The 60,000-nt window shown below is 32.7% G+C and overlaps 3 protein-coding genes across 3 annotated transcripts in view; 2 read left to right on the plus strand and 1 right to left on the minus strand.

Moving 5' to 3' along the window:
- Window positions 1–1,504: 1,504 nt before the first annotated feature.
- On the plus strand, window positions 1,505–9,941 carry LOC132734116 (fatty acid hydroxylase domain-containing protein 2-like). The gene is made up of 7 exons (XM_060720835.1): window positions 1,505–1,597; window positions 2,025–2,135; window positions 2,544–2,665; window positions 3,191–3,396; window positions 8,653–8,762; window positions 9,074–9,236; window positions 9,679–9,941. Exons 2-7 carry the CDS (start codon window positions 2,045–2,047, stop codon window positions 9,803–9,805), a joined length of 819 nt encoding a protein of 272 aa, XP_060576818.1. The 5' UTR covers window positions 1,505–1,597; window positions 2,025–2,044; the 3' UTR covers window positions 9,806–9,941.
- Window positions 9,942–11,094: 1,153 nt separating this feature from the next.
- On the minus strand, window positions 11,095–46,792 carry LOC132734117 (sodium-dependent noradrenaline transporter-like). The gene is given in 14 exon segments (XM_060720836.1): window positions 11,095–13,710; window positions 13,879–13,953; window positions 14,326–14,530; window positions 15,040–15,136; window positions 16,655–16,754; window positions 17,374–17,511; window positions 17,986–18,098; window positions 32,516–32,640; window positions 33,556–33,659; window positions 35,921–36,055; window positions 41,670–41,808; window positions 42,943–43,186; window positions 44,595–44,726; window positions 46,325–46,792. Coding segments are annotated over 14 exon segments (1,956 nt in total). The 5' UTR covers window positions 46,650–46,792; the 3' UTR covers window positions 11,095–13,686.
- Window positions 46,793–52,549: 5,757 nt separating this feature from the next.
- LOC132734118 (uncharacterized) overlaps window positions 52,550–60,000 on the plus strand; it is a 9,644-nt gene continuing 2,193 nt past the window's right edge. The window contains exons 1-4 of the mRNA XM_060720837.1: window positions 52,550–52,871; window positions 54,851–54,988; window positions 56,539–56,695; window positions 57,706–57,843. Of these exons, the coding sequence (XP_060576820.1) occupies window positions 52,657–52,871; window positions 54,851–54,988; window positions 56,539–56,695; window positions 57,706–57,843 (648 nt within the window). The 5' untranslated portion in view covers window positions 52,550–52,656. The remainder of the gene's footprint in view (window positions 52,872–54,850; window positions 54,989–56,538; window positions 56,696–57,705; window positions 57,844–60,000) is intronic.

Below are 60,000 nucleotides of genomic sequence, written 5' to 3' on the forward strand. Positions count from 1 at the left end.
GCTATATGGGGCACAAAAATATTGAAGAACACAAACAATGCTGAAACGTATTGCTGCGGTGAGTTAAGAAGGCACATGCCCCCGCGCCCCATCCGGATCTGCAACTGGCCATGCACAATAATGTATGATACATTTTACGTCGGGGGTAAACCAGAGGGTAAAATCACGGGTTAGTTGGATAGACTGTTACAGTATCCAATACAATAAATTACAAATTAAAAATTGAGACATTTATCGTTAACCGATTTGGACATTTATGAGCACCTAATTTGTTGCGACATTTTTCGTTAATTTTTGGACGTTTATCGTTAAAGGAGTTTTGGACATTTATCGGCGATTGAGACATTTATCGTCAATTTTTGGACATTTATCGTCGTTTGGACATTTTTCGACGTTTGGACATATATCGGCGCTACAATTGTGTGTACCAAACATGTATCTTAGTTGCATAGTATACTTTAATCAATGGTTTTTACATTTTAATTTCAAATAAAAATAACATTTAAAGTGAATTGGTTTATGATGAAAGTATGCAATGCCATAAATATTTATGTTTATAGTATTAAGTATCATGTGTGTTAACAAACCATGCAATAATTTTATGTGGATACTGATAATAAAATGTTCTGGAACAGAGTATTTGTAATTCATCATATAAATGTCACATTAAAACATATATAAAAACTAAATAAACATTTTAATTTAAGAAATATTTTGTAAGAATATTCAATTGATATGTTTCTTTTTTTTCATTGAAATATGTCTTGAAATGTGCCCATTGTAAACACAATCCACCTTAAAAAGCATTTCTCATCTTATGTCGGCATATGTATCGAAATTTTCCTTTATGTCTTAAAGTTGCTAAATAAGTATAGACATCTACTCAATGTTTATTGTAATTTCATACCACCAGCTAAAATATTTTTTTTATCATGATGAATATACATATTGCGATATTAAACGGTAGTGTTGCGACATCTAACGAAAAGACATTTCAAGGCTCCTATTGCGACATTTAACGGCATGGAATTTTACGACTTTTAGCGGCGGTTGCGACATTTAGCCGCAATGGTGCGACATATATATAACGACGCCACACAGTAGAGTTTTGGTTATAAATACTATAAAATCAGTCATCAATCGCATATACATGTAACATGTAACATATAACATTTTCGTGAAATAAATTGACTCATCTGGAGGCATGAAGCTTTAATGATTGAACGCTCTAGGTAAATCACCGCTGTACAATTAAGGTCGTTGAAAATAACAATAAATGTAGGTAATTAAACATTTGTTATCTTCATTTGTAAAATGCAATACATTTTTCTTTGTATATTAAATATGAGCAAAACCCATATTGTTTTATCCTTAATAGTTAATGTTTGAAAATTGAGTTTTAAGAGTAATAAAGTTGTTCTTTACATATGTATTGTTTTATAAATTTTGATTTGAGATTGAATCAGCTTAAACGAGTTGTGGGCTTAAAACGAAATTATCCATAACAATTCTGATCCGTGTTGATTAGCAAATGAGCTTCCAAGTTCCGTGACGATAGCTCCTGTGGTGGTATACTACAATGTCTAAACTATTTAAGGTATGTTAAGTTTTCTATTAATTGATAAATATACAAGGAAGTATTTCGAGCACCAGATCCCGTAATCATTTATTCGTAACATCTTTTATAAAACGCTTATTTATTTCAGATTATTTATTCAGTAACCTGTCCCTTTTTTTATATTTATCGCCATTTTGTAAACAAATGTATATTGACCCGATTCGGGTCACTGGTTATACTATTAAACAATGAAAGGGAGGTAATAAAAGTGTAGGCAGTCAATAATGGATTACTTAACTTTGACCATAGTCATTAGTGTAAATACTGTGTTTCGGTTATCTTTAATTTAAATTGTAACACTATTTGGCCTGATAAATCGAGTAAACAGATAAAATTATATATTGTTCGTCTATGATATAAAGCTACATATGTGTTCGAAAGCGTAAATATATAGTTATTTTGATAGGAATTATTGTACATGTCAGCATGGAAAGACAGACGGACACTCTCTCAAGCTCTGATTTTCGGACACGATTGAATGACCTTTCATTTGGAGAAGGATTAAACACATTTTTGGGTAAGAAACATTGTACATATACGTTGAATTTTAACTTGCCAGATAAAAACTTTATTATGAACATTATTAATTCCTTGTATAAAGAATTCTAGGTTTATGTACTCGTTCACTTAATTAATATAACGGATCACCTTACACAAGTTATCACTTCGTATAATTATGTCTTTTAACCAATTGCGCTACTGAAATTAACAAGTATATACTGGTGAACATGAGCATGGCACCAGTAGGGTTCGAGCCCGCGATCACACGGTTTAAGTCGCAGATACCTTAACCACAGTAATTTAACTTTGAAATCCTATCCTGTAAGATAAACACTAAGTATTCCATAAATGTACCAATGTAGTAATTTTTCTGAGAGTGTTCATATGAAATATGATAATTAATACTTAAATTGCCCTTTTTTAGCATTGAACATAGTTTTCTTCGGCTCCTATGGACTGGCTAGTGCCCTGTTCCTGTATACAGATCTGTACGGTAAACCTAAATGGATGCTCAAGTACAAGACACAGCCGGGTAAAAACCAACCAGTAAGTTTATATATAGTCTTAAGGATACTTTATGTAGCTGACATTTGTAACCCGGCTTACTTGCGGAGACTTACACCTTCAGCTGCTTTACTCATTTAACAGGATGAACTTCTTCGAACAGAGGTCCATGTAAGAGCATCGACGGCAACCATTTGTACGAATGTGCTACTATATACTAGCATTTTCTGATACCAGCGAATGACAATTTCGCTCTCCTTTCCATTATTTGAGTGAAAAAAAAACAAAAAAAAAACATAATAAATAAGTCGGTCATGCATTGGTATTCTATATAATTTTAGACACAGTAAATACCATATTCAGGTATATACCGGACAAGGTACTTGGATGATTAAATGCCAAAATCTATCTCGCCTTTTCACCCATCGAAATGCTTTTTAAAGCATCTAATTAATCTTTTCACAATACTTTAAATACGATAATGAATGAAAAATGTGAAACTCGGCATGATTTCTGCAAGCATCTAGAGATAGTCCTCCGTTAATAACGTCATTTATATAATTCCAGGTAGATCGAGACAACTTAAAGAAATTAATGAACCAATTGACAGTCAATTATCTTATAGTAGGTCTGCCATACGGTGTTTTACATTACATTCTCCACAAGTTAAGGGGAAGTGATTTATCATACAACTTACCCACAATGGCGGAGTTCATAATTCATTTCTCAGTCTGTGTGTTGATGGAAGAAATAACTTTCTACTATTCTCATAGGTGAGTTTCTGTTCCTGATTTCCATCTTTGACTTAAGATTTACACCTTTGACCACAGATTTCCATCTTTGACTAGCCTCAGATTTCCATCTTTGACCTTAGATTTCCATTTTTATCTCAGATCTCCATATTTAACCTCAGATTTCCATCGTCGCAATAAATCTGTTTTCTCTTGAAATACAAGCAGTTGTTATTTTCGGAAAGCGTCGTTGAAATAAGCCTTCAAATCGAATTGCTTTCACAACAATCCAGAGACTTGGCGTAATAAATGTATTTTTGAAATATCGAGATTTATGTGAATTTATATCATTTAGTGATTCGTGCATTTATTGTTGCCTTTGGGGACATTAAATAAACTAAAAATACTCATTGGCAAGCTGAACATTTACATAGACATTAGAGGCCCAATGCTGAAATTATTGTTTCTCAAAAAAATTTTTTTTTACATTTTTTGGTACCTTGTTACAGTTTTCAAGAAATACGTGTCATATACCATATACGTACATAAACAATCTTTGGTGGTTTGTTATGTTGGCAATTGGTATAATTATAGTGAATTTTATTTTGAATGGACGTCAGAATACTTCTTTGTTTATATGTTGCTACCTTCAAATCACATTTCTACATGCTCAGTGCTGCTTCTTTGGTTGTTTTGGCGCCGTTATATGTTGCAACCCAGCTAAATGTCGCACTTGCCGCTAAATGTCGCACAATCATCTGCCATTACACAACGGTAACATTAAATGTCGCACGATTTTCCCTTACTGTCAAATGTCGCAACACTACCGTTTCGTAAATGTTCGCATTTTTATTAACTTTGGGATAGAAAGGAATGATCCACATACCGACCCCAGATGAAAAATACTTTTTAAAGTAGATTGGTCCACATTGGGGAGTTTACAATAAAATTTTCAAATATTGATCATGTTGATAAAGCAATAGAAACGTATGATTTGGAAAATTCTTACAATATATTTCTTGAGCCCAAAACTGTTTATATAGTTCTACTTTATTTAACCCATTACTTCATATACACGCCTTTTAACGCCTTTTCACCCCCCCCCCTTTTTTGCTGTCTCAAATGATGAAAAAATGCCTTATTTAGGCCCCCAACACTTGTTTTTGTTTGAGAAATGTTGTTAAAAAAAGTGACCTCTTTTTCGGCGCGGCCCCCCAACCAAAAGATACATCAGGGGGTTGCCAGAAGGGGGATGTGCCCCCTTCTGTTTGGGGGGTTTGAAGGGGGGCGGAGTCCCCCTCATCGCCAAGAAAATTTTGGACTTGTGAGAGGCTGTAAATGGCCCCAGATTGATCATAAGGTAACGTGTTACCAACGCTGAAAAGCATTTGACTCTATCTCAATCCATTGAGAAGTTGCAGCACTTTGAAATCAATTTTGATGGAAAAAATCAACGCAAAATAGTGATTTTTGGCAATTTTGAGATGTCCCCTCGTTGCCATGGTAACAGAAAATTTAAGCCTGAGCATGTTGTTGCAAGGGCAATGGTCCAGTCAACATTTGTGCCAAGTTTGATTAGTGTTGAAGCAGTTTTTATAGTATTATAGCAATTTGAACTTGTAACGGGAGACTTTTCAATGAAAACAGCCATTTTTCACAAAATGCTCATGAAGCAATGGGTTAATATGACACTGATATCATAAATTACAAATGATTTGTTCTGTAACATTTTATTATCAACATCCACATACGATAATGCCAACAAATATTTTAGGTATTGCATACTTTCCATCAAAGCAATATAGGTTTGTGAAAAATATTTGCATCTACAAAATACTTTTCAAAAACACTGGATCCCAAGAAGGATACAAGAACGTGGAAAAAAAACCCAATAAATTTGGAGAAAATAAACGTTCATACAGTGCTAAAGTACTTTCGGCGTATTATGCCTTCATCAGGGGTGTATTACATGTATAATGTGTACACAATAGAGCACAAAATCTCAATACGTGTGTACTGTACAGTATCAAAAATTGAACTGAATTGAAGAGTATTCGCTAAACAAGCTCTTTTGCACTAAATATATGTCTCATTAGATTAACAGACTGTGGCCCCGTTTTATACTTTATACTGCTGGAATCGAAATGAATTTACAAGTATGTAGATACATGTAAGCATGGCTAGACTGAACCGGCTTTGTCCTTATTGCTAACTAAAAAAATCTATTGTGATATAAAAATAAATCACATGGTTAGGTTAGGCTTGCAAATATGTACAGCCTTATCAGTGTCAGCACTGCCGACCCATTCTTTGTTCTTGCAGCACATTAAATTACCGTTTCGATTACAAGTTGGATAAATCGAATATGCGAACCAATGTCAAAAATGCCCTCAGGTTAATTTTTTTAAACAAACAATGTGTGAAAGTTATCTCCCATATGTGATGCATATAAAACGTTTTGGACACGTTAAATAAAGAAATTCCGTAATATACATAGAAGGAAAAGTAGAGAACACTGTAAACTCAAAATTTTCCAAGAAATTAGATATGAACATTTTAAAATTACAAGCGAACTTAAAAGGACGAACACTGATAACCCGCTTTGTTTGCTTTACTGCTGTTGTATATAAACCAATTCAAAACAAATCTGTTTAAATTAGCCTCCTTATCAAGAATAAGGAAATGCAATTTGTATAGTCTGCCCTGAAATAAAGGGTGGACAACTATTTGTCCCTCTCACGTTACAGAAGGGGAATCCTGAGATGCGTGTATGTGGTCGCACAGTCACTTTCCTTCCAACATGTCCTCGATGCATGTATGTGGTCGCATGGTCGAAAATCTTTAATTTTCAAAAGTCTGGTGCAAAATTTTAAAAAGATTAACTCGTAAAAAGGAATTTTATAAGCCTAATTAGAATTTTGATATTTCTGGAATATAGAAGTTCTAAAAGCTTAATATGGATTATTTTTATTCATAGTTACAACTTATTATGAATTTTAACTCATTACTAGTAGAAATAAACCTGGAATCTTTACTCATTAATGGTAGAAATAAACCTAACTACAACTTTGTTACTCTTAAAAATCCTAGTCAGTACAAGTAAATTAAGTAGAGGATAATGAATGAGTGTAAGTTCAATACTGAATTTATTGCACGAGTTGAATAAAATTATATTATGCGAGCCTCTGGCGAGCATAATATTATTTTATTCAACGAGTGCTATAAATTCAGTAATGAACTTACACGAATTTAATATTCTATTTATCACATACCCAAAATAAAGACCGTTTAAAGTGAAATAAGAGTCATTTTTCATTGACGCGTCTATAGTATAACGCTAACATTTAGCGCGTCTTTACACTATGTTTGTATAACGCTAATGACGTCACATCAAAATATATGCACGGCCGTGCAATACCATATTTACGGAGTCGCAAAATCGGCACGGGTGTGTGATAAATCAATATAAGGAATCGAATTTAAAATCTTAATTCGAACATTGTAAATCCTAATGAGTACTATTAAAGCCTAATAAGTAAAATATCTGGAACTTGTAACATCCAATTAAGTTGTTATACAGAGAACGAATAAGACTTTTATCTCTACTCATAGGTTATTAAAACTTCCAATTATGACATGAAAAGTCCTAATTGGTTTTCGTCACACCAACACAGGCAAGCCATAGCTGGACTTTCCAGTTTTACTAGTGCAGGAAGTCTCTTAGTGCCACTCCATGTACGAACTGGAACCTTAGAAGAACCACCGACGTCCCGTAAGCTAGCTGGATAGCGTCCTCACAAGGAAGAATCCAAAGTCCCTGATGGGATTTGAACCCACAGTGGTGACGGCCAAGTAGATGGACACTAGTTTACAATAAATTTGCAAACCAATTTGCAAATACGCAAACCAATATACATGTACTTAAAAGATAAGTATCATAATTATATGCACCTACCATGTTGCATTAATAGTTTGTATTAATAATATCTGTCATATGTTGCGGTTCGGATCGGATTATCGGTTCCGAGGAGACCCGCCACTTGGGCGGTAACGAGGCTTGCTGAGTTACCGCCCATGGGCGGGTTCCCGAGGGGCGGATATTCCGATCCGAACCGCAAACATATGTCAGATATTTTTTCTTGCATATTCTACCATATTCCATTATATTTTAAATTCTTTCTCTTTATTTTCAATGGAAATTTATATCATGACGACCGTAACTACTTTCTTACAACAGCGTATGAAATTGCAACTTCATTCATAACGGTAAAATGACGTCATCCTAAGCGTGGCATTGTACACCACTCGACTCATCTGGCACCCCCATGCCAGAATAAATTTCCGACATTGGTAAAACTCACGGAAACGCCAGTCTGCTATGCAAGAATGAAATTCTTGCATAGTAGACCGGCGTTTCCGAGAGTTTTACCCATGCCGGAAATTTCATCTGGCATGGGGGTGCCAGATGAGTCGCGTACCAAACAACAACGTCATTTTAGCGCACTTTATGAATGAACCGCGTTAAAGTGACGTCGTTATAGAAGGGAAATATGTGCTTAGGATTACGTCATTTCGCCTGTAAGTTCATACGCTATTATAAGAAAATAGTTATGGATGAAATGACTTTATTGATTGACGATATTATTAATCCAGCTTGCTAACGGAACATCGATGGTTCTACTCATGTAGCTGTTTGTGCCTGAAATAATGAACAGAGGGGCACCTGAGCTTTTAAATGAAGCTCCATTTGGGAAAAAGCCAATAATCCGTGTCAGCTATCACGCGAATCATTTATACCACGTGTATAACTACAATTCTAACACTCCACGTGATTTTGTCACTATAGACAAAGAAGAAAAAAAGCCGGTGTTTAACTGCCAATAAACACTGGTAAGGGACTACTTGTATATGCAGCTGTTATGTTTTCACCCTCGATTATATAGTTTACAAAGCCTTTTAAAGCAACAATAAAAATCATTTTATTTATATTTTTAGTTCTTAGATGTTTTCTTTCCGCTTGAAAAAATAACTTTAGTGATCTTCCTTATTTTATCGTGTTAGAATCGAAATAATATCGGTCGTAGCAGTGTTTATTGGCTATTTAACACCGGTTTTGTCGTTTTGATGCGAAAAAATTAACCACTCAGGCCTACGGCCTTCGTGGTCAATTCATACCTATCAAAACGCCGATAAAATAACGCCGATTAAATAGCCGATAAACACCGCTAGAAGGCCGATATTATTTCTTAATTAAAGTGACTGGACTTGGTAGTAAAAAAATCACACTTTCTTATTTAGATTACTACATACAAGTTACCTTTACAAGAATGTACACAAGCAGCACCATGAATGGACGTCACCGATTGGACTAGGGGCCACTTATGCTCACCCACTGGAGTTTGCTTTTGGTATGTATTCATATCAATGCCATGGGATTATATTAAATCAAATATATTAATGTTATATGATGAAAGACATATAAATGTCATATAATTTCACTTTCATATTTAAAGACAATCGAGTTTTCAATTAAATGCATTACCTATTTCTTAGTATATTTTTGTACCTTAGTTGTTTGAGAGTAAAACAAAATCTGTCAGGCAAAGCAATATTTGAAAAATGAAATATTGTGTTATTAAACAAAGAATCTCAGGAATTGTTTACAATTACTATTTTACTCATTAAATGTTATTGTTTTTTCCTTCCATTTTTTCTACAGGCAATATTTGGACCCTTGCCTCAGGGCCACTGGTAATGGGTTCGTGTCAGGTGACGACCTTTATCTGGATCGCCCTAGCTTCTATTGTGACTGTGATTCACCACAGCGGATATCATCTCCCGTTCTTACCGTCTCCAGAATTTCACGATTATCATCATTTAAAGTGAGTGTTTACAAATCCAGCGCATTTCTTTGCCATTTTTACCGTCCAGATACTACTCAGATACTTATATAGATATTTAGTTTAAGCACATCTTAGGCCCGATTATGAAAAAGCTTAAACAATTACTTTATCACACCTGAGTCCTCTCCCTGCATGGAACCAGTTGCGTTGTCACATGTAGAAACCCCCAAAAAGGCTCGAACCTACGAGTCCCAAATTGAAAGACAGTTTGTAACTAGGATGGCTTATTTTTATATGTTTATTCGTTGGCAAACTGTTGTTTTTTAAATTATCTTTAGGTTCGTAGGTTCACTGTTGCGTTCTAGTTCACTGCTGCGTTTTTGTTGTTGAAATATTCTATTTAGTTTCGTTGGTTCACTTTTAAGATTTTATTGTCTTTTGGTTTGTTCGTTTACTGTTGCGTTTCTTGTATTCTCTTTAGGTTCGTTGGCAACTACGGCGTTCTAGGTTTTCTGGACGTATTTCACGGTACAATGAATCCTCAATTCTTGAAAAGTAAACAATACAAGAGACACCATCTAATTTTCTCCGATGCGGAAATGAAGTGACCGTTTCCAACAGACAAAAACTGTATTTCAACTTTATTTATTGTAATTTTCGTTATTTTAATTTGATTTTATGTACTGTAACTGATTATTTTATGCATGTTCTGAGAAAACGAATAAACCGAAATTGTAAACGTTATTTATTTAATTTTCGAAGAAATTGTGTTTATGTTTAATTATATGTCAAAATCAAAGTTATAAAATATATTTACCCCGTACTACAATAAAAAGCTGAATTGGACCAATTTATAATTTAACCTGACAAACCTATTAATCTTCTTAAGGAAAATTAAAAATAGGTACGGACTGAAAACGAAATATACAAACAAGATAAATAAATAAACGACCAGTAGACTGAAAGTTGATACATCTTAGGTGATAAAAAACGTTAAACTTTCTTTTATTATTATTTTATCTATATTTTCTGAACATATTTTGTAAGTATACTTTCTTTTCTAGTAATCAATATTTAGGAATGTAATTTGTTTTATTTCATGCTTTCCAGTGTTTTATTGTAATATATCAGATGATTATATTCTGATAAACCACTAGTGAAATTTATAAAATATAATTTTCACTGTAGCCGGACTATATCTGAATGCGGATGAAAAGAAAATCAAAACTGAATGGAATAACCGGCAAAAATAAATGCCGTCATGCGTAAATTTTGCTTCTTTCGGAAAAGAAAGTCGATGTCACCATACATTATGCTAAAAATGTAACAAAATTAGAGAAATTTAACAGAACTATATTTCAAATTTGTTGATGTGACGTCATGATGTGATGACGTCACGAAGGAGAATGCGCGACGTTACGCGGCAAAATCAGTAAAAATTACTTAAAATTACTTAAAACGCATGAAATAAAAAGAAAATTTATTTGTTTTACATATAAGATTGAAATATATTTCATTCGTGGACACCAGCTATTATATTTTCACTCGTGGCTACGCCACTCGTGAAAATATTGCATCTGGTGTTCACTCAGTGAAATTATATTTCAATCTTACATGCAAAACAAACAAATATCCTCTATGTATTCGCGATAATAAAATTTATTACTAAATCATGCTTATAGGTAGGTTATAATCAATTGCATGTTGAGAAATTGTATGAATCATCAAAATATGTAGTACTGTACGTGTAGTGTCAAGCAAACTTTAATGTAAATTTCTCGACAAGGACGCATTGTTACACTCCAGACTGAATTGTGAAAACGTTGTTTGGTTTTTTCATCGACTACTATCACATCTGCAAGAGGTCTCTTCAGAAAAGACAACAACGAATAAAAGATAATTTTTGGACATTTAATACCGAACATGTTTTGTATTTCTTCAGTGATAAAGGTACAACAATTTGACACATCACAACAGAGGTCAAGGACATAGAATATAAAACACGTGATTGGCCATCAGCCTCGTTATCAAGTAATCAAATAGACGTTCACTATTGGTCACTATGTAAATGACGTTATATACGAAAACTTTACTAATGTTATCTGTGTTCCTACACTTTTTTCACAAAACTTCAAACTGTCAGGCAAAGTCGCGAATGTATATTGACTTTCGGACAAGGTCCAAGGCGGAAAAAACATGATAGGTATTTTGTCAATATGTTTTGAAATACTGAATAAATTTTCTTCAAACGAAGAGCATTTACTCTTACATGGGAAGCATTTCCGGTTTAGTATGAAGCTTTGTTATTCACTCTTCTCCCTAAATAATTGAGTTAATGAACATTTCAGAACAATGTGCACAGATTATTCGCCCAAACCATTTGGAAAATGGGAAGACTTCACATAAAAATCGGTAATGATCGAGGAATTAATCTAGGATTAAATGCATTTAATTTGAAGAAAATCCATTCAGTATTTCAAAAGATATTGACGATCTTGCGCAGTGCGCTGTGTCTTAAAGTCACGTGGGTCCGCCATCTTGAGAGTACCGTCTAAGCACACACTACGAAACTGATCGCCAATTAAGGTGCTTTACAAAGATTTGCATGACACAAAACACAACAATTTTATGGTTGATCAAAACATTGGACAAATGTAGCACGTGATATGTTCAAAAAGCCATTTTTGTAACAAATAATATGTACACACAACTGGATTTAGGACAGTGAACCATTTATACTTACTCTAAAATCTCCAAAACAAAACATTTCTATGCAATGACATGTATATATGAAAATTTTAGGTGAATGTATGACATCTAACTTGGCGTTACCCCTAATAAAATTTTAAGTTTTATCGTATTATTCCGAATTGAGGGAAAGAGTTGTATCTAAATACCTGAACCTTTCAACAGAATTCTTTAAGTCATGACAAAATAAACAATTGAATAATGCGTAAAATAGTTCTTTAACAAAGAGAAATATTTATTTTTCTTGTTTCTTTTTATCTTTATTTATTTTGTATATTGTTTTGTTTAAAAGCCATGGGTCCGAAACAGTCTATAATTAAATTTAAAAAGAATAGAAAAGAAAAAAAATCTCAATAAACAGACGACATAGTCTGCTTCGTACACAAATACACAAAGTGTCAGATTTTCGAAAAGTAAATAAATTCATAGATCTCGTACAGACTCGGCAAACTTCGTCATTTTCCGTACCAAAATGTTTTAAAGTTGCGTTTAGATTGCTTTATTCATTGTTGTACTAAGAGCACCAATATTCTTCATGTTGGATAGTTGTGCAAATCTAGAGTATGTTAAAATTCCAAGTTATATGTTTGTTCTTCATAATACATTCGGAAAAATCCGTCAATTATATTTTTACGGAATATGAAGAAAAGGGCCGGACATTTTCGATTGCTTAATACACCAATGTGGCGAAGTATGGCAGATTCGAAGAAAATATAACAATGATCGAAGTACTTTAGAACCAAAATGGTTTTGGTAAATTCTATTCTACAGTGATTTGTTTGTGAAATAAGGCAATTCTATATCTATCAAATTGAGAAAAGATGCGATGTTGAACATGTTTTATGTTAAATAAAAATGGTGCGAGGTATTCGTTAACAGTGACCCGATAAAAATTCACAATATCTATTATTAATACAATAAATACATTGTCATATAAAAAGCATCCTAAAATGTGAAATGGATAAATTAAAAATGGAATGAACGGATGTCATGCTCTAAAATTCAAATACAGATACACGAAATGACGGGTCGAATAACAAAATGTAAACACAAATCCTGAAATGATGATACAATTCGCGAAATGTAGACTTTTTTGTACACAATTTAGAATTAAATAATAAAACACATTTTTGCCATAAATTTATACAATGAACATAATTAATGAATTCTTATTGTCAGTAATTGTAAGGAAAAGATTGACTTGAAAAGTTCATGATTTTGATTAATATTAGTTTTTATGTATCATTTTAATTGTCAATTTGATTTGCGGACACAAATACACACTTCAATGGATTTGAAATTGGTTTGTTTGGTTACTCACATATTCTAGAAAATAATAAAATTTTCAACTTGTATCTCCATATAAACACACTGGATTATCATACAATAATGTAACACATGTACACAAATGTCGTCTGCCAAAAAGTGTCTCGTGCCAAACAGTAAAGCATAGTACTCATTCACTTTCATTGTGGACATACAAATATTTCTAAAAATATCTCCTGGCAAACAAGGATACTCCTAGTCAAACATTATAATTGCGGACATAATTAACATGCTAATAAAATAAAACATTGGTAAAATCATGGACTAATCATGTAATAGTAGTACAATAGAAGTAACAAAGTTATGGATAAATCAGGAACAGTTTAACTTGGTCCCTCTCTAAGAACTCATGGATTTGCTTGAACAATAGGACTTGTTGGCCTTCATCTCTTCAGCCAATGCTTATTGTTAATACTTAAATATACACCCAATGCTGTCTCTGAAATGATACAAATGTAGAGTTTTCATAAAAAAGTATAAGAAAATTAAAACAAAACTTACTTAAAAAAGCTTTTGTAAAAAGCGTACATTTTAAGAAAAAAATCCAGTTTAACCGCAATATATGCGTGAAACTCGTGCAAAAACATATTGAAGAAAATCAACTTACCTTAAATCTTTTAACTTCCCGTTTTTCTTTTATTTCTTTATGCTCCCATTTCGGAGATATACCAAGGGATATCCTCTAGATAACAAAAGTACCATATATTTTTTAAATAGTAACAGATTATTAAAAAAAAAAAGAAAACCCAACAGAATCTTTAAAAATCAACAAACAATATGTCAAATAGCGACCACATAGAGATCTAAAAAAAAGATCACTCTTGCACATTTTGCTATATCAAACAAACATGTATATAGATAAAACATACTGATAAATAAGTAAAAGAAATAAAGTCAAGATTGTCTATAAGGATAACATTTAACTTAGTTCCAACTTCTTAGACAAATTCCTAGACATCAAAGCTTGTTCTTATACGAAACAAGTCCAAATTGAAAGCAGGTCCAATACATTTCACAATTCAAGCGGCGTTTGGGGGTTAATTTGCATATTTACCTCTTTCAGTGTTCCCTTAGCTCTTAGTAGATAGCAGATGGCATACAATGGTATGATGCTCATAGATGCGCACGCAATCATCCAACCAATGGCGTTAGCATAATCCGGGTACACGTACTTATGCGCAGACCCTTGATATACCAGCGGTGTGTAATGTAGAATGCTTGAGATTACAATTATCTGAAAGGCAACGATTGGTCAATTTCTAAATTATCATTATATACATCACTTCCGTTTACAGGCGATGCAGACGACAGTAACTGTTATTGTCGTAAATAAAAACAACGGTGTTTAGGTTGGCAATTAGTGTTATTGAATATCCTGAAAAACATACGCCTTGTGCGACAGTGGCATTGTCAACCCTTTGAACAGAGTATCACAACAAGAATTCGTTTCGGAAGACATTTTTGACTGTATCAATGCCACATACTGTAAAATGATATCTGAATTAATTGAACATTCAAAAAAATAATTGGTTTTCAACAAAGGAAATGAGGCCATACCAACTATCCGCGCAGTCCGGGGATCCATCTTTGCTTTATTTTCTACTTGTTTAATAGAATTGTGTAAAAAAATCGAACAGAAAAAGGCCTAATCATGACTGCGCATCCAGGCTGGTAGGGAAATCCATCTTTTCGCAAAACCACTTACGTTTGTTTTCAATGATGTGACTCAAATTTATCATTTTTCTAAATATTAATAAATTTTTAGTACAAAAGGATTAGTTTCAGATATTTCCAACATATTCTCCAGTAAAGTCCAGGAAGATGACCAATCATTTGATCTATATCTTTACAAAACTGGTCAATACCTGCAAATATGAAATCGTAAAAATAAATCTGCAAGCACAAAAAGGCTAACATGACCGTCGAAACATCCTGCAAATGGAGTGAACCTTTCATCTTCTTTTCACAAAAAATCACTGACTACCGGTAAATTGTATTTCAATGATGTAAAAGAACACAGTAATGTATAAATACTATATTTGAGCAGCGTCATGACAAAACCAACATAGTGGGTTTGCGACCAGCATGGATCCAGACCAGCTTGCGCATCCATATGTTGGTTTTGTTGTGACGCGGCTCATTTGTGTCTTACGTTTCTCTGCTGTGTGATAATTTTGAATGAAAGTTTTTAGTCAAAACATCCATTTTAAATTGGTATAATCTTGACACTGACATTGACATCTTTTTTCTCAGTGTATTAAATTTTCTAATGATTGATTTTTTTATTATATAAAATTAGGCTCTGTGCATAAGGACAGTCGTGTTAATGTATTTGAAAGTAAGTGGTGCGCAATATGTGACATATAGTGAGTGACATACAGAATGTTATGTGGGTGGTATATATAGTGAGTGAAATACTGTAAGTTATATACAATAAGTGATATGAAGTGAGTGAAATATAGTATGTGATATGCAGCAAGTGATATACACTGAATGATGTATATATAATTGATATACATTGAACAGTGTGCGTTAAGTAATGTGCAAATAGTAATATTCAGTGACTTATGTGTAATGATTGCGGTGAGTGATATACAGTGAGTATATATACAGTGAGTGGTTTGCAGTGAGTATTGTGCTATAAGCGATATACAGTGAGTGATATACATTAAACAGTGAGTTATGTTCAATGATTGCGGTGAGTGATAAACAGCGAGTCGTGTAAAGTGAGAAATGTACTATGAGTGATATACGGTGAGTTATGATCAATGATTGTAGTAAGTGATATACAGTGAGTTATGTGCAATGATTGGTATAAATTGATTGATATGCGTCAAGGGATAGGCAGTAAGTGATATACTTTGAGTAAAGTGCAATGAGTGGTATAAATTGATTGATATGCGTCAAGGGATAGGCAGTAAGTGATATACAGTGAGTTACGTGCAATGAGTGGTATAAATTGATTGATATGCGTCAAGGGATAGGCAGTAGGTGATATACAGTGAGTTACGTGCAATGAGTGGTATAAATTGATTGATATGCGTCAAGGGATAGGCAGTAAGCGATATACAGTGAGTTACGTGCAATGAGTGGTATAAATTGATTGATATGCGTCAAGGGATAGGCAGTAAGTGAAATACAGTGAGTAACTTGCAATGAGTGGTATAAATTGATTGATATGCGTCAAGGGATAGGCAGTAAGCGATATACAGTGAGTAAGTGCAATGAGTGGTATAAATTGATTGATATGCGTCAAGGGATAGGCAGTAAGTGATATACAGTGAGGCATAAGCAGTGAGTGATACAAATCCTAACAGGTAATCTCGCTGACAAACCCTGTATTCCACCAAGAAACATTTGATATAAGTACAATAGTAACCTACCATAGAACCAAGAGACGGCGACCACCTGGCACAGAACTGTGAAAACTATACTAGTACCAGCAGCAAAATTATCCAGTATTTTAAACACATACATTCCACCCTGAAATTTTAGAAAACAAATATTTTGGGAATAAAATGCCTTGACAGAGCATGCGCTTATCAATGTTTTATCAAAATTGACAAATTGTTATTGAATTTTAAATATGCATTCGAAATTTTCTATTCATATGAAAATCTTACTTATTTTTATTTATAAAAAGTTTGAGTATTTATACAAAATGATCAGATATATTTTGCATACAAAAAATATGTATAAATGTGGGCGGATGATCAAATAAAGTCATACAGTAAATGGCGGCAAAATGGTAAACGCGTCGGACTAGTTACCTAATGATGACTAGCCGCATGGGTTCAAACCCCTCATGCGAAAGTTGTTGTTTCCTTTTTTGGCAAGAAACTTAACACTCATTGCTCAGTACTGGTTGGTTCCGAAAACGGATTCGAAAGTGTGTCTATAAGCTTATAGATTCCGAGACAATCGAGCTAAAATAGATTCTGTATAAACCAATTGGATGACGGGTAAACCACATCGCATGGTCATATATCATTCCGCCATTAGCGCTTATTTTAAAATGACGGCACTTATCCGTCTTTCAAGACTCTAAATCAAAGAAACATACAATTTTATAAATAATCTTAGCCAATAAGATTGGACTTACCCAAGTATTGCATGGAATGGAGAAAAAGAAAGCCGTCGCTATGACAACCAAAGTTAATACTTCACGGTAATATTTGTTTTTAAACACACGATAAAAACTGTCCGACAGTCCAGTCAATGGGGATTCTAACCCACCAAACTGCAAATATAAATTGGTGGAATACAATATATGAAAATAATTTCAATATTTATAAGATTTAAATTTTCAACAAGTTTTATTCTTTTAAAGTCACATTATGCCTAAACGAATATTTTGTTTGTTCTTTATAAACAACGCACTTGACACGCATGTTAGATTAATATTTACCTGAAGATATGAAATTACTTGTCATATAACTATCAAAATGTAAACAAAGTAGTATTTTGACTTCCATAGAAAATAAAAAAATCACTATAACTGCACTAATTGGCAAAAAGCAACAGAAGCGAACGATAAATTTGGTAATTGGCAAATGAGTAACTTTTTGAAACTTTAAAAGGACACCAAAAATAAGGAGCTTTTGGGAAACAAAAATAAAGGCATTTCTTAGACATAACGGGCCTTTAAGCATACGCGCATCTTACTTAAGTATTTAACAAAATCTAAAAATACAAGTATAGAAAAAATACAAACCGCACTATCCATTCCAAGTGTTATTAACATGAGGAAAAAAATAATCGCCCATGCTGTAGATCCTGGAAGTGTCGCAATGGCTTCTGGGTATACAATGAAAACCAGTCCTGGCCCTGAAAGAAATTGTCAAAATATTTATACTTTTAAACATTTAGATATTGTCTGAGACTTTTCTTCACTGGGGAGGAGAGAAATATTCTTTTGGATTCATTTGGAAAAGGCTGTATACGTAATTTTATCGGAGTTATCATTAAATGAGGATTTATAATTTTCTGACTAACTCATCCTTTAACAGCAGATTTATATTGCCAAACCTTTATTGGAAACTTTTAGACAACCATGCAAAAGTCCAAGAACAATAAAAAGAAACCTAGAGTGATAATGTTGCTTTAGAAGTGGTGAATTGGTCACAGTAAATATTTTGTGTATAGATATCAAAGATAATGTACACACAACTTTCAATATTATAGTATAATTTCTATTAAAAATTGTAATTTCAGGTACAGTAAAATTAGGTGATGGTCAGCAAATCTATTTCGGGTAGTTTGCATGTCATACATACGCTAATAAAGTTATATGGCAATATTTTCTAACTTTGCTCATGTTAAAAAACCCTCGTTATTTGGCAAATCTTTTGTTACTGAGCTCTTGTTAAAAAAACCCTCGTTATATGGCATAGATATTTTCTAACTTTGCTCGTGTTATAAAAAAACTTCGTTGTATGGCAAATCTTTTTATTCTTTGCTTTTGTTATCAAAATCGTTATATGGCAATCTCTTCTAACTTTGCTCGTGTTAAAAAAACTTCGTTGTATGGTAAATCGTTTTATCACACTCCCGTGCCGATTTTGCGACTCCGTAAATATGGTATTGCACGGCCGTGCATATATTTTGACGTGACGTCATAAGCGTTATACAAATATAATGTAAAGACGCGCTAAATATTAGCGTTAAACTATAGGCGCGTCAATGAAAAATGACTCTTATTTCACTTTAAACGGTCTTTATTTTGGGTATGTGATAAATAGAATATTAAATTCGTGTAAGTTCATTACTGAATTTATTGTACTCGATGAATAAAATAATATTATGCTCGCCAGAGGCTCGCATAATATAATTTTATTCAACTCGTGCAATAAATTCAGTATTGAACTTACACTCATTCAATATCCTCTATTTATGCTTTGCTCGTGTTATAAAAAAAAACCTTGATTATATGGCAAATCCTTTCTAACTTTGCGCGTGTTATAAAAAAACCTCGTAACATGGCAATTTTTTTCTAACTTTGCTCGTATTATAGAAAAACCATCGTTATATGGCAAATATTTTATAACTTTGCTCCTGTTAAAAAAACCTTTCGTTATACGGCAAATCTTTTCTAACTTTGCTCGTGTAGGAAAACCTTGTAAGTGTGTGCTATACACATTATATTAGTAACGGACATATACATGGCGTAACCGTTGGATATACCCAGAGGAATATTTATCTTGCACGTTTCCGTCATTTATATGATTATGTACATGTTTTCCAAAGATATTCACACGCAAAATTCGTGAAATTTCTCAAAGTCGGTGTTTTGTTCTTTTATCTGCATACCTTGGCAGTTCATCCATCAGTTGCAGACGATAAACAAGCTATGTTTATCTTCCATTTCTTTCAACCATAAAACAAGCTAACAAACGGCGTTCCCATCGCAAAACCAGTTTAAACAATTTTCATAATAATTTTACACCTGTATTTAAAACCGATATTGTTATCCGGGCTACTGTTGATACATTATTTATTTTAAGAGTTATCAACTTTTGTTTAAATCTTTTGTGAACATGTTTTATTTATTTTGTCTCAGTTCTTTGCCAAAGGCATTTTCTCACACGTTTCAACTGCATCAATCTAAACCAAGATTTTTCTCCTATTCTTGACATTATGATTCTTGATTAGATACCATTATTGAAATAAAAACTTTATCAAATCGTTTTCATTCATGATTTGTCTATGTCTGCAAGGAAAGTCTTGCTAAAAGAATACAGAGGTATTCAATCATTCAGTTCTATATAGTTTAATCTAAATTTACTCATTTAAGATTGAAAACCATTGGTTTTATAACTTATACCCGTAGCAATTAAAGAAAGGTCGGCGCAACTAAAAATGTTATTTAAATATCCTCTTAATATTTTCAATACTAATATAAACACTTTTCATGTAATTTTGCTGTTTTTAATGCACCCGAGGGATTACACTTTTTCCAGATTTTTAAAAGCCAACATTTAGAAAACATTAAAGGCTACCGATGAACAGAGACGGAATATGAAGTAATAGGATAATTTTTTGTTGAAAACCTATATGCTTCAAACCTTTTTTTTATCATTTCTTATTTCACTGTGCTTTTCTGGGTTGATGATATTTATTGTTCTAGGCACGGAAATATCAAAAACTATATCTTATAACCAGGTGCCTTTTTCGAATACTCCAAAAGAATTGCAATAGAAATTAGTTTATTCATAACTATCAATGTGATTTTACAGCTGCTTATAAACGATCTTTTTATCAAGTTTATATTGAATCTATTAAGGAATGTTTGTCCTATTTCTTTGCCAAAAGATCTTTTTTTTAATTTGTTATAATTTACAACATTATAAACTCACCAAAATTAAAATATAGCATTCTCAAAGTAAATAATGGACCTTTACTTTTATAGAACTTTGACATTAATTATAAAAAAACGACGAAAAAAATAAAAAATGTGAACTACGTTAAAGTTAATAGACCTCCATAAAAACAAAACATGAAAATATCTTTCGAGCTCAATAATTTGTTTTGCTGCAAGTATGAAACACGCAGTCTTGCACTGTATATTTTAACTATACACCAGTGAACACAGAAGGAATTTAAAATTACCGATTGTTTAATAAAAAAACCTACACGCAGAAAATCATATATATTCTTCTTACCGTTTATCACTTTGCTTCCGTCATTTTCGTTTTTTTGGCAATTATTAAAGCTCTAAGCTTACGACGTATTCGTTAATGGCAAACCACTTTATTTTGAAGTATTGAAGTTTCCATTATAATTGCCGTTTGAACATATCTGCGAAAGTTTCATAGATCAAAAATTCAAAATTTTATATTTTAATATTATTTTTGCTTAAACCGGTGCTAGGGTTGTTGGACATTGCCGGTGCTAGGGTGCTTGGTCGGTGCCGGTGCTAGGGTGCTTGGTCGGTGCCGGTGCTAGGGTGCTTGGACGGTGCCGGTACTAGGGTGCTTGGACGGTGCCGTATCAGGGTATTCCTGTCGGCATTTTAAATACATCGCATTTAATTCGTTGCCACTGTTTTAAAAATGATTAACTAAATTTAGTCGTTGACCAACTTTTCAAATGCGCGCTAGATTTTATCCAAAAAATGAATAAATTATGAAATAAAAAATGTTGCAGACAGTTTATGAGAATTAGACACACAGAAAGTACAGCTTTTACCCTCCTCATTAGACGTAAAAGTAGGACAAAGACTCAAATCATCAATGGAGAAATTCGGTTATAGACATTCTTTTTGCATTGGGTATAAAGACTAAATACCATGTGAAATAGTGCAAACAATTTTGTATATTTTGGCATGCCACTCATTGTTTAAACGGTGTGACACATTTAACTCTTCCCTTTTAACTGTTATAACCTTGACACGTATGCTAACGTAAAGTAACAAATGTTACTCTCGTTAAAAGCCAGTTTAAAACAAATATTTAAAACAATGTTACACCTGCTCACATTATTTTTTTTCTCAGACTAGGCGCAAATTCTTCCAAGTAATTTGTATGAAATATCGTTCTTAAACCTAAATGTTTCTTTTTACACGCAATTCTTTTAATATTAAAGATATACTATGCTCATCATTGAGTAAAATATCTTAATCACGAAAATTTATTGAAATCTATGAAATTCTTTCTGAATATGTCTAATTTGACTGAAATTATAAATAAACTATGCATTGGAAGCCGTGTTCCCTCATACGGAACAAGTAAAGTGGGTCCTTTTATTAAAAAAACGACACTATGCATTTATATTGCGACCACCTATAGCGTGTTTGCAATGTTCTTAACGTAACATATCTACTTTGTGTGAAAGAGACTGTGAAGCAGTTATAAATATTTTCTGATATAAAATTAAATATGAGCATAGTATATCTTTAAAACTGTATTTTGAAGAAAGAGACAAACCATTGGTTCCAAGTTATTAAACATATGAATTAATACTGTACGGTTGTTATTTAAAAAAAAGAAACACGTTATGAGACATGGATTTGGCTCATAGAAGCGTCCGGTGGCATGTGACACAATGCTTTGACATAAACGCTGCATTATAATAAGATTATCATTTGACACCCTCTTAAACAATTCTAATATAGTTAGCAAAACAATGTTTAAATCTCCTCTACTGATATGTGTTTTCTTGAAATATTCAACTATTAAAAACATTTTCTCACATCTATTTAGCATCTCTATCAAAATATTACTAGCAAAAACCTGTTGTCAATTCCTTAAAGACAAACAAACTTGATACACTTTGTTTTAGAGACTATAATTTTTTTTAACTATAGACATATTATGACATTTTATGAAATGAAAGCAAATCAAATAATATGATATTACCGTCGGTAATTATTCAAATAAAAGCAAATAAACATAGATATACCCATCAATCATGTATACCGTAAGCACATTGTGGTCAACAGAAACGAATGATTTCAATCCCTTAAGCATATTTTGGTCAATAGAAACAAAGACTTCGAACATTATCTTGTGAATTTGCTCGAAGATATTCTCATTCAAGCTTTCCTGTTCTCTTTATATATTATTTTGCCTGTTGAGAATTTTAAAATTAATCATAAAACATCATTTCACAGCTTTATAACCCTGAGAATTTCTTTAATCTTGACCTGTTGAATTTATTAAATGAAATTAATTTGTCAATCTTTGAATTTGAAACATTCCTCTAAAGTTTATGGATTTTTATTTGTTTGGGTCGTCAGACCAAACAAATAATGGTAGCGAAATTTCAGACCCTGATGCTGTTAATTGCAAATGCCGAAAGTAGTCCGCTTTTTTAAAGCAGTTACTTCCCTTTATATGCACACTAACGCCGAAAAATTCAGGGGAGATCACTGCGTAAAGATTGTCAAATGACAGGCGCATTAATTTTCAAGCAAAATAGTTCCCGAATAGTCGAAGATTTCTAATATATAGAGGATATTTGTTTAGTTTAGTGTAAGATCGGAATATATTTCACCGAGTGAGCACCAAAAGGTGTATTTCACGAGTGGCGCAGCCACGAGTGAAATATGAACTTTTGGTGTTCACAAGGTGAAATATATTTCGATCTCACACTAAACTAAACAAATTTTCTTTTTATTACATGCAATGAAACGTTTTAAAAAGACATTTTACCTAATACTGAATGAAAAGCGCGCCAAATAATAATGCCACGTGACGTCATTTACGACGTCACGTCATTAAGTTGGTACCCAGTTCTGTGAACGCTGGTATTTAACTGAAACAACGTAAGGGGCTTAAATTCAAAACAGTGAAATTATCAAAGTGGTAATTTCACTGTTTCAAACAGTGAAATTACCAGTTTTATATCACTGATATATTTCTATAAACCACTGAATAGCATGTAATAAAGTTTTATTCTTTATAGATATATAGAGGATATTGAATGAGTGTAAGTTCAATACTGAATTTATTGCACGAGTTGAATAAAATTATATTATGCGAGCCTCTGGCGAGCATAATATTATTTTATTCAACGAGTGCAATAAATTCAGTTATGAACTTACACGAATTTAATATTCTATTTATCACATACCCAAAATAAATACCGTTTAAAGTGAAATAAGAGTCATTTTTCATTGACGCGCCTATAGTATAACGCTAACATTTAGCGCGTCTTTACACTATGTTTGTATAACGCTAATGACGTCACGTCAAAATATATGCACGGCCGTGCAATACCATTTTTACGGAGTCGCAAAATCGGCACGGGTGTGTGATAAACAAATGTACATGCTTATAGTAAGCTCCATGATTATTTACATCTATGTTAAACAGGTTTAGCGTCGAAATAATAAGTTTTACAAACCCTAATTTAGAATGATATGGTTTTCTTCAGGCCGTTTATATATAACTTCACACCGTGGCAAAGGGGTTTGCACGCTCGCTTAGGAATCGAAAGGTCTGGAGTTCAAATCCCAGTTAAGACAAGTCAATTATATTTAAATTGTTTAAGTCAAATACACATTAAATTGAATATCAGTGTTGCAATAAGTCTTATAGTCAATTTACTACAGTTAAAACACTGGAAAGCATTGGTGGCACTATACAAAAACAAATTGGTTTATAATCTCACAACCTTAACCTTTCTGACATTCTGAGACCCAAACAAATTCAGCGCCTTCTGTGCTTTGATTAATATCAAGCTATTACAGATGTCAATAAGCATGCAGTCTGACCGGGTTCTATGCTGGTGGCAAAATCATATCCCTTTTAGTTGCAGCAGCCTTAGGGTAAACACAATCAGGTCCGAATGAATACAAGTTGCTAAGGTTCCTAGGAGGTAATTTTACATACATATTTTTTAACAAAGACGGTCTAACGTTTCAGCAATGTACTTCGAATAGAAATTACTTCAGAAAGGTAAGTGCAAAAATGAGTTAGGAAAAAGAAAACTGATTTGGAGTGTGTTTAGAATGTGGTTATTTGGTCAAATCAATTATTTATTATGACATCGGTAATTTCAGACAGGTCTTAGCGGTCACAGAATCATCAAGCTCTCAAAACTAATTCTCCGATTTCAGCTTTCGCATTTCATTTCTAATTAAATCTCCGCGAAAAACATGTTATACTACCAAAGGCAACTGTATATTTATAATCCCACGTAGTTTCGCAGTCCATCTTTCACAAGCAGACAGTAATCAAAAAAAATATTTATTTTATACTGCTTTAAAGCATTAAATATTCAAACATAATTCAAAATAATTTTACACCTGCTATCAAACTAAGTAATGTTACAAAAAATCATTCATTACATGAATAGGGTATAAAGTTTCTTTAAATCTTTTTAGACTATGCTTTATTTTGTCTCGTTTTATAGCCGAAAGCTTTTTCTCACAGTTACAAGCTGTATCCATCTAAAGTTTAATTATTTCTGAAATATCTTTAAACTGATTAGATTTATCTCAATCTTGAAATAAAGCTTTTTCTTACATATCAAACATCTCTGTATCATTGAAAATATATCTCAAAAGTTAGCGATATTCAACTCTGATAAAGGTCTAGAGAATGGGATAATTAAAAGCAATATTCACCATCTAAGAACAATAAACCCATATCCTAAAGCCAGTTTCAGAAGGCAAAAGGGACAAAAGGTAATAGCAAGCGTTGGAAATAAAATTGCCATGCATGTAACCTTATTGCTGATTGCAATAACAAGAAAAAGTGTAAATAACTGTCAGTATATCTAGTTAAAGATAGAAGCACGGTTCAAAGAATTAAACAAATAAATTTGTTCGTTTTAATAGAAGTTAATGTCAACCGAGGCATTGTATCACTTGTCTCGGGTTAACAATTTGTTCTATCACCTTTTGATATTTATATATTTTATTCACATTTATTGAAAAAAATGGTCACCTCATCATCTAACTCCTCAGACTATAGTATGCTATTTCAAATTAAATTCATACGAAAAACTTATCAAAAGAAACTGTATATTTATAATCCCACGTAGCTTGGCAGTCCATCTTTCAAAAGCAGACAGTAATTAAAAAAAATATTTATTTTATACTGCTTTGAAGCATTAAATATGCAAACATATCTCATAATAATTTTACACCTGCTACCAAAACCGATATTGTTAACCGAGTAATGAATACAAAACATTCATTTAAGCCGCGTCATGACCAAACCAACGTAGTGCGTTTGCGACCAGCATGGATCCAGACCAGCCTGCGCATCCGCGCAGTCTGATCAGGATCCATGCTGTTCGCTATCCGTTTCTCTACTTGTAATAGAGTTGGTAAGCGAACAGCATGGATCCTGATCAGACTGCGCGGATGCGCAGGCTGGTCTGGATCCATGCTGGTCGCAATCGCATTACGTCGGTTTTGTCATGACGCGGCTCATTTCATGTGATATCAAGTTTGTTTTTGAATGTTTTACGACTATGTTTTATGTTGTCTCATTTAATAGCCGACAGCATTTTCCTACACTTGCGTGGGGTATCCCTCTCACGTTTTCTCTATTTTTGAAATATTTTCAATCTGATTAAATACCAATCTCGAAATAAATCATTCACTACATATAGGATAGCTTGAAATTATTGAAAAGATATCTCAAAGGTTAGCATTATCCCACTCTGATAACAGTCTAGCCAATTGCATAAAGTTATATATACCATCTAAGAGCAATAAACTATTAAGTTAAATTCTGTTACAGAAAGCAAAAAACAAGACGACACAAGATGATACCAAGTTTCTGAAATAAAATTGCCACACGCGAAATCTTATTGCATATTTCAATGACAAGAACAAAAATGTAATTTAATCATGATATCTAGTTAACGGGAGAAGCGAGGTTCAAAGAGCAGCACACAAAAAACATTAGAAAATGTATAAATGTCTACAGATAAAATACACAAAACAATTTAATAAAATGACTACAAATAACAAGGAAGTTTTAAAACAATTATAATATACACAGCAGTTAAATGAACTACTAGAACGATTAAATTGGTTGTAGACACACTACAATTTTCCTGACACTCCATCTGTATTCCAAAATCCGTGTGACAGTGTGGCTAGGTTAGGGAACTCTCTTTCTTGCATACTTGTACTGAGAACATACCAGTGAACAGTCTTAATTAGGAGAATAAAATCCTAAAAAGAACATCCAGAAAAATACTTCGTTTTTTTTTGTTTGCTTCAATTTTACTGTTTGGTAGCTATCCAGTCAATATATTTTATTTTTATACACAAACACTGCAAAACCTTCATAAAATGTTTGAATGATTATTGTACTGTATTAGGTGAGATGTTACATCAACCAATTTTATAGAGCAATTGGAATCCACTTAAATCGCTCCAAGGGCATGTAAATTTAGTCTTAAATGTACAAAAATATGTAAAAACAAACTTCGCAAGCCTTTATCGGTATGTTTGTTTGCATGTAAAAACGCCGCTATAAACCTTATATTTCGGTTTGCTGTTAGCTAAATAAGTCTTGTCTAAGACATACCCTTGCCTTATGCCCTAACCTGTTTTTGTTTGATGTCCTGCTGGGCTCCTTGCAGTAGTCATGTGTGGGAATTGCGTCATTTAACGCCGTCCCTTCCTTGTTGATCTTGTTTTTCATATTTTAGGGCCGATTAAAGTACTTTAGAAATGTTTCTTCTTGTAATATAATTTCATGAAATAACATCAGATAATGCAAGTAATTATGTCTGAGATGGCTTCTTTTTAAATAAAGCTCAGATTAAATGCAAGTGACTCTGACTCCTTTCGTGTTTTAATAAATGAAAAACGACAAATAATTTCTCCTGAATAAGATCTTCCAAATTTTATACTTGTGCATATACTGTTTCACAGTTTGATATCAAAATTTTCATTTTTGATCTTATGTTTGTTAATAAATGAAGGAAAATATCGGTTCATTTGGCATTCATTTTGCGCTATATAAACAAAATAACGGTAAACATCATCTCTCAAATGCGTCTAAAATGGCAAAATTAAAATGATTCAGGCTTTGTTTGATTGTGCATGCACATAGACGGTAGTGATGGATTGTGCATGCACATAGACGGTAGTGATGGATTGTGCATGCACATAGACGGTAGTGATAATTGCATGATACCGTACATGCACCTCTCCCTAGCACCGGTTTAAGCAGGATTCAACATTTTTAACATTTAACGGCGAATACCACAATATACATTTATAATGTCTGGTTGGATTGGTGATCATTGACATTTTAAACGGTTATCTTTCAGCTGTTATGACCCTGATATAAGTATAAGCGCGTAAAGAAATAAATGGTATATTCATTAAAAGCCAGTTTAAAACAAATTATTTTCTCTATAAATCTGCTAAGATGTTCACTTTATATTTGTCTTCTTTTTCTAGATTTAACACGTGCCTGTGTGGTGGGGCGAATGTAACTTACTTTTACTTAAATATCAGGTTTTTCTTTTTTGTATTGACTCAAACTTACATAAGCAATCTGATTAAATTCGCAACCTTTAAAGAAAGGAAAGAAATAAACTGTATTCGTTTCTTTGTACAAATGGTGGGGGAGGGGGGGAAGTAGATTGTTTATTATCTGTGTCTGTCCCCCAAGGGTTTTCAAGATTAAAAAATTTTTAAAAGACTTTCTTCGCATCCCCACCGTTAGATCAAAAGGGGAAATTTTTTTAATTCCCCGAAGAAAAAAAAAACCCCAGGTGACCCTCTGACATTGTTTCGAGGGCGAGGGTAAAAATTCTTTCCCTAGGCTGCGGTTTTCTTTTTTCAAGTTTACTGGGGATGGTCATTACTTTTGATTTGATAAACTCACAAAAAAAAAAAGAAATCTAAACGTGTATTATTTTTTTTCTTATATTTAGATGAAATAATACAGAATCACGAGTATTGATCTTAATATTTAATCTTTGCAGGTTAAATAGAAATGGGGGTTACATTTTTATTTTTTATATTTCTGGAAAGGGATTTTACATTTAATCCTTTCAATTTCTTATATAGATTGTTATGAATAATTTTGCCTGTCGGGTGATAACATTTAAGCTTTTATAACCGTGGGAATATATTTTAAAGCAAAGTTAACATTTTCATCCAAAGCAATTGTTGCGAATTTTGTTGTCATTTTTATAATTTATAATCTTGCACCGGCTTGCATATTTGAACCGCGTCACGACAAAACCAACATAATGGGTTTGCGACCAGCATGGATCCAGACCAGCCTGCGCATCCGCGCAGTCTGATAAGGATGCTTACAAACCCTATTACAAGTAGAGAAACTGAAAGCGAACATCATGGATCCTGATCAGATTGCGCGGATGCGCAGGCTGGTCTGGATCCATGCTGGTCACAAACCTATTATGTTGGTTTTGTCATGACGCGGCTCAATTTTAGAATCACGTTGGATAGAATTGAAGACATGACGGCGCCAGTAAGGACAAATATCAAACATCTTTAACAGCAGGAGGTTAAAAAGTTATAAAGCACCACGCAATTTTCCAAAACAAGAAATCCGTCCCCAACTCCTACCCACCTACACACAAAAAATGAAAAAAAATACAGAAACACACAAAATACAACAACGAAAAACAAAACACCCACATCCCCACCCCCCCCCCCCCCCCAAAAAAAAAAAAGAGAGAAAAAAACAAACACAAAACAAATGAAAAATGTTAATACATGTCTTTCATTTCGTTTCCGATTGTAATTTATTTTCACTTCTTAACTACAATGTGAAACAACCTTTGAAGGCACTTTGACAAAATCTTCGAGCTCTCATAGGCTTACAGCTTTGATATTTCTCTAGAGAAATTTATCAACGTAACCATATTGTGTTCCTTAATAGCCCATTTATTACATGCAGAATGTTTTTGCAAGATGTATACATTAAATTCCTTTGAACCATTTAAATATGCAACAAACGGTGTTCCCGATGAAAGCCAGTTGAAACAAATTTCATAATAATTTTACACCTGCTATCAAAACTGACATTGTTATGAGAAAATTGTTTACATATTCCACGTTTCATGTGCAAACCCCCTTTCCTTGAACCATTTACAACATTTTATTTATATATAGTCTCATTTATTCGCCAAAAACATTTTCTCACACTAAAGATTTGTATATCTCTAGCGCATTTCATTTGGTTTGATATTTTGCACCTTGATGGTGCACTTCTAAAATGAAACTATCTCAAAATAACAAAATTCCCTATCTCCTAGTTTTTAAAGTCTTGAAAATGGGACGAATAACATTCTATTAAACTAGGCCATCTGATATCTTCTCGTTGTTAATTGATTAGAAAAATTTAGAAAAAATGGTATTAAACAATTAGAAAAGGCATTGAATAATCTAGAGAAGGACATTAGAATAATTAGGAAAGGGACATATTAGAAACATATAAAAAATGGCATTAGATCAATATAGAAAAAGGGCATTAGAACAATCTTGAAAAGGGCATTATAACATCTAGAAAAGGACATTAGAACAATATAGAAAGGGCATGAGAACAATATAAAAAGGCATTAGATCAATATAGAAAGGGGCATTAGAACAATATAGAAAAGGGCATTAGAACAATATAAAAAAAGGCATTAGATCAATATAGAAAAAGGGCATTAGAACAATCTTGAAAAGGGCATTATAACAACCTAGAAAAGGACATTAGAAACAATATAGAAAAGGCATGAGAACAATATAAAAAAGGCATTAGATCAATATAGAAAAAAGGGCATTTTAGAACAATATAGAAAAGGCATTAGATCAATATAGAAAAAAGGGCATTAGAACAATCTTGAAAAGGCATTATAAAATCTAGAAAAAGACATTAGAACAATATAAAAGGGCATCGAGAACAATCGAACAGGACAGATCTCTCGACAAACAATAAAAATAAGCAAATGTTGAAATTTGCAGACTCGGTATACCTGCGTCTGTCATAAGAGACAAATGTTCCAATGCGACATCTCTCATGACTCACCCCCCCCCAAAGCACCGGCTTAAGTGGTGTTTAATCCTCAACACTAAAAACATTTGAATCAAACACTTCAATTATCAATCTAAAGTTCCCTAAATGTTGGCGGATCTGCCGGAGATAGAAAAGAAACCATCATTCCATAGAATATATCATTAAGTCCCTTCATCATTAACCACTTAACATATCCAGAGGACAGTCAGAATAGACACACACATATATAATTAGAGTGTAATTTATGTAAGGGAAGCGTATTTTTTTAATAACTGACAACAACATTTGGGAAATTTCTACTGTCGCGTTGTATGCCCTTTTGGCACAAAAAATAAAAATTTAATCGCTTTTAAATAATAAAACGATTTTTTTAAATTTAAAAGGGTTAAGAATTTTAAAATTTTACTAAATTTTGGGTTTTGATCAAAAACTATAATAGATAGAACATATAATTGTAATCAGCTTAAACTATTTTAAGGACGATTATTAAAAAAGACTTTACAAATGTTTCTTTTTTTCATGAAACCACGGTTGAAAGTTAAGTTGATTATACTAAAATCAAACTTTTGTAAATCGCTCAAGGACTGTTCATTCTTTGATAATTTCTCATAAATAACATTCTACCAAATTATATCTTGGCGCGCATTGTTGCACACGTTGTTTCCAAATTATTTCCTCTTTGACTTCCAATTTATTGACACAGATTCTGTTTTCTTGGCATTTATATCGTGTCAGGTAAACACACTATCAATGCCAGGTAAATTATCTTGCATTATTTGACTTTGTCACTCATTGTTTAAAAGGCGAGACACGTTAATCTTTTATTAATCAGCTGTTCTAATCTTGAAAAATAGCGCGTAAAGTAACAAAAAGCTACTCTCGTTAAAAGCCAGTTTAAAACAAATACGTGTAACAAAGTTGCACCTGCGCATGCACAGAGTATATCAGACGTTTTACGTGTTCTCTTAAAATATTAAATAATGTTAAATGCAAGTCTTAGATATTTATGTAATTCTTCGGTAATATTAGGATTAAGATCAGTATCATAGCCAGACTCCCTCGTTCTCATGCTTAAACTTTTATGAATACATAATGCTGTGGGATATTTAAAACCTTATTCATACAAGGCAATAAAGCCGCAGAAAAGCGGTACAAAATTGTTTCGGTTTTGCTTTTTTTTATCTTTTATTATTATATTATTATTTTTAATCTATTTTTTATTGATTCCGAAGTAGTAAGACGCTTAAATAGGAAAAAAGAGACCTATTTTAACAGTTCAAAATGAGCAACATGAAGCGATTTCAGCTGTTTGAGATGTTTCAGTATTTTTACTTGAGTCGTTGACCTACTTTTCATAGGCACACGTAGGCGTTTATCCAGATATACGTGACACTTATTATGTTTTCTTTGAATTCGTTATCAGTTACAAATTACATCCTATTATTCAATCATTTATTTGTTTTCTTTGAATTCCTCATCAGTTACAAATAATTTATCATTTTAGTGATTAGCCTGTTCGTGCTCTGCCTTGTGCCCTGTCCTGTTTTTGCTTTGGGTCCGCCTGGGCACCTTGCCATTGGTTCTTGTTGCTGGGTTGTTTATGGGTTGCGGTCATTGAACGCCGCCTTTCCTCGTTGATCTAGTTTATCATATTTTTGTACTAAAACTTTTTTTAACGGGGGGTTTATGCGGGATAGACAGTCACATATTTTCAGGGGATTTAGACTGGACTGAAAAGTAGGACAAAGACTAAAGAATGAATAAAAGCATAGAATATTTAGCAGTTACCTTCCTGTGCGACTTGATCTATATCTTTCTGTTGTCTGTCAGCCATGTATCCAAGGTACGAGAATACGACAAAACCGGAAAATATGCTCGTGAAACTGTTAACCGCCGCCGTAAATAAACAATCACTGAAAAATATCAAGATAATATTGTTGTTGTGTTTTTCTTTCAAAAACTCCGTGATTAAAAAAATCATTGAACATGTTAATAAACTTTTATCTAAATTGTAAGTTAATTAATACTGAAAGTTATGAATTACATCTTTTATCGTGCCGTTACATTTTTACAGGTTTTTCCTTTCCTTTGAAATTTTCAGAAAGAAACGCATATCAAAATTGCAATCGTGATGAATAGAATACAAAACAAGTGTATGATATATTATAAAAAATATCAGGCTCGGCACAAAAAATGATTGGCTCGGCAGAGGCTGGTTCTTTTTCTTTTTCTTAGTCTTGCCTGATAAATTTTGTTATATCAGACACTTGCATGGTATTCTCTATTCATTTAATAAACGTCGTTAATAAATAATAAGATTACTTCTTTTGGGAAGCGTATCTTCAAATGAAAAAATAAAAAATAAATTAGATTTGTAAAGAAATTTATGTCTCAAAGAGACACTTTCATCAGAATGATTAAGATACATTTAAACACCAAACACTTTTCATTCACTTTTTTCAACTGTAATAGAATTCGCCACAGTCTAGTTTCTATCCCTTTGACTTTTGTTAGGGTTAATCCAATCTTTATCAAGGTGTTTGCTATTAATTTTATAAATCACATATTTATCTTCTTTTTTTCTAAATTAAATATGTTGAGGTAGTGCGCAAATATAAAGTAAAAGCACCAGTAAAACTGACGAAGATATCTGTACAACGAACTAAAATATATAAATTTTATTAATTAACAGATGTATAGAGAAAGACATTTAAATACAAAACTTTGGAATTTCATTCCATTTGGTGATAAAGTATCCAAGGGATACATCCAGGAAGTCTATTTCAAAAGCCTGATAAGCCGCATCTGAATGATTGTAAAAGACTTACTGGTAACAATTATTGTTGAATTTATTATGACTAGCATATGCTATATGCGTGCCAAACCCTGCACCAATTGAAAACATGATCTGTACCGCTGCATCTATCCATACCTAGAAATACATATGATTTTTTTATAACATTACATTTTTTATTCCAACAAAATGTCAAATGAAATATTTTATTGGCAATAACACATACATGTTCATCGCCAAGTTATCGTGGCGGATATAGAGGATATTGAATGAGTATAAGTTCAATACTGAATTTATTGCACGAGTTGAATAAAGTTATATTATGCTATCAAACATTCACCTCCGGTTTACTCATCTTGTACAATATACTTGTCAGTATTGATAAGTAGACAATACTGCATACCAATATCCTTCTATAGAATGAGTGAATTATTCATGTCACTCACGTGTATGTACAAACGAATTAGTTTTGCCTGAATTGTGTCACCAGAGTGCGCTAATAAGCGAAACAAATAAGGCAGGGCAATTGCGGGCATTTTTTCTGCATGCAATCTCTAAGTCAAAGGATATTTGACGTAGCAAAATATTCTGAAGTTTCTTAAAACATTACCAGCCATCAACAATTCACGCCGATTCCTGATGCCGAAAAAAACGAGGATTGTTCGATAAATTCGTGTCAATGTTCAGAACTGTTCACTTTTTAGAGATGAAGTTGTGTGAGCTCAGTCGGTACAGCCGCCGAAAGGTGTTTTTGGGTTCCCGGGTTCGGGTCTGAACACTTTTCTCACTTTTTGACTTTCAGGAAATGATGTCATGACGTCACCCAAACATTAGAGAAATTCCCGCCATTTTGACGCGGCATTAAATAGCTCCAATTATACATTAATCACAATCGAGCTAAGGCAATGTTCTTTATATAAATTGCTTTAGAGACGAAAAACTGGACACTCGTTTGAGTACTAGTAATATTTACTCTATTTATGCAGAGAAGGTGATAAAGAGACTTTATGTATTTCTGTTTAATTTCATGATTTTCTGCAATTAAATATAAAATCAAGACGTGATTTCCACGAATTTATCAAACAATCCTCGCATGTCTGACCAGCTAAGTCATGTAAAGTATGTTATTAAGAAGTATTATGCAAATATTATATGAGACATTTGCATCAAGCAAAACAGTTTGAAATAATATTTGGCATCTTATTTATTATAAAAAATAATGCCCTTACAAATTGCAAATAAGTAGCCGATGCAATATAAATCACTGATAGTTGAAAACCATCAGACGACAAAAAAAACAACACAGAAACAACTAAACAGTATCACAGACATAATCCTAAGGGTGCAAAAAGGGCAAGCGAACTCGTCATTTACACTAGCATGGTGTCATTACCAGAACGGTGTATCAGTACGATATTACACCAAAAAATTAACCGCAGAACTGCAATCCGTGGTGCTGAACATGCCGGTTTTTGCCAGGAATAAATTACCGCCTGCAGCAAAACTACTGAGAAAAGCAGTTATAACAATAAACAAATTAGCCGAGGGAAAACAATCAAATTTGTGGTTACAGTTAAGAGGTTTTTCCGCATTAAATATCAAGTTTATTGATATATCTATAGGTGTATCAGTACCTAACTTTTGTTTAATACTTTGAAATTTTCTTATCAATGATAGCTGCGACAATAAATTTGTAGATAAGGTAACTCTATTATCGTTTGCGTATATCCTGTTAATGGACATATTCTGTGTGTGTACCACGTAGAAGATATCCTGTACTGGAAGAAAGAGATTTCCATGTAAAAAAGGATATCCAGTGGAAAATGATATTATTTGGAATAGGATAATCTGTGGATGGGAAAATCCTGTGTAAGATGATATCCTGTGGAAAAAGGATATCCAGTGAAAGAGATATCCAATGGAAGGGAATATCGTGTGGAAGGGGATGGATATCATTTCGAACGGGCTATGATGTGGAGGGGATATCCTGTTGAAGGTGATATCCAGTAGTAGGGTATATCTAGTGGAAGAGATATCCTTTTGAAGGGAATATCCTGTGGAAGGGGATAACAGGCAATACGTGCATGCTGTTGCTTTTCAACCATGTGTTGAGTTATTTCATTATTGCTCCACACATACTTCTTGCCTTATGACAAATGTATATTGCCAAATAAAAATTTGAAAACGCATTTTGCCAAGAGACATTGAATGATTTAACTATTGACTCATTACATCTAAAATGCAAAGTGCAACAATAAGTAACAGTATTACTGCATTTTTTGTATTGTGCCAACGCGCGCAAGCACGTATGAACTATCGCTACACACACATACACGTGCAGGTACACCAAATCCTGAAACATGACATATTATTTATAAATCTGAATTATGACAGCCTACCTGCGGATCATTTAATCTCTCTACATTTGGAGTGATAAAATATTTGATTCCGTCAATAGCGCCTGGCAGGAGACATCCTCGGATCAGTAGAATGGTTAGTATTAAATACGGCAATGTAGCGGTAACGTAAACTACCTGTAAATATAGGCAATATAGATGTAACGTAAATTACTTCACAATAAGATCAATGGAGATGTAACGTAAACAACCTGTAAATACAAGCAATATAGATGTAACGTAAATTACCTCAACATATATCATCAATAAAGATGTAACGTAAATAACCTTTAAAATACAATCAATTGCGATGTAACGAAAACTACATGTAAATAAAAGCCATTTAGCTGTAACGTAAACTACCTGTAAATATAAGCAATATAGATGTAACGTAGATTAACCTTAACAATTAACCTTGTCGAAGTAACGAAAACTTTATGAAAATGTAAGCAATACAGATGTTATGTAAATTACATAAACATATAAGCAGTACGGATGTAACGTAAACTTTATGAAAATATGAAAATTATAGATATGAAAATATAATCAATGGAGTCACGAAAACCTTTATGAAATGTAAGCAAAGCAGTTGTTATGTAAATTACATGTAACTATAAGCAATACGGATAAAACATAAATTACATAGAGGATATTTGTTTGTTTTGCATGTAAGATTGAAATATAATTTCACTGAGTGAACACCAGATGCAATATTTTCACGAGTGGCGTAGCCACGAGTGAAAATATAATAGCTGGTGTTCACGAATGAAATATATTTCAATCTTATATATAAAACAAATAAATTTTCTTTTTATTTTATGCTTTTTAAGGGATTTTAGGTATATTTTTACTGATTTTGCCGCGTAACGTCACACATTCTCCTATGTGACGTCATCATATCATGACGTCACATCATCAATTTTGAAATATAGTTCTGTTAATTTTCTCTAATTTTGTTACATTTTTACATGATGTATGATGACATCGACTTTTCTTTTCCTAAAGAAGCAAAATTTACGCATGACGGCAATTATTTCTGCTTGTTATTTCATTTAGTTATGATTTTCTTTTCATCCGCATTCAGATATAGTCCGGCTACAGTGAAAATTATATTTTATAAATTTCACTAGTGGTTTATCAGAATATAATCATCTGATATATTACAATAAAACACTGGAAAGCATGAAATAAATGTACATATAAGCTTTAAGAAATATGTAATGAATGTAAACTGAATGAAACTAAAAGCAATGTAGATGTAACGTAAACTACATGAAAATGTAGAGAATGACGATAAAATATTAATGCACTTGTTTATAAAAGTAACGAAGATGTAACTTAAACTACATGGAAATATAAAGAATGACGATACAATGTTAACGCACTTGTTAATATAAGTAACGAAGATGCAACGTAAACTACGCACTTGTTCGTATAAGTAACGAAGATGTAACTACATGACAAAAATAGAGAATGACGATACAATGTTAATGCAATTGTTAATAAAAGTAACGAAGATGTAACGTAAACTACATGAAAATATAGAGGATGACGATACAATGTTAACGGACTTGTTAATATACGTTACGAAGATGTAACGTAATCTACATGAAAAAATAGAGAATGACGATACAATTTTATTTGACTTGTTAATAAAAGTAACGTAGATGTAACGTAAACTACATGAAAATATAGAGAATGACGATACAATGTTAACGCACTTGTTAATATAAGTAACGAAGATGTAACGTAAACTACATGAAAATGTAAGCGGTGCAGATGTTACGTAAACTACTAGTAAATATGTAACGTAAGTTAACGTAAATGAAAACAATAGATAAAGTACGTAAGCTTCAGTACATGTTAGTAATACACACGAGTATATAAACAATACGTGAATGTTACATATACACACTAGTATGTCAAACTACATAATGTATGTTAGTAATAAAAAAGAGTATGAAAGGTTGAAAACTAAACAAATGAAAATAACTGTTAAAATGAATTGTTTGAATAACCGTCAGAACAAACACACATGTAATTAAACATTTAGCAAAAATATATATGAGCCGCGTCACGACAAAACCAACATAATTGGTTTGCGACCAGCATGGATTCAGACCAGCCTGCGCATCCGCGCAGTCTGATCAGGATCCATGCTGTTCGCTATCAGTTTCTCTACTTGTAATAGAGTTGGTAAGCGAACAGCATGGATCCTGATCAGACTGCACGGATGCGCAGGCTGGTCTGGATCCATGCTGGTCGCATACCCATTATGTTGGTTTTGTCATGACGCGGCTCATATATTTTAAAGAAAAATTCAATCATCAGCTAAAATCTTGTATCCATTAAGTATAACGCGGAAACGCATTTCCTTTTATCTGCGCATGTCAATAAAAGTTTTGGCACGCGTATGTAATTCTCTAATCCGATAGACGCTTTAACAACGTTTTGCACTCGTAAGCGCAACCTAATATTCGTAATTTCATTACATTTGATAACACTATCGAAACGTAAAAAAAACCCCTCAAAGGTTTGGTTTGTACGTCGTCTGCCAAATGAACTAAATGAGTTTCATTAATCTCTAATTATTCTAAAAATATTCCAGTGCGTACTAAATTCTCATTCATATTTGCGTCCTTATCTGTAATCAAACGTTGAAAAAACTTTCAAGAATTTCTACCTTGAAATATTTGGGATAAACCTGGAAATATCTTGAACCTAGCTATTTATTTGAATTGAATGAAAAGAATGCATCATAGCTTAGAAAAGAGAGAGAAAAATTTCGGGCACGAATTTTAATTAAATGAAATACTTTTATATCTGAATGTTTTATAATTTGTTTATTTTTGTATTGCCTTATATCTGTTTAATAACATCCCATTTGTTCCAACAGAGTCAATCAATCAATCAATCAATCAATCAATCAATCAATCAATCAATCAATCAATCAATCAATCAATCAATCAATCAATCAATCAATCAATCAAAATCGTTTTCAACCAATATATTATTGATGTAATACACTTTAGTATCTCACTGAATTCATAAGACAAATATTCTTTTTTGGTCAGAGCGCTATGCATTTATAAAACAGACATAGGAGTATTTCTACTCATTTTGGCAAGCTCTAAATCGATGCTGTGCGTGAAAATTAATCTGATTCAGATTTATGTTTTTATTACCTTGAACTAGTTTTTAAAAAATATTTTCTATGTCTTAATTACAAACAACATTCCCGTAACTCCATGAATTAATGATGATATAAGAAACATATATTCATAGTTTCCTACACATTTCTCCCTAATGATGATTATTTATGCACGTTCGCACTCAACGCTGTTAAACAACTTTTATCAAATAACAAAATAATGTCGCAAATTATCATATTTTGTCAAAAAATATTGTTGCATAACATATAATTAATACACGCGCGCATTGCATATATAGCAGCACATTTCCATTACTTATACGACCCCATATTTCTGAGACATATCGGTATATCGTTATTACATAACTGCACCTATAAACATTTTCCTAGTCTGAGCAAAAATCGTACTGTTTAGTTATTGCTCCATTCTATATTGCAAGGTATTTAACAAAAATGTTTCATTATTAATTGGTTTTCAATGATACTATATAAATATTATTAACTTAAATATTTATTTAAACAAATGGCATGCCAAAACCAACCCTTTGCCTGCTGGCGCCAAATGACTTTTATGCGATAAGCGTAGACCAAGATAAGCCGACACATCCTAAGCGCCTGTCTGCATCGTCGGATACCCACGGTCGAACCTGATAACCTGTTAATCAACCGTGGGTATCCGACGTCGGGCATATGATGGTCTACTGTTCGCTATTCAGACAGTTTTTTTTTTTAATTTCCCTAAAAATTGAGAACTCCTGTTAAGATATTTAGCACGGTATCTATGTTTTATTACGTTTGCTTCTATTTAATTTTTATTAAGAATTAAACTGCTGAAATTTCGGATGGACTAGTCCAACTTCCATTTTAAGGGACTTTTCGATATCAATTTTCGGGATATTATGAAGAAAATTAAGTTAGTCAGCCAACATAATTGAGCCTGGTCAGACTGCACAGATGTACAATTTGGTCTGGTTCTTTACTGTTAATTAACAAAAACTCGTCAGTTTCGGTTTCAGTCGGTTGAGGATTAAAAAAAATAATAGATCCGCCTTATAAAATAAACTGTATCCAAACATTGGTTATCATTCCAAGAAATTGTACTAAATGCAATGTTTCAAAGTTCAAATGTTATGCAATCAATATCATCCACGAAAATTCATCAATAATAAAGCTTATTTAAAGGCATTCCTGCAATTACTATTATCGCAAGCACTGAATTTTGGCTAAGAAGTTGACAATGATTATACTATACTTTTAAATTTTTGCAACAGGTTTGTTAGTTTAAATAAACAAAATTACAAACATCAATCGTCAAACTGCAGTATACGAAACAAGCATTAATAAGTCAAGTCAAAATGGTGGGTATAGATTTAGATGTAAGTATTTATTCCACTTGCAATTTTGTGAAAGAAATAAAGCCACGAACGCCTGTCTTTCCTTATAAAAGTCCACCCTTGCTCTCCCACACAATGACAACTTGGCCCTATCCATCAATCTTTGGATATGTATGAACGGATACGGTATGTCGGTCTGGCCTACGCTAAAAGTTTCAACACGTAAACAAATAGTTACGTAAATGTTGGGATTTGCCGAGTCTCAAGTCACATTTAAATGCGTATGAACTCCGATATTATTATAAATAATCGTCAAGGTGTTCCAATTGAAGCCCACGCTTTCACAAAAACGTTCAATGTAAAGAGTTCTTCACCGATTGTAATACAAAACACAACATTTTTGGGGATTAGGAGAATTGTTATATGAAGGTTGTATACCTTCTTGATTTTCGTTTACTGCAGATTGGCAAATTGATGTTGATTGCACGGTATTTTCAAGATAATGCAGTTGCATCTCTGTTAATTTGAAAAACCTATGTAGCTGCCATTTTAAGGTCTTCAGGGAATATTAGAAGCTGGCAAGACCACAAGATAATCTTAATGCAATTTGTTCGCAGCACAAAAAATGACTGTAGGTTTTTGAAATAATAGAATGAACAAAGGTTTTACAAAAGTTGCACTCTTTAACTGAATGAATGTTGCTGATGCTAATAAAATGTATTATGCTAAAACAGAATGACAATGTTAAGATCAAAATATGTTTTTTATATTGAAGAATTTAGATGATATTGTTAGGCATTCTTTATGAGCCTTGGTATTAATTATGATACTCGGAAAAAATGGAAAAATTTAAATGCATAGCAAAAGTGAAACATCAACAATGAAGGTTTAAAACCATGTTTCTAGCTCTTGGACAAAATGCAAAAAAATAATGTATTGCGAAATGGGATAACATAAACGATGAAAGGTAAAAGCCATGTCTCTAGCGTTTATTCAAGTAAGTTGGGATGAATGTTGTAAAAAATACATTATGTGGGAATCTTCACTTTAAAGAAATTTTAAATTTTTTATTTCAACCTCTTAAATTATTTTACTTCGTTCACATTATGTGTGTACCTATTTCGTCTGGAGAATTCAGAAATTGATTTACCAAGTACGTTTCAATTTTTAGATCTTTAATTTATAGCAAAGTAACCAAGTTCCATGCTTTCTTTTATCTCCAAAATGTATTACAAAGCAATGATATGATACAAGAACAACATCTCACCTTTCCCGAACTTTTGACCCCTTTCCACAACGAGAAATAGAGACAGATGAATGTGAGCAATGTACACAGGACTAGTTCCCAACGTACCGACCCCAGGTGATCCAACCCACGACTCAAATGTAACCGCAGCATTCCACGCCTGCAAAGAGATTTTAAAAAAGGACCTCGTGAATGTAAGTTTCATTTCGGTGAATTTCATACTTCATAATGCTTTCCGCGTATTGGAACACAGTTTGGTAATTATTGTTAAAGATAATCATGTAAGATGTACAAATAAAGTTGTTTTATTACATGCTTTTCGGTGGTTTATAGAAATATATCAGTGATATAAAATTGGTAATTTCACTGTTTGAAACAGTGAAATTACCACTTTGATAATTTCACTGTTTTGAATTTAAGCCCCTTACGTTGTTTCAGTGAAATACCAGCGTGCACAGAACTGGGTACCAACTTAATGACGTGACGTCGTAAATGACGTCACGTTGTATTATTATTTGGCGCGCTTTCATTCAGTATTAGGTTTAATGTCTTTTTAAAACGTTTCTTTGCATGTAATAAAAAGAAAATTTGTTTAGTTTAGTGCAAGATCGAAATATATTTCACCTTGTGAACACCAAAAGTTCATATTTCACTCGTGGCTACGCCACTCGTGAAATATACCTTTGGGTGCTCACTCGGTGAAATATATTCCGATCTTACACTGAACTAAACAAATATCCTCTATCTATTATTATTTCTGCTGATGAATTACTAGGCACCTTCACATAATACACCTGAACGAACACCTTTACACAGTTGTGCAGTGCAATGTAAAGTATAGCTGATTTTCACTGCAGTGTATTGTAGTTACGGTGTAATGTAAAAATAATGCAATATAAAGTGTAGTTGCTTTTCACTGTAGTACAATGTCGTGTATTGTAGTTGCAGTGTATTATATAACAGTGTAATGTAGTGTAGTTGCAGTGTAATGTATTACAGTGTAATGAAATGCAGTGCATTTTATCGGAGTCAAGCTAATACATTACAACACAACACAATAATAAAGTACAGCACATATCCACTACTTCTTAGAAACTCATACGATACATTTTGAGTGTATTCAAATTAAATCACATTCATTTTGAGGAAAGAACATTTTAAATTTACTCAAACAATATTAAGAAGGAAAAACTTAATATGTTTTTATGTTCCCCAAAAACTTCATACGAATAGAATATTATATTTTTACGTAACTCTTCAAGGTAAAAACTACGGAAGCAAATATGTGACTTACTCAAAGAATTCGTACGAGGAGGATACGGAATGGTTTGTATAGACGTCCGTATCATTGCCGTCCGATATGTTGAATTGTCCCTCCCTCAATTTCCAACAATTTGGACTATTCCATTCGTGATCACACGTTTTCCAGGGCAAGTCCAATGTAAATGAGGAGAATAGGTAAAAGAAAGCCCAGCCAATTACGACATTGTAATAAAAGGCGACAAGGTACGCCATGAAACACGAGGCATACCCGATTCCTGAAATTAAACCCATATCGTAATAATATAAAACCATGATTATTCGTGGGGCCATGGTTTTTTGTGGTTTTCGATAATAGCCATTCCATGGATTTAAATTCAAACGAAATCTTATTTCGTGGACTGTGGGATTATTATACAAACGTACTTTAACCCATTACTTCATGAGCATTTTGTGAAAAATGGCTGTTTTCATTGAAAAGTCTCCCGTTACAAGTTCAAATTGCTATAATACTATAAAAACTGCTTCAACACTAATCAAACTTGGCCCAAATGTTGACTGGACCCTTGCCCTTGCAACAACATGCTCAGGCTTAAATTTTCTGTTACCATGGCAACGAGGGGACATCTCAAAATTGCCAAAAATCACTATTTTGCGTTGATTTTCTCCATCACAATTGATTTCAAAGTGCTGCAACTTCTCAATGGATTGAGATAGAGTCAAATGCTTTTCAGCGTTGCTTACACGTTACCTTATGATCAATCTGGGGTAATTTATAGCCTCTCACAAGTCCAAAATTTTCTTGGCGATGAGGGGGACTCCGCCCCCCTTCAAACCCCCCAAACAGAAGTGCGTTATTCTCTTTTCATATCATTTTTAACGGGCATTTGAATTATGATTGAGTGTACATCAGCACTCATTACGTACAATTTGCATACTTGTACATCTTGTAAAATGACCATACTACAAAATCATTATATTTCGCGAGACACTTATTCTCGTGGTTTTTGTGCATAGGTTAATCCACGAATTTATAATTAAAATCCAATGAATTTTTATTTCGTGGACTGTAAGATTATTTTTGTATGACATTAAGTCTAGGATTTCACTGTTTTGCAAGAACAGACCATCCACTAATTCAAAAACACACGAAAATGTCCTTTTTGACAAAATTACGAAATTAAATCCCCACGAAATTAAGTGACATTACAGTTTTGGCAGACCTGTACCATCAGACTTGAGCCAGGCCAGTCTGTCCATCTTTACAGTAGATAACCATTGTATCTAACTCACTACGGTTTTGAGCAGAACCTCTAGACGCTTGCAGAAATCATGATGACAGACAAAGTAGATAAAAACGCCTTTTTCGCCGATTTTTAAATTTTTCATTCATTATTATGTGCTTGAAGAGATGAATTAGACATTCTAAAGTGACTTCGGCAGATGAAAAGGCGGAATTGTTGATATTTAATCATACAAGCGCATTGTCCGGTATATACCGGACTACAGTAGCTCTATTTAGTGTGGTGCTCCAACACTGTTTTTAGTCTCACTTATCATTACTGATATTATTAGGGTTACTGATATTTTTTTTCTAAATTCACTTGGTATTGAAGACAGTGGACGATATCAAAACAAAGCATACATATTTTTACAACAATATGACAGAAATGAGTATGGAATTACCTTTAAACATAGGTGCAATTTTCCAGACTGTAACTGGTCCCTCGCGATGGAATTGTCCTAGACATAACTCCATGAAGAAAATTGGCAACGCCCCAAATATCAGAACCGTAAAATATGGAATAATAAACGCTCCTGAAAATATGATTTTATAAGAAAAAAGTTAATTTTAAAGCCGTGAAATATGAACAAAAAACAATGTTATTCTACAATGTTGTTATCTATGGATTATTCTTAAGAATTAAGGGTATTTTCGACGAAACATTTGATAAACAAACCTACGATCACCGTTCATAGGTCCCGAGGTAATCTCAGGCATTTGATTGGTCAGAAACCGACACAGAATGTACAGCTAGGTCTGCATATACAACAAATAAATCATCATGCATTTTCTTCAATTTATCTCCGAGCTGCCTTGTGAAAACGTAAAATATTTGATTTTCTCTGGTGATGTCCATTTTGAACCAAACAGGAAGTGACGCCATGTTTTGAGATTTGATTATTACATGACGTCATGACGTCATTATTAAATATAGGCGCCAAAAACTATTGTTTTGTATTTTCTGTTAGTGAAGTTTCATAACGCACAAACAGAGGTTTTGTATTTACAAGACTATTTTCATTATATACTGAACAGTCCTCGTTATTCATGCAAATCCTGAGAGAATTCTGTAAAACTTTCCATAGCCTTGATGCAGTAGTGATCCAAATCATGAAACCGGGGAATGGACTACTTGATTTCCATGTCCTTAATTTTTTAATTGATAAAAGTGATAAAAACAATACTGAATTCATTATTATTGTCATATATGTCAAAATTATTTACGAAAGTTTCTATATCATAATGGTTAACAAACGATAAAGAAACAAAGTAATGTTCGATGCATCTGCCCCATTGACGGCGAAAATTACCCTTTGGTTATAGATTGTACCCAACTTTTACAATATTTACCTCCCTTGCCAAATGTGGCAGCCATTTTAGATGTCAATATTCTATATAATATAATTGACAAATTATGAAAAAAAATCAATTTAAACACATGATTATGGTGAATTCTCAAGCGATACATATGAAAATATTATTATAGCACCAATTTTTATAAAAGATTTTTATCAGTTTTCAGGAAGATGATATAATTATGAGGGATTTTTATCTTAACTTATGAATGCAATATATTTTGTGTAGTTTATTCTCGAACTCTTCGAAAGTAAAACACAACTTTCCATTAATAAATCCATGATTTTGAAGAATTAAAAAAATAGCGAACATTTCTACATAATTATAATTAGCGAGTGGCATAACCTATTCTCGGTAACGCTTATTGGTAAATTTATAGCCTAAAGGTATGCCGAATAAAAAGGAACGGCTTCCGGTATTTCAGTTATGTAGACTAGGAAGCCATAAATATTTCAACCCTCTCTTTCCAGCGCTAATTATACTTCTGCTTAGAGAGAAATGGAATTCATTAATTAATTTTCCTATCATTATTCCAGCGGTAAAAATAAAAGATATATTTGAAATGTAATAATTCACCAAAAGCACTTAAAATACTTAATGTCCGCATCTGGGAAAACTTAACCCCTTAGACCACACGCAATATTTGCTGACCAAGTAATTATTTTTCTCAGATTTAGTTCAACATAACTTAAGAACTCATCAATTTTAATAGACGTTCATAATTTCTGTTACAGAAAAGCTGTGAAAATGAAAAAGAGAAGAAAAAAAATCTTACCCCCGCCATTTCTGTAGCATAAATATGGAAACCTCCATACATTGGACAAGTCAACGGCATAGCCTATAACCGCAAGCAAGAAATCCGCCTTGTGTGCCCAGTCCTCGTGCGGAGGTCGATCAGGGAGTCGGTCACTATTTCTATCTGGGTCTTTATTATCATTATTCTCCTCATTGGGTTTATCACTGTTATTGCTTATTAAGGAATGGTTATCAGCATTATCTAGATTTTCATAGGGCGGAGGTAAATCAACGGTATCACCCGCATGTTGGAAAAGTTCCCCGTTAGAACACTCTTTAGCGATCTGTTCGGCGACTTGTTTCATTTGAAGATAGGTGCTAGGTTCATTTTCTGTGTCCGTTAACGGGCATGTGGCATTGGAATCAATGGGTTGAAGCTCTACGGCGCTGCTTTGTCCGACATTTTTTCGATCCGCGTCCTCGTCGTCGTCGTCGTCACCGTCGCCGTTTTTCTGAAAAATTAAAAAAATAAATATGTTAGGTAAATTTAAAACCTTTACAAAAAACTATCGAGGTAAACTAAAATGTAATATAAAACATTTGGAAGTAAAGGACACTGTAAAGGTTGGAAACATTTGCCGAATAAATTGCAATTTAGTATAAAACTAGACACATAGTTCGCTTTTCTGTACAATTTGTGCATGCGTGCTATTTTGCACGTGATAATTTGCATTAAAATCACGTGATTCTCCATTTTTTATTAAGTTTTAACCCTATATTAGTTTTTTCGCTTACAAATTATAAAACTTATTCTTTTCGATCAAAAGTAAGCTATATCGTATTTTTATGATAAATATTAAACAATAGTATGATATCAAATACATCTTACTCTAAATTATAATAATTTTCCTCTATCTATACACGACTCAATGAGATGTAGTTCATATTTGATTAAATGATACTTCGTCCTGTTCATATATACGACAACCAATCACAGATAATTATTTGCCGACTAAAATGACATTTTTGTACGACCTAAAACTTTAAAGGCGCTTTTCGTAAAACAAAAATTCACTCTTTAAAAATTATCCATTGTATGTTTCAAGTTTTCTTATTTACGCGAAGAAGTCTTTTATATTTTCGCGTTTTGTAAAATATTCCAAAAATCGCTTCCTTGAAACTGTTGAAACACCAAGAAAGTTTGATTTGATTTCTTCGAACTTCTTCGAAAAGTGCGAAAAGTGACCCTATTCAAAAATCGAGACACACTACAAATGTGGGAAATTTCGCTGGGTAAAGACATAAGGCACTATATTTCGAAGTCTGCTGACATAAACAGATGTTGTTCAGTTTATTGAGCCGGGAACAAGTGGCTCTTGACATGTATTAAAATACTCTTCAGAGATTCTTCTACTCAAATTCACACTTGTTAAGCGTTACTAAGGAGCGTTCAATTGCATAACCGGTGTTGCGTAAAATTTACCAATTTGTTTATTCTACTCCAAGATCACTGCCGACAATCTGTCGTGGAATTTTCAAATATCGCATAATTGCACTTTCTTTCCGAGAACTATGTCCAGAACCAGCAATTAATAGGAGCAAATTGAAGGAACGTAAATATTAAAGTAAAGTTTATAAAATGAAATCTGTTATTGACACATGTTTATGCCTTTTCACTTAAAAAAAAAAAACATCAGCAAAAAACAAAATGAGCTTTCCGACTGGGTCAAAGATTTGAAATCCTGTAAGCCGTGCTTTAACTTGTTAAAATATATTTTGATGAAAACCTCAAGTATGTTTAAATGGTACTCAATGCAGGGGTGTTGGGGAAACATAAGAATTATATAATACAAAACATTTCCCAGATTTAATTTGATTTTGTAGAAGAAAAACATCATATCCCATTGTTATGAAAGAGGATTCAATTCGTTTGTATATCAATGAGGCTTTCATGCGAAAAATATTGTTACTGTTCCTATATGTCAACTTCTCGCAAACCCAGAATACATTTTTTCATCACGTTTTAAGTAATAGTCTGTGTTATTATTTCTTTTTTTAACAAAATGGGTCTAACTATTTTCTGGGACATTTTTCCGGTAAACGTACAGATCTAATATTATGCGTAAAAGGAAAATTATTTAGAAAATTCCATGTTTTTTCCCCTCAAACTTGTGCTGGTCAAAGCCGTGATGAGAATTGTCAATAAAGAAATTATATAATGGTACTTCATCTATTACAATTAGAGCATACGTTCCTTTAAAGGCCCATTATGCCTCAGATTTGCTATCCTTTATATTTCTCAATATAATTTTATTTTTGGTATCTTGCTACACTTTCCAAAAAATACTCGTTGTCATATAGATGAATTTTATTTGCTTCATTTGCTCTGTCGGCAATTCGATTAATTTTAGTGAATTAGAATTTTATATGGAAGTGATGTGAATATATAGTGTCATTAACAAAGACCTTTTTTGGGCTGTAACAGGAAAATAGTTTCTTTTATTCAGTAAGTTTCATAGATTTCAATAAATTAAATTAAAATAAATAAATTACCCAAGGATGAGTATAGTATATCTTTAGGTTTCTATTTGTATGTGTTTGTCTTTTAATATTGTTGATGTCATTGTGTCTTTGTCGTGTCTTTACCTGTTTACCTGTTTGTTTACCTGTTAACTCGATTTTTTAAAGTTCCGTTTTGTATTGTGACGGATATCAAACGTTGATTCAAATGCATCATTTCTTGATTGTTATGTGTCTTTATGTTATTTCCATTGTTGTCAGTGGCTTGTCCACTACTATGTGCACTGTGTTCTCTGTATTCAATGTCTGGTATACTGTGTCTTGTCATGTACTGTGTTTATTGTTCCGTTGTTCAGTGTCTTGTAGACTGTGTCTTTGTTTATTGTTCCGTTATTCAGTGTCTTGTAGACTGTGTCTTGTCATGTTCTGTGTTTATTGTTCCGTTATTCAGTGTCTTGTAGACTGTGTCTTGTCATGTCCTATGTTTATTGTTCCGTTATTAACTGTGTCTGGTATACTGTGTCTTGTCATGTACTGTGTTTATTGTTCCGTTATCCAGTGTCTTGTAGACTGTGTTTTTGTTTATTGTTCCGTTATTCAGTGTCTTGTAGACTGTGTCTTGTCATGTTCTTTGTTTTTTGTTCCGTTATTCAGTGTCTTGTCATGTTCTTTGTTTATTGTTCCGTTATTCAGTGTCTTGTAGACTGTTTCTTTGTTTATTGTTCAACGGGTTATTCAGTGTCTTGTAGACTGTGTCTTGTCATGTTCTTTGTTTATTGTTCCGTTATTCAGTGTCTTGTATATACTGTGTCTTGTTATGTACTGTGTTTACTATTCCGTTATGAAGTGTCTTGTATACTGTGCCTTGTCATGTAGTGATTACCGTTTTTTCCGTTTCGATCTTCATGGTCCTGTAGATTATGTCTTGTCATGTACTGTGTACTGTGTTTACCGTTCCGTTATTCAGTGTTCTGTGGACTAGTCCGTTGTAATCTCATAGTCCTTTACTTTGTAACGTGTTTCGTTAGTTGATCTGATAGTGTCCCTCTTGTCTGTATCGTTGATGTGCTTGTGTCTTTAAATCTTTTTGGTCACTTCCGTATCCTTTTTTGTTCAATGCTCTGTTAAGTATTTGTTGATATCTGTATGTCTTTTCCAGTCTGTTCCGTTATGTCTCTGTCTCTTTTCCTCCTTTCCGTTAGGTCTTTTGAATAATGTTCTATGTTCTAGTTTCGTCAGTCTCGTAGTCATTTCATACTTTTAGTGGAGTAGCGGGGGATCGAACTCACGACCCCTTGATTGGTAGGCAGACAGTGTTACCACTGCACCATAGCGCCCGCTCTGAATAATAACTGTTTTTGAAAGTCTATTATACATTATATTACTTGAATGGGCGAACAAAACATGTATTGCAATTAAATTTTAACACCTCTCCTTATGTAGCCAACCCACGTGACTTTTATATATCGTCAAAGGGAATATTACTCGATTTAAGTAATATTTTTATAGATAACTTTGCTGTTACTTTAACGTACCCTGGTTATTTAGTGGATAAAACCGGAGTTCTTACGTATATCAGATGGTGTGATAATCTTCTTGTAGAGTTTTCCTAAAACCTATCCAATGACTAATATTCTTATGGAGGATTCACCAATATGGGCAACCGGAATAAATAGATTCAAATGAACACTCACAAACACACACTGTAGTATACTGTACATGACTATCATTATAATTATTTCCCTTTTTCACACTTATTTACAATTATAACATAACAAATCTTTTGGGCTGGAATAGTTTATCAATGACGCCTTTGACAGGTTGTCAACTCACAAATTTACTATGTATCAAAAAGGATCCCGGATACCGGCTTTTCCAATTGGCATGTGATAACTTTTTCCTGTGATAACATTTTATGGAAAAAGCCATTAAAGGCATAGCGTTATGTCCTTAAATGTTATTATCAACCAAAAAAACCCTATAAATTTTGAATTCCGTAATTCACTGAATAAAATTAATGGTCTTATCTTTGGGATGAGCTTGACTGGTTGATAAGATTTATGTAACTGTGAATGACTGTGTTCGTTTATGTCCCATTTATATAAGTTCTTGCGTTTTACATGCTACTTTCAATAACCATTTGTTGCGGGTTTTAAAAATTTCTTAATTTTGGGAAAAAACGTGTTTTTTTGTATTCTTTTCAAGAATAGAAGTAGTAAAATAATTAAACAAAAATATCACTAGGCAGTAGCCAGTAACAATAGAACTTGTTCATCACGTATATTATATTATATTTACACAAATTCTGTCAAGTGAGAAGCAATGTACAACCTGGTGATAGCACACATGCAATTGAAATAATGATTCTGTTAAATTTATAGAAATGTGCAATGAAACTATATCATACATGCGCATTTGCAATGTTTTAAGTCCGTTAAATAAACAGAAATTGACAAAGGAGCAGAGGCATACACACAGTTTGAAATAGTCACATGATAGTAAACAAATCTATGAATAAGAATGCAATCAACATACATGGATTTGAAACATACAGATATAAATATGTCATCAAGATACATAATTATGGCGGACATTCCCCTCCATATATCCATGGCAAAAATATCATAATTGTATAAACAGTCACGAATTTCACAATTGTCATTTTCAAAGGTATATCTGTCAGTTTCATAATGAAAGGTAATCCTGTATATACATGTAAATGATTTACGTCAGTAGCAATAATGAAGACGATATTTTGGGCACAAAAATTAGTTGTTTGAAAACCCCATTTTTCATGCCCCCGAAAAACCTTTAAAAATATTTTACATGAAGAGCCGCGCCTGCGCGCATTTCTGAATATTTAAATTGCTAAATTCACTAGATGTCGCAGTGTTTTTGGTCATTTTAAGGTGATTAAATTAACATTTAACATGTTAACAAGAGATTGTTAATACATTTGAAGTAAACAAAAAGAAAAAAAAATAGACCATCCTTATGTTTATGAATACCGTTGCGACTGCAACATATATTATCGGCACATATAGCAAAAATATGACGACAGCTGTAGAAGAAGATAATGTACGGGGATCCGGGAGCGGTGAAGACAAAATGCGCATGATGTAAGCAAAAAATCATAAATAGGCAAGTTATTTACTAGATTTGATAATAATTTGTAATTGCCTTACTCGGTATCGTAATAAAAAGATGCTACATTATTAACGAAAGTCAATGAAAATAACGAAGTCAAATAGCGCTATGGCAAAATTGTTAACTGGTAAAAGGTAACTGAATATTTTTGTTGATTAAATTTATTGATAAAATAAAATAAAATAAAATAAAATAAAATAATAAAATAAAATAAAATAAAATAAAATAAAATAATAAAATAAAATAAAATAAAATAAAATAAAATAAAATAAATGTATCAATATATGAATTGATAAATTTAATAAATAAGTTTAATAAATAAATAAATAAATAAATAAATAAAAAATAAATGAATAATAAATGAATGAATAAATAAATAAATAAATAAAATAAAATAAAATAAAATAAAATAAAATAAAATAAAATAAAATAAAATAAAATAAAATAAATAAAATAAAATAAATAAATATAAAACATAAATAAATTTAATAAATAAATTTATTACATGTATCTTAGATAATTTATCATAATACTGCGGCCACTAATCCAGGGGACTTAATTCGTTATAATTATGACGTCATGACGTCGGTCGCTAACATTGGCGTCATGACATCAGGACAACATTGACGCCGCGATCCTTCAGCAGTTTGGTCACATTGTCATAAACAGGGTGGTATTATGTAGCTTTTTGAATGATAAACATTGATGAAAGAGAGTGACCTAGAAATATACGCTGTTCTTAAGATGACCGTCAATCCGCAAACCGGATGTTGCGATTATCCGAGTGCAATGCGTTTTTGGAGAGCGGTGGAAACCAAATATCAGGAAAGAAAGCGAAGATGGTTAGAGGCGAAGGCTCGTATGATGACTGCTAAAATGGCGGCTTTTAAAGCGCAGAGAGAATTGGATGAACTCGAACGGTAAATTTATTTTTTTCTCCCCTATATAGCGCATAGTTCTACACCGTGACATGAACAATATCTATACCGTGATATGAACAAGAAAAGGTGTATGATGAGTACAATATTGCATACGCAAAATTGGTAGGCATACGTATTTTCCCAATTAAGAAATCCGGATAGATACATATTTATTAAAGATACAACTTATAAAAGGCTTGATTTTTTATGTAATTATAAATTCATATTTAATTTCGACTTCCACAATCCACTCTTGTGCAATTTGTTGTAGCAATTATCCGGCGTGACTTAATTTACAAATCATTGAAAATCAACACAAGAACATAAAAAAAGATCAAAATAGATCATTTTAGGCGTTTAATGCGAAAGGTCTTTCAGTAAACGGAATATTCATTTACATAATGACAGGTTTTATTAGAAACTTCAAGCCAATAATTCGTCACCATAGTGCTGTAACGGGTTAACTTTTATCAAATTTTATCAGGAATTAATCCGTTACTGTTCTGAGATGATGATATGTAATTTTATCAGAATAAAAAAATGAATTAATTATTATATAATATGTAAGTTGTTTATAAAATTGATAATAGCTGTCAATAAAATAGAGTATTTAGAGTAAAATTATTCAAAATTTTATCGCTCGTTTCGGCATTTTAGTCGTATAAATTTTAAAAAAATCAAAAATAATGTTACATTTGAACAAAACACGTGAGCTCCTAAATTACAGAACACCTTATTTAGTATAAAAAATGTATGCATTAAAATATTGCATTTGTGGTTATAATTTTCTACGAAGGCAACGGAAATAAAATTTCAATCTTTTTTTATTAGATATTCAGACGCTGCTTTCTCGTTTTTTTTTCTTTATGTTTTGTTTCTAAATTGCTGAAGATCTATTCAAAAAACATTATTGTGGGCAACAGGAGTGTAGTCTAACACAATAAAAACATTTGACGATACGAGTTTAACATTTCTGAACATTTCAAGTTTGAAATTAGAACGTCTAGACTAGTTCAGTTACATTATGAAAGTATATAATATTTTGTTTTTATAGTACTTTTGTATAAATATTTGGTTTCTGCCAAGTAAGCATAAATGTACAAGTATAGCCGTTATTGCGCAATATAGACTATTAAGACTTATATATATTCAATGATAGACCTATTGCCTCTTTAAAATAGCTCATTCTCTCGTCAGAATGAGTTTCTAGCAGCATTTATAAATGCTTAAAGTGATATGAAATGATATAGTGACAATTCAAAAAGTAATTGTACTTAAGTTGTGTCTGTCAACGGTTGTTTGAAGGTCAATTCACGCAATATTGTGGCAATATGTCTATGGTCTTTGTATTTTTGCATGTTCAGAACTTGGATGTGGCAAACTTGTTTCACTCCTTTACACGAAACAAACTATGTGAAATCAATATTTTATTGTTGCTGATCTAAATGTGTAACAAGTACGTTTTGTAATTATACATGGTACATATATTTCCTTTGAGCGACATCACTGACCAATCTGTGAAAAATACTACCAAATGTCCACTCATATTAATTACACAATAATATAATTATATGTTTCATTTACCCCCCCCCCCCCAAAAAAAAAAAAATATAATAAAAAAAATTAAAAAAATGAAATAAAAATAAATACCAAACAGATGTCGACGGCTATCTTATATTCATTTCACAATAATACATACATATATTTCATTCTCCCCTCTCCTCTAATGGGAACACGAACAAAACCCAACATGTCAAAACCCCTCACCTCAAAATTTGAAAGATTTCCCTTTTAAGATTTTAAATTTTGTTTATTGGCACAATGAAACCAGTGAAAATACGGAAAATATATTTCATTGCAGTGAAAAATATTTTTTTTACTGTGAAAATACGGAAAATAAAAACATGCATTTTATTTCATCAATATTTCTTAATATTTCATTTATAAGTATACTATAAAATTATTTTCCTCGTACTTAGAGATTCTGAAGACCAGACTTGCGAGACAAGTCGCAGTGTGTCCCCGATGTCTGACCTTGACTTTGAAGACGCAAGAGATGACGAATTCTCTGACGTAGACGACGACATGTTCGTGGATCCCGCCGACAGATATTACACGTAAGTAACAAAATCCATCATGCATTGTTTTACATATCTTTGTATTTATTGTCGACTTATTGAACGAATTCCACTAAGAAAATTTAGGAGATTCTATGAGTGCATATTTTTTTTCGGTAATAATATTTTAGCTTCAGTAATGTTTAAGTATTTGCGAAACAAGAAAACATTGTTTAACAATTTTGGTACATTTATCTATTACATGTACACGAAATTGCTTGTTTAAAGTGACATTATTCTCCTTTATCATTGTCGAGAGTTGGGCTGAATTGGCGATATATTTAAAGATATTGACAAACAATTTATTATAAACATGTTCCGGATCAAATAAAACAACTGCCCAAAGTATAAAACGAAAGCCCCTCTTTTTTATTAATAGAAAGATAATGAAGACTATTTGAGCCGCGTCACGACAAAACCAACATAGTGCGTTTGCGACCAGCATGGATCCAGACCAGCCTGCGCATCCGCGCTGTCTGATCAGGATCCTTGCTGTTCGCTATCAGTTTCTCTACTTGAAATAGGGTTGGTAAGCGAACAGCATGGATCCTGATCAGTCTGCGCCAAGGTGCAGGTTGGTCTGGATCCATGCTGATCGCAAACCCATTATGTTGGTTTTGTCGTGACGCGGCTCATTTATAGAATTGCCTGTGAGTCACGTGGCTATACCAAGTAACTAACTACACGGATAAAGACGATGTGCGTGTAATGCTTAATTCAAATAAAATACATGTTTTGTTCTGTATAAAATTGAAAGCAATCATGGCAAAATTTAACGTTATTTTGACTTTGACCTTTGCACACATTTTAACTCTTGTCCGGGCATAGTGTCACTATAAACATTTTTTGCGTTATGCATTTCTTAGTTTGTTAAAAGTCAAGAAGCTTGCTGTATACTCGAGTTATAATTATTTCTAAGAGTAACCTTTCATTTGGAGTTTCCAGGAATCATAATTTTAATGTTTCGTAAAACAAAAACAAAAAAGTTTTTACAATACATAAACAATAAATAAGACTAAAATTGTAATAAAAAATCAATATTTAGATAAACAGATTAACATAACCCCATCATGCATCTCAAATATATCGTCATTGTACACTGAAGATACATTTGAGCTCTTTTCAATTTTGGGTTTCAATTGAACATAGAAGTGTGTGCACGCATTGCTTTAAAGCAGCATGCCCCCAGTTGAGCCAAAATATTTCAAGAAAATTAATTTGGAGATAAATCTACAAAGATTTTAAGAAATGTAAAAAGATCTAAGATTCAATTAATAATTTTCATGTCATGTGCGATTAAGGACTGATTTTGCTGTTTTTTTATCACTATATTTCTACTGCGTTACTAAGCAGTAAGAGCTTTTTTTAACGTATTTAGACCACATTTTGGTAACTTACACGGATTACCAGTGCCATTTGCAATACGCAAACTATGTTTTTTGGTCACTTCACACTATTTTTCTTTTAAATACAGTTTTAAAAATTTCATAAAAATAAGCATGAATCTGGAGGCGTGCTGCTTTAACAAATATATATTTCACTTTGTACAGTAGTTTAGACGCAGACGAATGGCAAAGTATACGACACAACCTGATGAGGGCTCACAGATACGAATTTGATAGAAAGAAGAGAATTATCCGCAGAGTACTCGTCGTTATTTTGAGTCTATTTTGGATCTTGGTTGGCGGAATTTTATTCTTTTTAAAGGTATTGTTAAAATTGGTTTAAGGTAATTCAGGTAATAATTTATCTTATTTTCGGGACAATTCGATAAACTTCGTCAATCTCCGTTCTTTTCCGATATGACATGGAGCAGCGAATTCGATCCCCCGCTATTCCATCTGGAATTACTAATAAGTCTTATGGAAAAGACTTTAAATGATAAGATCCCGAGTAATGGTGATTTACATCTTGCCCTTAAACGGACACATTATTTCTCCAGGAATGTAATTACCTAATTACATGTGTCCATGTGTCTAGAAAGAATAGGCTAATTGGGATTCTCGTGTATATCACACACATGTATACCAATGAGCACCCCACACAAACAACATAAATGTTAATGAACGAATCTGATGAAATTTGTTCAATTTTCTACAAGATATGGCGCAGTTAGAGTTCTTATATGGTAGTAAAGGTCTTCCTGTTTTCTATTACGTACTTTCTAACAGTACCTTGGCAATGAGAGTATTGGATAACGTTTGTAAGATAACAAACTTTAGCATGTTCTATGTAACTTCAATATAATAGTGAAGAAAATACCAAAATTCATGTATTAAAGGCACATTATACCTCAGAAACAAATGTTTTTTTAACTTCTTTAGAAAGGGCAAACAAGAATTTTATAATGTTTAAATAGTGGTTTTAGATGCTAATTAGCTGAAGAAAGTAACGATATATGTGAAATAATGTGTCATAAAAGTAGTAGTAGTAGTATTTTGATTTCCATAAAAAAATACTTATCTACTTTAACTGTACTTATTGCCAAAAGGCAACAGATGTTAAAGATGGTTTAGGTAATCGGCCAAAGAGTAAAATTTTGGATTTTGGATACTAGAAAAGAACACCAAAATTAAATAGCTTTTGAGAAATAATAATAAAAATAATAAAAGCATCTCTTACACATAATGGACCTTTAAATATTTTATTAACTTATGATTATGTAGTAACATTGTTCTTGAAAATGTTGATATTAAAACTTGTTAAAATGTCCGCAGACGACAGAGATGACAACAGAGCATGAACCAGTCATTGAGCAGACGACAAAGGCAGAATGCCTATTCCAGTGTGACCAGAAGACTATGATTCACGAGTTTATACAAATGCTTTTCACGTCTGCAAGAACTGACGAAGAGGTATATTATATATATCTTTATTTTCCTCCAATACTGAAGAGTTTACATTTATACATGTAATTCAAAGATGATTCTATATCTACAAAGTTAAAATGAGCCACGTCATGACAAACCAACATAATGGGTTTGCGACCAGCATGGATCCAGACCAGCCTGCGCATCCGCGCAGTCTGATCAGGATCCATGCTGTTCGCTATAAGTTTCTCTACTTGTTAAAAGGTTTTAAAGCGAACAGCATGGATCCTGATCAGACTGCGCGGATGCGCAGGCTGGTCTGGATCCATGCTGGTCGCAAACCCATTATGTTGGTTTTGTCATGACGCGGCTCAAATATAATCTATAACAAAATAGATAATCAGTATACTAGTATGATGACTAATAAAGCATTAACCTCCTTAGAAAATGACATGATAGTTAACAAAACATTGATCATATATAAAAGTTTGCATATTGCAATGAAATATCAACATGCATTTATTGACATATGATTGGCGAACTAATAAAATAAGATCTTAAAAATCCTATATGCTAACTTCCGTACCATTTCATTATGTGTATGATATGATAGAATACAATACTAGTATTTATTGTAAATCTAAAAATAATTTTGAGTGCAAAAATAATATTTAGTGCGAATAAAAGATGTACTATAGCATTCGATCGTATGACGTCATACGTCAAGTAGATTGGACTGAGGTACCCAAAACGGCAATTTGAAATTAATTAAGGGAGAGTTTTTAAATAAATTTCGTCTTTGTATATAAACTGTCATTTTGGTTATATAAGGAGGTGAAACTATCATATAATGTCTCAAATTCAACTGCTCTGTGGCAATAGCCTTAGATGGCATCAAAGGTCCTTTTCCTCCCGAAAACTTTCTTGGACTTGTGGGGAATACCGCCAGCTAGTCATTATCTATGAGTGCAGAAGGAATTGCATTATTTGCAAATAATTGATGTACGTTGTATAACTTGTTGTTATTGACGATATAAAACAAGTATAAATAAATACATAAATATACCAATTGATTGCCGCATTGCAGAGATTTTATCATAATTGGTTAATATTAAATTTCGTATCAGAAGATTTGATGATTAAGATTTGAATCAAGCGCTGGTGCAAGATTAACTAGTGGAATTTCAGTGTTTTTGTCAACGCACTTTATGCAGCGCGCGTGTTCATTTATATTTCATATTTCGCCCTATATTATCCCACGATAAAATAAGTAACAATTTTGCAATTTTTGCGCTCACTGGCAGTAATCAGGCTGCGAAGACGTTTGATTTTACAGCTACATAAAAAGAACAACTTAATGTTTTTTTCTATTTACGAACTAGCTCTGAATATGATATAATTCAATAACCCATAGAATAATTATTAAGGATGGATTTATAATTCAGAGCTGCTTCGTAAATAAAGGAATAAACATTTATAAGTTGCAGACGACAGACGCATTTGATGCAACCAAGTTTTGCATTGCTTTTATAATGTACACCCCCAAACAAAACAACAAGATTCGTGGGCTTTTGAAAAAAAAACACCAACAACAACAAAAATAAATAAATAAAACACTTAATGTCAGTTTAAAGCATATACACTTTTATCAAGAACATGCAAGGAAAAAATTTAATCAACCCACGTGACCCTTGAAATATTTATATGAAATACTTAAAGCAGAATGCCTTCAGATTCACACTTATTTCATAAAATAAAAAAATATATTTAAAAAAGTAAATGATTGTCAATTGAACTTTACACAATGAAAATGACACATATAAATGAAACCCCCCCAAAAAAAGGCAAGAATATGCAAAATTATCCCCTATTACTGCGTTAGTCACACAGTAGAAATATGATGATAAATACTGTAAAATCAGTCATTAAATGCTTTTGACACGTAAACGATTTCTTAAATTGTAACATTTTTTACTTCCTTTGTACATTAAAGTAATTTCTTGGTACGTTTTTACAAGTTTCGAAATATTTTGGCACGTCTTGAGGTATGTAGCTTTAAGAAGACGAAGAAAATTTACGACCACATATTCTTCGTACAAAATATAGAGCCATAAATATAAACAGAACTTACTGATATATTTAGCGTTGATGCCTAACACCTGCCGTGCGTATATTTGAAACTTAGCAACATTAGTTAACATA

Source organism: Ruditapes philippinarum, unplaced genomic scaffold (genome assembly GCF_026571515.1).
Source record: "Ruditapes philippinarum isolate M1 unplaced genomic scaffold, ASM2657151v2 ctg4839_1_1_1_1, whole genome shotgun sequence".
In the NCBI taxonomy this organism is placed as follows: Eukaryota; Metazoa; Mollusca; class Bivalvia; order Venerida; family Veneridae; genus Ruditapes; species Ruditapes philippinarum.

What these genes read in the sequence shown, in the direction of transcription:
- LOC132734116 (XM_060720835.1), top strand. Translation starts at nt 2,045, where the DNA reads ATGGAAAGACAGACGGACACTCTCTCAAGCTCTGATTTTCGGACACGA. An exon ending in AGCCGGGTAAAAACCAACCA is followed by an intron (nt 2,666 to 3,190) that starts GTAAGTTTATAT and finishes ATATAATTCCAG; the next exon opens with GTAGATCGAGACAACTTAAA. An exon ending in CACGATTATCATCATTTAAA is followed by an intron (nt 9,237 to 9,678) that starts GTGAGTGTTTAC and finishes TATTCTCTTTAG; the next exon opens with GTTCGTTGGCAACTACGGCG.